The 66,057-nt window shown below is 48.4% G+C and overlaps 1 long non-coding RNA gene across 1 annotated transcript; it reads left to right on the top strand.

The window, feature by feature from the left end:
- The first annotated feature begins 39,199 nt into the window (after positions 1-39,199).
- Positions 39,200-51,115, top strand: LOC123367535. The gene is made up of 4 exons (XR_006578518.1): positions 39,200-39,278; positions 41,639-41,779; positions 49,086-49,222; positions 50,723-51,115. It is a non-coding gene; the product is annotated as an uncharacterized LOC123367535 (long non-coding RNA).
- The last annotated feature ends 14,942 nt before the right edge of the window (positions 51,116-66,057 follow it).

The following is a 66,057-nucleotide window of genomic DNA, read 5'->3' as shown; positions in this document are numbered from 1 at the left end:
GACCGAAGCCCTCTGTCTAGCCACAGACCAGGTCCAACGCACGCAGTGAGTGCAAACCTCCCTACACTGCTCTGCCAGTGGTGGTGGTATTTTGTGAAGGTTTGTGTACAGAGTGAGACTTAATGAGTCAATCAGGCCAACAGGGCCGGCTTTAGGAAGTGCGGTGCCCAATTCGAACAGTTTCGACGGGGCCCCAGCAGGGATGACTTTAATAAAAAAAAAAAAAAAACCCAAACACGTGGGGCTTGTACTCACCGGGCGGTGCTCCGAGTCTTTGGCAGCACTTTGGCAGCGGGTCCTTCACTCACTCCAGGTCTTTGGCGGCACTGAAGGACCCGCCGCCGAAGACCCAGAGCGAGCAAAGGACCCGCCGCCGAAGTGCCGCTGAAGACCTGAAGCGCCGCCAAGTGAGTAAAAATTTAAAAAGGCGCCTCTAGCCAGGGAAGGGATTCTCACTGGGCACGGGGCCCTCTTAGGCGTGGGGCCCGATTCGGGGGAATTGGTGGAATAGGCCTAAAGCCTCATCTGAGACATCTAATTTGGAATGTTTGAACCACTTGCTTTGGGTAGGAAATCACCCTCCTAATAAATCCAGCCTTTAGGTTTCAGGCAGCTCCCACAACAGCTTTGCTTTCAAGTTAGTCGTCCTATTGCCTTCCTCCCATCAAGTTCCCTTAGTTTTTCCAAGTTCCTTAGGCCCTTTCCCCAGATAACTGTCATAGAGACTGACTCCACAGTTTAGGTGATGGGTATGATCTATATCAGGGGTTGGCAACCTTTCAGAAGTGGTGTGCCGAGTCTTCATTTATTCACTCTACTTTAAGGTTTCACGTGCTAGTAATACATTTTAATGCTTTTAGAAGATCTTTCTATAAGTCTATAATATATAACCAAACTATTGTTGTATATAAAGTAAATAAGGTTTTTAAAATGTTTAAGAAGCTTCATTTAAAATTGAATGCAGAGCCCCCTGGACCGGTGGCCCGGACCCCAGGCAGTGTGAGTGCCACTGAAAATCAGCTTGTGTGCCGCCTTCAGCACGCGTGCCATAGGTTGCCTACCCCTGAGCTATGCCTTCACTTTCTCACTAGCTCAAGCTCTATTGGAGTTGTTTGTATTTACTTGGGCTGCCAGAAGCATTTATGGGAAGCTCTTTGCTTCTGTATAGAGCCTTCCATCAGAAGGTCTCTAAGTATTTTGCTTTTCCACTTAGTCCAGTAAACAAGACACTAAGAATTACAACTGTGTGTATTTAAAAAAAAAAAAAATTCTGAGCTGGTTGCACTAGGCAAGAGAGCAAACAGCCTGTGAGCAGGATCATCCTCTGCTCACCTCCCATGATAAGGTTTTGCTGCCTTCTTGCCAGCCGACGCTATATACTTGTGTGACATTGCGGATGGGTTATTGCATCACACCAAGCAGAGTTGGCAGCTCAACAGGTTAGGAGGCTGCAGTTGAAAGATATTCCAAACTGGTGATAACTTCACTGTTTGTTAGTGAAAACTGCTCTCCTAGTTTCAAGCCTCAGATAAGGACATTGACAAGTGGCCTTTTGTACCACACTAGCCTTTTGCAACAGTCCTACTGAAGATGGCGGTGCCTTTTGTACTGTCGCTCTTAGCGCATCTGCCTCAGCCAATCAATGGGGTGTTTGGTATTGCTGGGATTTGATCTCCGGTAAAATTTCTAACAATGCCTAAGTGACTTCAAAGCCCGAGCTGCATTTTTTAAATGACCGAAGAGCCAAAGTCTCATTGAAAGTCACTTAGGTGCTTTTGAAAACTTTGCTCTCCAGATAGTTTTGCATCATCTGATTGTGAATTAGCTATGCCACAGTCTTGGGATACAGTGCAGAGTGTAGGGAGAACTATATATGGACAGTATTTGTGTGAATAATCCACTTGGAGATGAGCCTCTGATGTCACAAGACCATCTCTCGTCAAGCGGCACCAAAAGAATCTCTGAACCATGAGCTCATATAGAACAATAGGGTACCCCAGATACCATCCTAATACAGGCCAACAGGCCACATCAGATGAGTATTGGAACTAGTTACATTCAGTTGTGGTTCAGATTAATCTTCTGTGCAGTGCAATAGACGCCATTGGGCTAGTATCAGACACTGCTCACAGCTGGGGTAAAGGATGTGCCAATTTTAGCCATTGTGATAAGTGCATCATTTGACTCTCTCAAGGCCAGTCTTAGCTTCTTGGTCATGTGCCATTTTCTGTTCTGTTTCTTTCTAGCTCCCCTGACTTTGTATGAGCCACTCTGGGGCAACTGAAGAAGAACTGGGGTATCATCTGCAAGGTTTTAAAAGACAAATTCTGCTGCCAGGGTGTGGAAGGGCCATAGCAAGTTGGAGTAGGGAAGGCCTGAATTACTGTGAGGCTGACCAGCAATGAGGGGAACTCATTCTGGGCAGATTACTGAGACTGTTTAAATTAATCCCATTGAATTGGTGCTCTGCTCAGGTTTTCCACTTGCTTGTTGATCATTGCTACCGTTGATGGCATAATGAGGGAGTTTCTGGGGTTACTGCTACCAAACAGGAAGGTGAAACACAAACAACAGCAGTCTAACAACTTAGTGATGCAAGAGCTGGTTAGTGGTGACAACCTCTCTCCATAGTTACAGTACCAGGCTTTCCATTCACCTTCTTAAGAGGGAATTTGCGCACAAACACAATTTGTCTGACTATTGCCCTTGTATTTTCTTCTCTGCTTTAGGCCAGGTCTACGCTACAGAGTTAGGACGACGTAAGGCAGCTTACGTCAGCCCAACTCTGTGAGCGTCTACACTACAATGTCGTGCCTGCCGCTGCAATTTGCCCACTACGCTGACCTAATAACTCCCCCTCTGCGAGAGGCATAGCGCTTAGGTCGATGTACTTAGGGCGGCACACCGTGTCAGTGTAGACACTGCATTGACTGTTCTGGCTGGCCAGGGGCTGACAACCCGGAGCCATGCCAGTGGGGCTGACAGCTGGGAGTTGTCAGCAGCTCCAGGCTGTCAGTGAACAATGGCCCACGCTGTCTATTTAAAGTGGTGGAAGCGCCCCTGGAGAGAATGTGCACTGACGATGGAAGGAGCCTAGTGCGGCCAGGAAAAATCAATTTTATTTTACTGCAGTGGCTGTGTCAACGTAACTTAAATGGACTTTATTTTTTAGTGTAGACTTGCCCTTAGTCACTCCAGGCCTTAATAATCATTGAGTAAAAGCTTCAAAAACATATAAGTGATTTAGCTTATTTAAAGGTACCTAGGTGCGTGCCTAAAGGTGCAGGTAAGTGATGCAATGGGAGTTAAGTGTCCAGGCACATTTGAAAATCCCACTAGAGCCCAGATCTTCAAAGATATTTAGGTGCCTACTTCCCATTCTCACTCTCCTCTTGGAGCTGTTCCACTTTTTATAAATAAGTCCTTGGAGCAAAGACTTGAACTTGGATCTCCCACATCTCAGGTGAGTGCCCTAATCCCTGGGCTGAAAGTCACAAAGTGGGTGGATCCTGCTGCTGCTGCTGTCGTCATTTGTGAATTCAACCACTTAAAAATAACGGGGGGTGGGGGAGGAGATCCATTTCCAGTCAAATGGAACAGATTTTTTATTTCAATTGCTAAAACTTTGTGCAATGTTTGGGATTCAGTTCAACCGGAACCACATTTGTTTGTTTTTGGTTTTTTTCCCCTAGAGCTGGAAGCAAAATGGAAAAACAATCATTCACCCAGCTCTGTTGCCTTCTGTTAGGATATAGATATTCAGGCCTGACTGCAAAGACCTATACTTTAAGAATTTAGGTGTATTCTTATCACTTAGCTAGTTATAGAGGTATAAAAGAAAGAATCAAACTGACAGTCTGAGGCCTGGTTCTTCGGCTAAGCAGCAAAGGCAGCCATAAGCTGGGAAGTGTATGGTCACATCCTCACATTCCAAACTAGTCACATTGAAATAAGGTGCTATTGGGCTGTTAGGAATACAATCCTGTCCTGATATCCTATCACCTCCAGAGAAAGGGAAGAGCCTAGAAGATCTAAGCATCCTGTCTGGCAAGAACTCACTTATCAATAGACAGCTGGAAAACCCTTATGTCTGTATAGATGTAGTTGTAAAATCCTCACTTCTGTATTATTTTGTATGTTTATTTGCATGGTCTCTGTCTGGTTCTGTAATTGTTTCTGTCTGCTGTATAATTAATTTTGTTGGGTGTAAACCAATGAAGGTGGTGGGATATAATTGGTTAAATAACCATGTTACAGTATGTTAGGATTGGTTAGTTAAATTTCAGTAAAATGATTGGTTAAGGTATAGCTAAGCAAAACTCAGGTTTTACTATATAGTCTGCAGTCCATCAGGAAGTGTGTGTGGGGGGGGGAATGGGAAGAGGGACTGGGGATGGGGGAATTGGAATCATGTTTTGCTAAAGGGGGAAATGGGAACAGAAACGGACACAAGGCTCTGTGGTGTCAGAGCTGGGAAGGGGGACACTAAGGAAGGGAACTGGAATCATGCTGGCTGGAAGTTCACCACAATAAACATCAAATTGTTTGCGCCTTTGGACTTCGGGTGGTGTTGCTCTCTGTTCGTGCGAGAAGGACCAGGGAAGTGAGAGGGTGAAGGAATAAGCCCCCTAACACCTTCTTTTCACTGCTGTCTGGCCACACCTGGGTGACTGATGAGGCATCACTGAGGATATGTCTATACTATCCGCCGGATTGGCGGGCAGTGATCAATCCAGTGGGGCTTGATTTATCGCATCTAGTCTAGACGCAATAAATTGACCTCCAAACGCTCTCCCGTCGACTCCTGTACTCTGCCACCATGAGAGGCGCAGACAGAGTCGACGGGGGAGCGGCAGCAGTCGACTCACCACAGTGAAAACACCACGGTGAGTAGATCTAAGTATGTCGACTTCAGCTATGTTATTCATGTAGCTGAAGTTAAGTAACTTAGATCGATCCCTCCCCCAGGGTAGACCAAGCCTAAGATGTTCAAAAAAGTGCCTGGGGAGCATGGGCTTAGGGGAAGAGTGGAAGGCCATTTCTACATTGCCACTTATGTCAGTGTGACGATGCGGTTCTGGCGGGACCCAACTGAGAGTGCCAATTCAGGACCAATTGCTCAAACAGGGCAGTCACAGCCCAAGGCTGGTGTTTTTCCACCCCTAAGGCAAACCAAACCAGCCAGACAAAGAGGACTTTGGTTTCACCCCACTGGCAAACCACAAGTCACACAAGCAATTTCCTTAGACACTCCAGTCTTCCAGTATCACCACCAGTCCCACTCGTCCTGGGAATGAATGGTTATGAAAACCAACACCCCAGTAAAAGAAAAAGGTTCTCTCAATCCCAAAGGACCAAGCCCCAGACCCAGGTCAATATACACATCAGATCTTACCCACAAATCATGCTGTTGCCAATCCTTTAGAAGCTAAAGTCTAAAGGTTTATTCATAAAGGGGAAAAGGTAGAGATGAGAGCTAGAATTGGTTAAATGGAATCAATTACATACAGTAATGGCAAAGTTCTTAGTTCAGGCTTGCAGCAGTGATGGCATAAACTGCAGGTTCAAATCAAGTCTCTGGAACATCCCCTGCTGGGATGGGTCATTCAGTCCTTTGTGCAGAGCTTCAGGTTGTAGCAAAGTCCCTCCAGAGGTAAGAAGCAGGATTGAAGACAAGATGGAGATGATGCATCAGCCTTATATAGGCTTTTCCAGGTGTAAGAACCTCTTTGTCCTTACTGTGGAAAATTACAGCAAAATGGAGTCTGGAGTCACATGGGCCAGTCCCTGCATACTTCGCTGAGTCACAAGGTGTGTCTGCCTTCTCTCCATGGGTCAATTGTGTAGCTGGTGGTCCTTAATGGGCCATCAAGCAGGCTAAGCAGAGCTAACACCAACTTGTCTGGGATATCACCCAGAAGCACAGCACCAACTTGAAATACAGACAGTATAGAGCCAATATACATAACTTCAACTAAAAATGATACATGCACACAGACAGCATAATCATAACCAGCAACCCATAACCTGGTCTTAGACACCTTATATGACCCCCTTTACCTAAGATTTGGTGCCACTACGGGACCTTGGTTGCAACCCATGTTCTATATGGTCCCAATTTATATCAATAGCGTCACAGTCGGCAAAACTTATCTAGCTCAGGGGGGTGAAAAAACCCACATCCCTGATCAACATAAGTTTTACCAGCATAGGCACTCCTATGCACAGTGCTATGTCGGTGTGAGTTTCTACTGCTGACATAGCTACCAATGCTCGTTTACTATGTCAACAGGAGAGCTCTCTGGTCAGCATGGAGTGGCTACATGAGCGATCTTAGAGCAGCACAGCTTCACTGGTACAGCTGTACCGCTGTAAGTTCGCTACTGTAGACATAGTCTAAGGATACATCTACACTACACACCGGATCGGCGGCTAGTGATCAATCTATCAGGGATCGATTTATCCCGTGAAGTGTAGACGCGATAAATCGATCCCCGATTGCTCTCCCCTCGACTGCTGAGCTCCATCTTGGCAAGAGGCGGAAGCAAAGTCGACAGGGGAGCTACAGCTGTCGATCCCGCGCTGCGAGGACGTGAAGTAAGTAATTCTAAGTCGATCTAAGATGCATTGACTTCAGCTACGCTATTCACATAGCTGAAGTTGTGTATCTTAGATCGATTTCCCCCCCACGCACACAGTGTAGACGAGGCCTTAGAGATGGTACATAAGGTGCAGGAGGTAGACTTGATCCAAGGGGTTAGGCTGGATGATATAATAAAACAACCTTCAATCCCAGTCACTATCTTAAGGTAAATAACATTTGAAATGTGTCTGAGAGTTTAGAACCATGGGCCTCATTGATCTAAGTTTGGCTTGGAGCAGTTTAGCCTGAGAAGTGTGGTGATTTGTGTGGTTTTAATAGCGTTAGAGTTCTTTGTAACCGGTTTGGTTTCATCATAATCAACAGCTCCCTGGGGCCTTGATTGCTGCCCTTTCATTCAGACATGGGCAATAAAGCCAGTGTTCAGTCAACAGATTAATGTTTCGATGACTTAAAGGCACGGTGCACAGCAAAACTGGAGCTCAGCTTTCTGTACTCCGTGTTCTCGATGGCCAAGCGGTTGGGGCTGTTCATTTTTGTAAATGATTTAACCCTTTGTGAACTTGGTACTTTGTGTGACATCCAAATGTGTAATCTCCCATTGAACCCCATGCTACTTGTAATGTTACAGTGAACTTGGCCATACCAACAGAAATTCTGAGGGGATTTTAAAAAGGGGTAGTGGTGCCTCTGTTCTAACCCCTGCTTGAGCAGAACCAAAAACCCTTCAGAGGAGACTGATAGGGGTTGAGACGGCACGGCCCCTACCTCGGACTATTACAGGTAGTTAAAACTTATTTTTCTGCTGAATGCCCTCTGGTACATGAGTCTTTCAGCTGATAGTGGAAAAACCTGGATTTAACTCATGCTTGCTTTGCAGTTCTTCTTTAAAATGGAGCATTCTTAATACCTGGGGCCTGATGTCCAGCATGGCCGAGCCCTTGTAGCTCCATCTGGCTTCACTTGTCATTGTGGGTGCTCAGCACCTCAGAAAATCAGGCCCTGGGTTTCTAAAATCTCTTCTGTCATAGTCAAGGGGTTTTGGTGCCCCATCCTTGCCCTCCGTGGTGGCAAAATTGGAAGCACTCTAACAAGTCCTTGCTTGACTAAGGGTATGTCTGCACTACCTGCTAGTATGTCTACACTACCTGTCTACACTATCAGCAGGTAGTGATTGATCTATCGGGGATCGATGTATCGTGTCTGAACGCCCTCCCCGTCGACTCTGGAACTCTACCAGGGCGAGAGGTGGAAGCGGAGTCGACGGAGGAGCAGCAGCCATTGATCCCACGCCACGAGGGCGCGAAGTAAATCAATCTAAGTCGATCTAAGATACGTCAACTTCAGCTACGCTATTCTCGTAGCGGAAGTTGCATATCTTAGATCGAGACCTTCTCCCCCACCCCCACTGTAGACCAGGCCTAACTGTCAAGGGTTTTACAAGGGAAATGAAACTCAGCTCAACAGGAGCAGATCAGACTGGTAAGAGAGAGAGAGACTGTGGATATGCTAATTAAGCAGGAAAGAGGAAGCATGGTTCTGAACCAGGAAGGCTGAGCAGGAAGAGAAATGCCAAGCAAGTAGTTATTCTTCTTTGAGTTATTGCTTATGTGTATTCCATAACAGGTGTGCGTGCTTGCCACATGCACCAGTGCTGGAAGTTTTTCCCCTAGCAGTACCTATTGGGGAGTGCCCCTAGCAACCCCTAGAGTGGACCTCCATGGCGCGGTATAAGGGACACTGCGCACTCCCCCCACCCTCAGTTCCTTCTCGCCGCCAGTGAAGGTGCATCGGAATTGCTCTGCTCCAACTTGTCTGCAGCTTTCCTCTTGAACTCTTGTTCATTCATAGTTAGGAGTACTTGTAGTTGAAGTAGTTTAGATTACTGTTAGTTTAGTTTAGTGCACCCAGGTCGGGACATGCCCCATGCCCTGGGCTTTGTCGTGTGACACGTGCAGTGATCCGCACACGGACTGTTCACACTGTCTGGGGGAAACCCATCTCAGCGATCGCTGCAAGATTTGCAGATCTTTCAACCCTCAGACCAAGAAAGAAAGGAACATTTGGCTCTGAGCCATTCTGATGGAATCGGTGTTGACCACGACTCCAGTGCGCTGCTCCGAGTCAGCACCGGGTACTGCAGTGTCAGCGTGCGGTGACCCTTCGGTGCCTTCCACCAGTCGGCACTGCTTCCCATCCACGGGGCATACCAAGAAGACTAAAAAGAAGTCTTCTCCACCAAGGCACTGGAGTAAGACCGGGGGAGAGACTAGACCCACGTTGGGCAGTTCTCGGTCCCTGTAGGCCTCCAGGCCTCCGACTCAGGTTGAGCAGAGTAGCCCGGCCCATTCAGTGCAGGCTTCCCCAGATGTCCAGGTGCCACACTGGATGCCGTGCAAGTGGCCCGGGACATTGTCTCTGCCGGTACCAGGGGCACTGCCACCGTTGGCTCCCCGGTCCAGATGCAAGCCACTGCTTGGATCTCCGCAGTCGCCTCCTAATCAGTACCATTCACAGTCAAGGGAATGTTCCTGACACCATTAGTCGCTCAGCAACTGTTCCGTGTGTAGTCCACGCCGGTCACCGTCGACCCCCACCAGGTCGTCTGGCTGGGTTCCAACTGACAGGGGTTCCAGACACCGTCGGCCTCCCTTTCCCAGCCTCCCAGAAAGGAGTCGATGGGGCATTCCTCTTCGGTTCTGTGCCTGGAGGGTGACCAAGTGGTGGGACCTCCGGTTCCAGTGCGTACGCAGAGTACCGCACCCACTTCCTCATCCTCCTCCCCTGATGAGGCAATTATGGGCCCTCCTCCATCTGTCCCGCAGGAATACTCTAAAGCCCACCAGGAGCTATTGAAAAGCATGGCTTCAAGTCTCAACCTTCAGGCCAAGGAGGTGGACAAACCCTCGGACTCCCTCTTCAACGTCCTATCAGCCTCAGTACCGAGCAGGGTGGCCCTCCCACTCCACAAAGGGGTGGCAAAAATTTCAAACGCCTTGTGGCAAACCCCGGCTTCCTTGCCCCCCCATCTCTAAGAGGGCAGAATGGAAGTACTTTGTGCCCGCCAAGGGGCATGAATACCTGTACACCCACTCTGCCCCCAACTCCCTGGTAGTCAAGTCAGTCAACCACAGGGAGAGGCAGGGCCAACCAGCCCCTACTCTGAAAAATAAAGACTCAAGGAGGCTGGACTTATTTGAGAGAGGTTTATTCGTCCTCAAGTTTCCAGTTAAGGGTGGCGAACCATCAGGCTCTCCTGGGTCGGTACGAGTTCAATTTGTGGGGCTCTCTACCCAAATTCGAGGACTCCCTCCAGGAGCGTGACAAGAAGGAGTTCAAAGCTCTGGTGGAGGAGAGTACAGTGGCTGCTAGGGCAACCCTCCAGGCAGCATCAGATGTTGCAGATACATCTGCAAGGTCTATGGTCTCTGCAGTATCCATGAGGAGGGCGTTATGGCTCCTGCTGTCGGGGCTGTCCAGTGAAGCACAGAACTCATTGCAGGACCTCCCGTTTGATGGCAAGGCCCTGTTTGCAGAACAGATGGACATGAAATTTCACAGCCTGAAAGATTCCCATACTACGCTTAAGACACTTGGCCTCTATGTCCCGGCTCTGGACAAGACCAAGTTTAAGCCTCAGCAGGCTCCCACCCAGGCCACGCACTCTAAATATGAGACTCCTTATAAAAAGTCACAGGACTATAAGAAATACCCACAGAGGCAGTCCCAGTCTGCTCCCCAGCCTGGGTCCTCCAAGGGTAAACGTCAGTTTTGAGGAGATGCCTGGGGGCAACTTACCAGTTCATACCAGGAATCCACCCTCAATAAAGCTTCCCTTCTCCAACCGGTTGTGTGCTTTTCTCCCGGCGTCGTTGTGGCTGACTTCAGACCGTTGGGTCCTCAACACCGTCTTCCGGGGCTATCCCTTTCAGTTTACCTCTACCCCGCCCAACCACCCTCTGCCTCTGCCCCTCCTGGGGGACCCCTCTCACAAGGTCCTGCTCAAGCAGGAGGTGGGGCGGCTCCTTGTCTTAGGAGCAGTGGAATTGGTACCAGTGGAGTTCAAACGCAAGGGGTACTACTCCCGCTATTTCCTTATCCCAAAGGGGGGTTCAGGCCCATCCTGGACTCGCGAGGCCTGAACCAGTACATGGTAAAGCTCAAGTTTTGCATGGTTTTTCTGGCCTCCATCATCCCATCCCTGGATGCCGAGGACTGGTACGCCGCCCTCGATCCGCAGGATGCGTACTTCCACATTCATATCTTTGAGGGGCACAGACGCATCCTTCATTTCATGGTTGGGCAGGAGCACCACCAATTTACAGTCCTCCGGTTTGGCCGGTCCACTGTTCCAAAACGCATATCTGTGGTGGCGGCCTACCTCAGATGTCGTGAGGTCCAGATCTTCCCCTATCTGGATGACTGGCTGGTCAAGGGCAGCTCCTGGTCGCAGGTGTGGGATCATGTGGTGCTCCTCCTGTCCACATGCACCACCCTGGGCCTGTTGGTGAACGACACCAAGTCCATGTTAGTCCCAGTACAGCACATAGAGTTTATTGGGGCAGTCCCGGATGCGACATCGGCCAGGGCCTCCCTCCCACCGGGCAGATTCGAGACCCTGAAAGGGCTCATCAGCATAGTCATAAGGTTGCCCGTGACCACAGCCAGGGTGTATCTCCAGCTCCTGGGTCACATGTCAGTGTGCAGATACATGGTTCGCCACGCCAGACTCAGGATGAGGCCCCTACAGCTCTGGTTGGCCTCGGTGTTTTCCCAGGCCAGAGACAGGATGGACAAGGTCCTCACTGTGCCCAATACGGTGATTGCTTCCCTACAATGGTGGTCCTCCCCAGGGAATATGCTCCATGGGGTCCCATTCAGGGGCAGGCCCCCATCAGTGGAGCTGGTGTCCGATGCATCTAACCTGGGGTGGGGACAGCATGTGGAGGATGTTCAGACCCAAGGTCTGTGGTCTGCGCAGGACCTTGCCCTATGTATAAACGTCAAGGAACTCAGGGCGGTCCGGCTGGTGTGCATGGCCTTCTGCTCGCACCTGGAGGGCAGAGTGGTCAGGGTTCTCATGGACAACACAACCTCAACCTTTTACATCAACAGGCAACGTGGGGCCTGCTCTTCTGCCAGGAAGCCCTCAGGCTGTGGGACTTGTGTATAGCCCACAACATTTGCCTACAGGCCTACCACCTACGGGGCACCCGGAACTCGCGGGAGGATTGCCTGAGCTGGGACTTCTCTCAGCACAAGTGGTCTCTACACCCAGAGGTGGTGCACAAACTTTTCCAAGAGTGGGGAACTCCCCAGGCGGACCTGTTCACAACTCGGCAGAACTGGCGGTTTCCCCAGTTCTGCTCTGGGGGTGGGAAGCTGGGAGTGGGTGCTATCTCTGATGCCTTCCTCCTATCCTGGTCGGGCCAGCTTTTCTATGCCTTCCCCCAATCCTGCTGATGGGCAAGGTCCTGGAAAAGATAAAGACGGACAGAGCCCGGGTCTTCCTGATTGCCCCGGCACAGCCCAGGCAACATTGGTATGGGACCCTCATGAGCGTGGCAGTCGCCCCACCGAGGCCATTACCATCCTGCCCGGACCTGCTCTCCCAGGACCTGGGCCACCCCCTCCATCCCAAACTAGCAGCACTCCACCTCATGGCGTGGCTGCTCAGTGGTTAGGCTGGGAGGAAAGGATGTGCTCAGAAGGGGTTCAGCGCATCCTGTTGGAAAGCAGGAAACCCTCCACGCGTCGAGCCTACTTGGCAAAGTGGTCTCGGTTTTCCTGATGGGTGGCTGAGCGGGGCGTTTCCCCCATGGCTGCCCCGATCCAACTCATTTTAGACTCCATCCTTCACCTTAGAGCCCAAGGCTTGGCGCCCTCATCTGTCAGGTGCACTTGGCGGCCATATCAGCCTTTCACCCGCCGGTGCAGGGGCACACAGTATTCTCACATGCTATGACTGGTCTATTCCTTAAGAGACTAGATCATCTCTTCCTGTACGTTAGGCCCCCAGTCCCTCAGTGGGACCTGAACTTGGTGCTGGCCTGGTTGATGGCTCCCCCCTTTGAGCTGCTAGCTACATGCTCCTGGTCATACCTCTCGTAGAAGGTGGCCTTCCTGGTGGTGATCATGTCAGCTAGACAGGTCTCGGAACTCAGGGCCCTGACCTCCGAGCCCCCATACACAATGTGCCATAAGGATAAGGTCCAGCTCCGCCCACATCCTTCATTCCTCCCGAAGGTGGTCTCCACCTACCACATGGGTCAGGACATTTTCCTGCCAATCCTCTGCCCCAAGCCTCATGCGTCCAGTGAGGAGCGCCACCTCCACACGCTGGATGTGAGACGGCCTCTGGCCTTTTACCTGGAGCAGACTAAACCGTTCAGGAAGTCTTCGCAGCTGTTCATCGCCTCGGCCGAACGCATGAGGGGTCGGCCGATCTCCACTCACCAGCTCTCCAACTGGATCACCTCGTGCATCCGTATCTGTTATGACCTGGCAGGATTCCCTCCGCTGTCAATTGTGAGGGTACACTCGACAAGGGCGCAAGCCTCGTTGGCTGCCTTTTTAGCCCATGTTCCCATTCAGGACATTCGTAGGGCTGCCATGTGGTCTTTGGTTCACATGTTCACCTCGCATTATGTGATCGTCTCCCAGACAAGGGAAGACGCCAGGTTCGGCAGGGCTGTGCTCCATCCCAAGAATTTGTGAACTCCTACCCACCTCCAAAGATATAGCTTGGAATCACCTAGTGTTGAATCACTCGAAGAAGAAAAAACACTTACCTTTTCCGTAACTGGCATTCTTTGAGATGTGTTGCTCATGTCTATTCCACATCCCGCCCCACTTCCCCTCTGTCGGAGTTGTCTGGCAAGAAGGAACTGAGGGTAGGGGGAGTGCGCAGTGCCCGTTATACCGCACCATGGAGGTGCCACTCAAGGGGTCACTAGGGGCACTCCCCTACGGGTACTGCTAGGAGAAAAACTTCTGGCACTGGTGCACATGGCAAGCACGCATACCTATTGTGGAATAGACATGAGCAACACATCTCGAACACCAGTTACGGAAAAGGTAACTGTCTTTTTTGACAAGAGGTAAAGGAAACACTTTCTGTGCATGTGAAGAATATGGTCAAGCTGTCTGAACCTAAATCCGCATGTATGGACTTAGAGACACATCACCAGGAATGATTGAACTCTTATGGAGACAAGTGTACTTTAATAGTGTGCCTTCAGAGTTCTGTGCCAGGCGCTGTATGAAAACACATTGAGAGGTATGCTTTACCCTGAAGACGTCACTACCAAAATAAGACAGACACACATAGGGGAAGGGGAACAGAGACACAGAGAGGTCAAGTGAGTTGCTCGAAGTCACCCAGCAGGGTGAGCTGGGAATAGAATAGAACAGAATCCAGATCTCCTAACTCACAGTCCAGTGCTCTACCCACTAGACTGCACTGCCACTAGGCAGGGTCAATTGTACCTCCTAAGCTAAAGCCCTAACAGAGAGTTACTTTTGGTTCCAATTTGTAAAGTATTTTTCCTTCTCTTTTGTGTTTGCCTTACATAACAAAGAGCATAAATGATTGAAAACAGACCTCCTTTGTGCCGTCACTGGAGATATGGCAAACGGGTTTAACGGGGATAATGAAATCCGTGGCCTGGTAGAAAGAATAGAGTGAACGTGACTGGAAGGAATGTGGCAACATGTGGGAGTTCTGGCCTGGTACAACTGCCTAAGGCTGGGTCACAGAGAGTTGAAGGCACAGGCTGTCTTGGGAAGCAAGTAGCATCCCTGCTGAACAGCGAACTCTTCCACTTTCTCCTTGAAACCATAACATCTCTGCTGCCTCCTCCTCATTCCCCGGGACTCTGAATGCTCTTGAATTAAGTGGCACTTGCCCCGTGATAATCTTGTTCCAATTAAAAATCTCCAATTAGACATGGGCCAGAGAAACAAGCTCCAGTCTGGGTCTAAGTGGCACCAAAGCACAGTGATTGCTGATTGGGGCTTGGGGCCCAGTCTCTGATTTCAAGATGGTTGCGGTGAATAGTGTGTGCTTACTTCTTCTGTAATGATGTATGGATCATTCGCTGTCCTACCGTACTTCCTGTATTAAAGCTCCCTCTCCAAGTTCATTACGTATGTGCAGGCATAAAAGAGCTGAGGACACACCTTTTATTGGACAAGCTCATGTTCTGTAGCTTTTTGGAGTTGTCTAATGTTCACTGGTGTCCTATGAACCCAGAGGCCGATGTAAAAACCTGTTAGTTTCACAATCAGTAAAACAGCTGCTGATGTTCCATGGGAAACTGTGGTTTTAAGATACCCTTACTGCTTCTTGTATTATCCAGAGGGGCCTTCCTCATTCTTCATTAATCAGGAGACTTGCATAAAGAAGAGGATGTTGGGCGGGGGGTGAGAAAATCTGTTGCTTATTCCCCACCCAAAGTCATAGTTCTCTATGACATCGTCCTAATCTCCACAGCAACTAATTGTGTTGTTACAAACAGGATTATGATTTCGAGCAGGAAAACAGCGGTGAGGTGATGAATTCTTAACAAGGGCATTTGTTTCCATACAAGGCATTATCAGTTCAGCAAAAAGGAGAGAGAAAAAATAGCTTCTCAACAGGATACTTGTGGACATTTGGAGAGACATTGACTTGATGTTAATTTTATCAAGACCCTGTGGCTAACAACTGGAATTAAAAATCCATCAGTAAGCCAGTAGTAGTTCAGAGGAAGATGGTCTTACGTTTAAGGCATTGGACTGGGAGTCGGTAGATCACTGTTCACCACAACCCACCTGTGGGAAATTGGGAAAATCACTTGATTTCTCTCTGCCTCCTTGCCTGTCTGTAAAATGGGGATAATTATACTTCCTTTCTCCTGCTCCTTGTCTGTTTATATTGTAACCCCTTCAGGGCAGGGTCTCTCTTACTGTGTTTGTACAATGCACTGCACTTTAGGGTCCTGATCTCCACTGGGGTAGCTACGTGCTACTGTAATGCAAATAATTGTCATTAGTTTCAATTGCCATTATTGGGTAGGTACTAATGACTTTCAGTTATGTAACCATTCCACACTAAGGGCTTAATTTTACAAGGTACTTAAGCCCACCCAGATCGTTTAGCACCTAGGGTGGTATTCACAAAGCTATTTAGGTGTCTAACTCCCACGGACTTCAATGGAAGTTAGGAGCTTAAATACCTTTAAGGATCTGGGTCCCCACTCCCATTGAAATCAATCAGATTTAGGCACCAACTAGCTTAGAGGATCTAGGCCTGAGTGTCCCCAGTTTGTTATCTTCATGTCTCTTATTCTGTCCTCCTTGGTCTTCCTTGCTTTAGTGACATTGATGTGTGTGGAATGCAGGATGCTTAGCACTTGCAGGACTGAGCCCTGAGTGTGTAAACTGGTTTTCATCCAGGCTGGTATTTGTCAGTAATTTACAAGATCATTATAAGAATTTTAGTGCTTGTTTCATGTTCATACAGTAAAGAAACTCCGCTATCCAGACCGGGCAGGAGCGGTGAGGAGCTCACAGCTGCATGCAGACAGCTAGTTCCTGGTTGCAGGCAAACATATGTCTTATGCCATTCTTCTGGGGTTTCCCTCAGCCTACAGCTGTTGCTGCTTCTCCTCCTCAAATGGCCTTTTGTCCCCTCTGGCTCTTTATTTGGCTTCTGGGCTCTGGGGTATGTGTCCTCTACCCCGCATCTGGAGGTGCCAGTCCCTGCACAGACGGACAGACTTGTGCTAGCTCAGCGGGAGCGAGTGCATGAAAAACAGCAGTGTGGGCATTGCGGCATGGGCAGCAGGTCAGGCTAACTGCCTGCGCTGGGACCTCGGGGGTCAGGCAGACGTGGACTCAGACAGCTAGCCTGACCTGTAGGGGAAAGACTTTAACATCTTAGGTGCGCCATCTTGAAATGCCCAAACAACAACTGGGAATCCATCTTGGTTGCCCGTCTTCCCCCTTCCCAGGTGTAGTTTCCTGCCCTTTCTACCGAAAGGCGGGAAACCAAGCAAGCCATGATCTGCCCAGTAATAGCAGGGCATATAAGGGCCTGCACAGCAGAGGGTAGGGGCTGCCCTTCTGAGTGGCAGAGTCTGGAGGTGCTGCTGCTGCCACTGTTGGACAGCACAGCAGACACGTCAGCTCTTTAGATTGCCTCAGAGGAGTACGCTGAGCATGCGCTCTTTCATCTGGTTGTGGGAGGGTGATTCTCACTTGCATGCAGAGAGTGTGTCACCAGCTGCCACTCTTCCACGGAGGACAAACACACACCCACAACTCGCAGGAGCAGTACAAGCCAAGTCATCGCTGGGGTAGAGCTGTCATCACCTCATCCTCAGATCCACACCTTACCTGCGGGTTCCTTCTCCTGGATGGAGTCCGGAGCTGTCCTGTCATCGTGAGTATCCCCAGAGTTGCAAGACATTGTAGTGGTCCATTGATCCTCCATCCTCTTACCCACGTCCCATCCTAGGGGAGAGAACTCACCCTCAGTCGCAGTCAGCATACTGCCGGTCCTCTGCTTACCTTATATCACCTGTTGTGATATAAGGTAAGATGCCTTACCTGTGTTCCTATTCATTTGCTTTACCTCTGGTTTACCTTGTTTAGAACTGTCAATGGTTTAATAAATACCTTGGTTGTTAACACCCACACATCCTAGTTGTTTGGTTTTTTAAGGGGCTAACAGCAAACCCCGATGACAGATGTGGGTATGGGGATGTTCCTCTAGATTGGTTTCAACAGAGCCACTTCTAGTGCCAAGACAGCCACCCTGCTATGTTTAGCATGCTCCCTCGCTTGAGCTGAACTAGTACGAGGCTGTCTACCCACACTGGGAATCACACCTTCCAGCTGCAGTGTAGACATACCCTGAGTGACCCACTCCCGCTAGGGAAGATCACTCCAGTAGTGGGGGAAGGGTCTGGGAATTGTCCAGAGAAGTATTTCTCAGAAGAAAGTGGAGCAAATGTTAGACAGCACGGGCTTCTCCTCACGCTGTCCTTAGGGCTGCTGAAATGTCGGAGTGAATGATGTAGGGAAATCATGGATCACTGCGACCCACACTAGGACAATGCAGGCCTTTGTCCCCTTCTAGTGGCTGATCCATACAAGAGGTTGGGGTCTAAAGCATCTAAATATCTTTGAGAGTCTGGGCCTTACTCCTTTAGTGTTGAAGGTCCCAGGTGGGTTGGCCCATGCTGGGCTGATTTTACAGTCATGGTGGAGAATGTCAAATTATGAAATTGTTAAGGAATAAGGCTCATTAGTTAGCCAGTGACTGTCCTTTCCCTGTCTCTGTGGTTCCTCGCCATTTCACTTGTCTAGTTTATATCCTTTGCGATGTCGGGTGAATTCACTGCTCCTGAGGCACTAATTTCATTAGCAGATGCAACTTCCTGTCACAGATCTGCTGATGGTCCTTGCTCCTGAACCACAAGCTCCCATTATGCCCGTCTGAGGGTTGTCTTGCACAATCCTTGACTTGCCCTAAACCGGTCTCCACAGGCTTTGTGACGCAGACTAGAGCTGGTTGTGAATTAATCCATGAATCATTTGTCTGTCAGAAAATGCTGATTCATCAAAATGCTTTTTCAGCTCCAGGAGATTTTTTTTATATATATGTGTGAGAAAGAGACCAACCAATAGCCCAGTGGTTAGGGAAGTGATGTAAGATTTCAGAGACACAGGGTATCAGCAGTCATTCATCGAGTGTGAGGGCAATTTGAGTGGTTATGCCAGAGCTAGCTTTAATTCAGATAGTGGAGTAGGTAAAGTGCAGCAGCATATGCTTCAGCATAGGCTACCCCCTGGAGTAATTACCCCGTGTTCCAGGTGGGATTGTACAGCCCACCCTGAAGCACCTGCTGCTCCATTTTGGGTAGGTCTACATGAGCTTCAGTCCCACCTCTCACTTACAGTACAGACAGACCCCCAGGTTCGAGTCCCTGCTCTGCGGATTCTCGCCGTACACCCGTGACTGTTTAATTATTTATGCCAAGTGGAACAGCTCCAACAGGGGAGAGGGAGAAAACAAGCCTGACTGATTTTATAGCCTGGTCGTTTGATTGTTTTCAGCCTTGATTGCCATTCTGAGTCTGCTAATTATTCATTTTTGCTCTCGTTAAACAAGTGAAAAGAGTGTGGGATGTTGGTGTAGAGAGCCTCTACATCCATGGTGGCCACGGTTGTGGCCCCATGTGGCAGGTAGGAGTTTAGACAGCTTACAGTCCTTTTTCCTTTGTAGAGAGGTGAAGTGAGTGATGTAGATCTCCTGTCTTATTTTAGTGAAGTCCGTTTGTATGGAAGTTTGGTTATTGATGAGAGTCTCCAGGTTGGAGAGCTCTTTTTTGATGTTTTCCTGTTTGCTGTATAGGAGGCTGATCAGGTGGTTCCTCAGTTTCTTTGATAGAGTATGGCATAATCTCTCACTGTGGTCCGTGTAGTATGTAGATAGCAGTGGATTTTTTACCTTTAGTCCATTTGGTATGATGTCCATCCGTTTGCATTTGGAAAGGAAGATGATGTCTGTCTGTATTTGTGCAAGTTTCTTCATGAGGTTGATGGATTTCCACTCCATACGGCTAAATGCAGTGCCTTGCATGGTGTCAAGTATCAGAGGGGTAGCCGTGTTAGTCTGGATCTGTAAAAGCAACAAAGAATCCTGTGGCACCTTATAGACTAACAGACGTTTTGCAGCATGAGCTTTCGTGGGTGAATACCCACTTCTTCAGATGCAAGTGGTGGAAATTTCCAGGGGCAGGTTTATATATGCAAGCAAGAAGCAAGCTAGAGATAACGAGGTTAGATCAATCAGGGAGGATGGGGCCCTGTTCTAGCAGTTGAGGTGTGAAAACCAAGGGAGGAGAAACTGGTTCTGTAATTGGCAAGCCATTCACAGTCTTTGTTTAATCCTGAGCTGATGGTGTCAAATTTGCAGATGAACTGGAGCTCAGCAGTTTCTCTTTGAAGTCTGGTCCTGAAGTTTTTTTGCTGCAGGATGGCCACCTTAAGATCTGCTATTGTGTGGCCAGGGAGGTTGAAGTGTTCTCCTACAGGTTTTTGTATATTGCCATCTGGTTAGGTGCATCGAGGTTTGTTGCATGGGTTAGTTCCTGAGCTAGGTGAAAAGATGTGCTACTAAGGAGAATTACGGCTGCATACATGATGCTACTGAGCCCCCGGAAGCTTTAAGTGTGAGATCCACAAAGGGACTAGGGCATTGCAATGCTGAGATACCTAGAAAATCACAGGCACAACTCTGCAATCCATAAAGCCCATTTAGGTGTGTAGGTTCCCTAGACAATGCACAAGGAGAGGTAGGCGCCTTCGAATCGGATCACAAAAGGGAACCTCTTAAGCGAGCCACTGGAAGAGGTCAATGAGAGGCGTGTGTTCTAAGCCCCGCCCCTCTCTGAGATAGGCACCTAGCTCTGCTTAACGAATAGCAACCCATGAACAGGCACCTGCTGCCTGACTCCATGGGGCTTAGGCATTTCTTAAGGGCCCCAGAGCACCCATGGAAAAAAAATAGGGGATGCTCATCACCCACCAGCAGCCCCATGGACCAGCTCCTGCCCCTCCCCCCAGCATGTCCCGCCCCCCCACGGATCAGCTGTTTAGCAGCATGCCGGAGGTGCTGGGGGGAAGGGGCGGAGCGAGGGTGGGACGTGTTTGGGGGAGGGGGCAGAACAGGGCGGGAAGAGGCAGAGTGGGGGCAGGGGCTAGGGTGAAGCGGGTCGAGCAGCCTTGGGGAAATGAGAAAGTCAGCGCCTGTGCTTGAGGGAATGCGTTTCGTGCCTGCCTCATGCTACACAAAATTGGGGAGGGAGGGGCAGGCCCCTCCGTCAGTTGAAGCCATTTCGCTGTGGATACATAATGAAAGCGTGATTGGAACAGAGGATGGGACCTGGGTCTCCCACCTCCCAGAGGGGTGCCCTTACTGCCCTACCCACTGGACTACAGTCATTCCCACTCTCTTGCTCTTTTTCTCTACCTCAATGACTATTTCATGGTTTAAACCATAATGGAACAGCTACAACAGGAGCGATCGAGCCCCTCCCCCCGCAACATCCCATAGTTTTCTGGTTAAAGGTCTCTCCTGAGAGGTAGGAGACCCTTATTCAAACCCTTTCTTCCCTCTGTGGCAGAGAGGGGGAGTTGAGACTGGGTCTCCCACATCTCAGGTGAGTGCTCTGACCACTGGGCTAACAGTTATAAGGCAGGCTCTGTCTCCAGCCAGAAATCGAATGGGACCTAATCTGGTTGGTGTGCTCTGAAGCTGCCTACCAGATTGGGCCCCGCCAGGGCCGTCCTTAGGATTTATGGGGCCCTACGCAGTATTATTAAACTGGTGCCCCTACGCCCGACGACAACCCGGTGGGGGAGGCAGAGGAGGGACGAGACAACAAAGGATAACGAGACACCCAACCCGCCTCATGGTAGCGGAGAGTCACAGTTCCCTGCAGAGACCCCATACCCTCTCCCTCACGCAGAATGGACATGAAGAAGGTACCTAATTAAAAGCACTAAATTTGGGAATAAAAAATGTCAGTCACCGTTTTTTTCATATGCCCTGAAGTTTGTCAGAGATTTATTTGCAAAAACTTTGTAGTAAGGGTGAGTCAGCTGTCCTGCTGAATACAACATTAAATATAATGGAATACATGATGCAGCTCTTCTCTGTTTTATATTTTCTTAATCAGTATTTCTAAGCTGATTTTATATTTTAAATGTACTCTTAAGCCTTCATAAAGTAATCATTCCAGATTACTACATATTTAACTCACTGAAACGAAGACATTATTTTAAATTAATCAGTCACAGAGGTTTAGTGTGTTCATAACAATGTTCATTGCTTTTAGAAAAAGGGAACACTAATTTACTTTATATGATCTCCCTACCAATAGACATGTTTATGAAATTTCACCAACTTTAAAAAATATGTTTCCAAAGATTTTAGGTATAACAAAGGATTTTATATCTTACTAAGGTATTGATTTTGCTGGAGGGTTCTCTTAAGACTAGTTCATCGGATAGTCAGAAGTAAAGAAAGGGATACTCTTTGTCCAGCTATCTGGAAGGGAAGGGCTGTTGTCCCTTTAAGGGCTTTTTTCAATGGGGGGCTGGGGGCAGAGGGGGTGAAGGGAGAGAAAGATGGAGAGAAAGGACAGGAAGACTTTGGAAGCAAGATTTTTGTTGTTGTTGTTGTTTTTTTTTTGAAGGATTTAGTTAAAAAACTACCTGTCTGAAGATCCAAGCATTTAAGGCTAAAGATGATTGTGCATCTAAAAGTCTATGCAAGGATTTTTTAGAGATGTGATTTTATAATCTTCACCAACGAAATGTTTTTAAAGCTAATTTTAAACTAAGGTCTTGTAGATTGACATGTTCTGAGTAAATATTACAGTAATGCACAACTGTTTTGGTCAGTACATTCAAAAACTGACTGTTTATACCTGTAAAAACAATGAGGAGTCCTTGTGGCACCTTAGAGACTAACAAATTTATTTGGGCTAGAAGCTTTCGTGGGCATTTGATGAAGTGGGTTCTAGCCCACGAAAGCTTCTAGCCCAAATAAATTTGTTAGTCTCTAAGGTGCCACAAAGACTCCTCATTGTTTTTGCTGATAAAAGACTAACATGGCTACCACTCTGAAACCTGTCAGTGTATACCTGGGTTTGGCAAATGCCTGTTAAATGGCTTCATTACCCCTTGAATGGCTATTTAACCGTCTCAATGTTGTGCTGATACAGTGGCTCTCAAAATTCTGTACTGGTGACCCCATTCACATAGTAAACTGAGTGTGACCCCTCCTTATAAATTAAAAACACATTTTTATATAGTTAACACCATTATAAATGCTGGAGGCAAAGCCAGGTTTGGGGTGGAGGCTGACAGCTCGTGACCCCCCATGTAATAACTTCACGACCCCCTGAGGGGTCCCAACCCCCAGTATGAGAACCCCTGTGCTAATAGGTCTGGCAGGCTGGAATCTTTTTCACTTTTAACTACTAGATTCCCTCCCAGGGAAGACTCACCAGGCTGCAGCAGCAGCTGTGGGAGCCTGCAGGAAGGGTCAGAACAGGGATAGGAAAACCAGGAGGGTGGACACCAAGACCCAGTGGTGCCCCCAAATTTTCAGGTGCCCTACGCAGTTGCCTACGTTGCCTATGCCTAAGGACGGCCCTGCCCCGCACATAAGACAGGCAGCTGAATGCCTGTCTTCCCCCGGTTCGTGATTCAGTCTGGGGCTAGGCATCGAGATACCAAGAGGGAGGCATCAGTGCTCATGCTCAGAGGCTGAAACTTAGGCGCTGAGTGAGTTTGGGCACCTACAAGGTTCAGCGGGAGATTTTTGGACCACAGCCAAAACTAGGACCTAGGTGCTTAAACCTAAGACTTACAGTGTGTCTAAACTGCAGTTAGACACCCGTGGCTGGCCTGGGCCAGCTGACTCAGGTTAAGGGGCTGTTTAATTGCAGTGTAGACATTTGGCCCGGGCTGCAGCCCAAACTCTGGGACCCGCGCATGGTCCTAGAGCAGAGGTGGGCAAACTACGGCCTGCGGGCCACATCTGGCCCACGGGACCATCCTGTCCAGCCTCTGAGCTCCTGGCCCAGGAGGCTCCCCCAGCCCCTCCCCTGCTGTCCCCCCTCCCCCGGCAGCTGCAGAGCCGGTCCTGACCCAGTGCTCTGTGCTGCGCGGCGCAGCTGCCTGTCCTGGGGCAGGGGGTTGGATAGAGGGAAGGGGAGTTCGGGGTGGTGGTCAGGGGACAGGCGTGTGGATAGGGGTCGGGGTGGTCAGAGGGCAAGGAACAGGGGGGTTGAATGGGAGCAGGGGTCGGGGGGGCAGTCAGAAAGGAGAGGAGGGGTTGGATGGGGTGTGGGGGTGCAGTTGGGGCAGAGGGTCTGGGGACAGTCAGGGAGAAAGAGTGGTTGGATGGGGCAGGGTCCGGGGGGGGGGGAATCAGGAAGGGGGGGTTGGATGGGGCGGAGAGTCCAGGGGCGAGCAATAGAGAGCAGGGGGGTTGGATGGGGCGGAGAGTCCAGGGGCGAGCAATAGAGAGCAGGGGGGTTGGATGGGGCAGGAGTCCCAGGGGGGCCATCAGAAGGCCGGGCCACGCCTGGCTGTTTGGGGAGGCACAATCTTCTCTAACCGGCCCTCCATACAATTTCAGAAACCGGATGCGGCCCTTAGGCCAAAGAGTTTGCCCGCCCCTGTTCTAGAGCCCAGGCTCCAGTCTGAGCCCAAACATGTACCACAATTAAACAGCTCTGTAGCCAGACCCCTGAGCACGGGGTGTTTAATTGCTATGTAGACATACACCTTGGGTACCTTTATGGATCCCACCCCAAGCTCTGTACCATTTGGGATACTTTAAAAGCATGCTCTGTCTTGCTCTTTCCCCCCCCTCTTCCTGCCTTGCAAAAATGTTCTCCGCAATGGGCAGCACAACTAAAATTGGATCCTCCTTAATGCAGCAGATTTGCTTGTGGTTAAAAATGTTTTCAGGCCACACTTGTCAGCAGTTCATTGTTTGCTGGAGGGCTTCTCAAGAAAAAAACCAACCACCCACCCCAAACAAACAACTCTCCCCACCCCTCCCTAACTGGTCTTTTTTTTTGTTCTTCTAAATTCAATTATTTAAAATGAAAAACATGAAGCCCAGAGCACAGCACAGACCCAGAACATTAAGGGATGTTTTTTAAAACCTGGCATCCCCTTTGGCATCTGCAGTTTTACAGAAACAAATAATTACAGGATCAATCCACAGCCCTGATCCTACAAGCTGCTCCAGGCAGCTGGGGCCCAGCACCTCCCTGGTGCAGCTGTTTGCAGGGTCCAGGCCTTAGTTGTTGAAGCATCTAACAACCTGATAAGCAGGTAGGTTCAGGTAGCTAAACATGGGTGCAAAATGACAAGTGCCAAAAGAGACTGAGATAAAACTTCTATTTTTCTTTGCGGGTCTGAAGAGAGCAGTTGTTCAGAGATAATTATTTTATTAAAAAAAACTAATTAATTGGTTTGTCTGTGGTATCTGATGATCCAGCAAAGAACCACATCAATTCTCGTATTTGGGATGGTATTATAAAGCACCGGGGCCCAGATCCTCAAATATATTGACGTGCTGCTGATTGATTTAAATGCGAGTCCCTCCAGTTCCCACTGAAGTCAATAAAACCCTCAGAACCACTGTTCTAATGTTCCCTTCTGGCCTTAAAATCCACGGCACTGCGAGTCTGTAAAGCGGGGGCGGACAAACTTTTTAGCCTGAGGGTCCCTTCCAACCCCCCACCTCCTTCCTGACTGCCGCCCCCCCCGGACCCCTGCCCCATCCAACCACTCCTTCTCCCTGTCCCCTGACTGCCCCCCACTGCCCTATCCAACGCCCTATCTCCTTCCTGACTGCTCCCCCATTCAACCCCCCTGTTCCCCATCCTCCGACTGCCCTGACCACTATCCACACCCCTGACTACGACCCCGAACTCCCCTGCCCTTTATCCAACCCCCCCTGCTCCCTGCCCCCTTACCGCGCTTCCTGGAGAACCGGTGGCTGGCAGCGCTACAGCCGCAGCACCCAGAGCAGCAGGACAGGCAGCCGCCGCGCCACCCGGCTGGAGCCAGCCACACCACTGCGCAGCACAGAGCACCGGGTCAGGCTGCGGCTCTGCAGCTGCGCTGCCCCAGGAGCTTGCAGTCCAGCCACCCAGAGCACTGTGCCGGTGGTGGGGCGAGCTGAGGCTGCAGGGGAGAGGCCGAGGGCTAGCCTCCCAGGGCAGGAACTCAGGGGCTGGGCAGAAGGGGCCCACGGGCCGTAGTTTGCCCACCTCTGCTGTAAAGCCCTCAGACCTTGGGAGGTTCAATATGAGTGAACTAGGAATGGTTTGCTGCAGAGAAGAGGAATAGGCGCATCTGACATGTTAAGTAAGGCTAGGAGGGCAACAGTGCCTGGAGCAGAAACCCTGCTCAGCCCCAGTCTTGCGCTATCCCCGTTATTTTCCAGGTTCTTGCAGTTGTTGGGTTGTTGCAGGCAGGGCCGGTGCAAGGAAGTTTCACGCCCTAGGCGAAACTGCCACCTTGTGCCCCACCCCCCCAAGCCCTGCGGCAGCTCCGCCCTGAGGCACCCCCCCCCCGTGGCAGCTCCCCCCCTGCCCCGAGGCGCCCCCCCCCGTGGCAACTCCCCTCCCGGGGAGCCGTCCGGCACCTCCCCACCCCAGCTCACCTCTGCTCCAGAAGCCCTGCTGTTGCGCCCGTCGCCGGGCTCGTGCCACGTGTGCTAAGCAGAGCTGCGGAGCTCTGCCCAGCCGCCGGCGCCACCGCCGGCAATGAGAAGAATGGGGTGGAGCGGCCACTGCGCTGGGAGGGAGAGGGAGTCTGAGCCGCCCAGGGGTTCCCCAGTGTCAGCGCACCACCGGCAGCCCGAACCCCTGGGCTGCCTGCCGGCGGCACGCTGACCCAGGGGAACCCCTGGGCTGCCTGCCGGCGGCTCAGACTCCCTCTCCCTCCCAGCGCAGCGGCCACTGAAAGACTTTAAAAAAAAATTGAGGGAGCCGCTTTTTGGTGCCCCCAAATGTTGGCGCCCTAGGCAACCGCCTAGTTGGCCTAAATGGTAGCACCGGCCCTGCTTGTAGGAACTGAAGCAGCAGAAGAAAGGCTGAGCCAGAAGCAGGGAGTGCTGGAAATCCCACAGAAGGGTGTGTGCTTTGGAGGTGTCTGGCCCAGTTTTTACTAATAATAAACTTCCAAGTAGGTATCTGAACTCTGAACCATCCGTGGGTCACTAAGCAAAGGCAACTCACGGCTATGATTGATTTGTTCCCAGGCAGTGATACGACTGAGGATAGGAAAGAGGTGCCGGGGTGCTTCGACCGATCCCGGCCAATGTAGAAAGGTAAGAGCAATAACAATCCTTTGGATTTCTCGTGTCTGAACTCCCCTGGGTACCAATGGGAGCAGAGTTAAGCCAATGTTGAGCCATTCTGCAAATCCCACCTCTGCAATACCTTGCCCTCAAGGCTCTCCCGAAGGCTTACAAACACCTCCTGATACCCCTGCAAGGAGGCAGGTTTTGTTATCCCAAGCTTGCAGGTGGGGAAACAAGCACAGAGTGGTTGAGACTAATTTTCAGAAGGGGCAGCTGATCTTGGTTGTGTCAGTTTCCTTTAGAAAGGCCCAGTTTCCACCTACAGCCTCCATTGAATCATGGAATCATAGAGTTGAAAGAGACCTCAGGAGGTCATTTAGTCCAACCCCCTGCACAAAGCAGGACCAACACCAACTAAATCATCCCAGCCAGGGCTTTGTCAAGCTGGGCCTTAAAAACCTCTAAGGAAGGAGATTCCACCACCTCCCTAGGTAACCAATTCCAGTGCTTCACCACCCTCCTAGTGAAATAGTTTTTCCTAATATCCAACCTATGCCTCCCCCACTGCAACTTGAGACCATTGCTTCGTGTTCTGTCATCTGCCACCATTGAGAACAGCCGAGCTCCATCTTCTTTGGAACCCCTTTCAGGTAGTTGAAGGCTGCTATCAAATCCCCCCTCACTCTTCTCTTTTACAGACTAATTAAGCCCAGTTCCCTCAGCCTCTCCTTATAAGTCATGAGCCCCAGCCCCCTAATCATTTTAGTTGCCCTCTGCTGGACTCTCTCCAATTTGTCCACATCCTTTCTGCAGTGGGGCGGCCAAAACTGGACACAGTACTCCAGATGTGGCCTCACCAGTGTTGAATAGAGGGGAATAATCACTTCCCTCGATCTGCTGGCAACGCTCCTACTAATGCAGGCCAATATGCCGTTAGCCTTCTTGGCAACAAGGGCACACTGTTGACTCATATCCTGCTTCTCGTCCACTGTAATCCCCAGATCGTTTTCTGCAGAACTGCTGCTTAGCCAGTCAGTCCTCAGCCTGTAGCAATGCATGGGATTCTTCCATCTGAAGTGCAGGACTTTGCACTTGTCCTTGTTGAACCTCATCAGATTTCTTTTGATCCAATCCTCCAATTTGTCTAGGTCACTCTGGACTTTATCCCTACCCTCCAGCGTATCTACCTCTCCCCACAGCTTAGTATCATCCGTGAACTTGCTGAGGGTGCTGTCCATCCCATCATCCATATCATTAATGAAGATGTTGAACAAAACCGGCTCCAGGACCAACCCCTGGGGCACCCTGCTTGATACCGGCTGCCAATTAGACAACAAGCCATTGATCACTACCCATTGAGCCTGACGATCTAGACAGCTTATAGTTCATTCATCCAATGCATACTTTTGTAACTTGCTGGCAAGAATACTGTGGGAGACAGTATCAAAAGCTTTGCTAAAGTCAAGATATATCACATGCACCACTTTCTCCATATCCACAGAGCCAGTTATCTCATCATAGGAGTCAATCAGGTTGGTCAGGCATGACTTGCCCTTGGTGAATCCATGTTGACTGTTCCTGATCACCTTCCTTTCCTCCAAGTGCTTCAGAATGGATTCCTTGAGGACCTGCTCCATGATTTTTCCAGGGACTGAGTGAGGCTGACCGGTCTGTAGTTCCCTGGATTCTCCTTCTTCCCTCTTTTAAAGATGGGCACTATATTTGCCTTTGTCCAATCATACGGGACCTCCCCTGATCACTACAAGTTTTCAAAGATAATGGCCAGTGGCTCTGCAATCATATCAGCCAACTCCCTCAGAACCCTCAGCTGCATTAGATCCGGCCCCATGGACTTGTGCATGTCCAGCTATTCTGAATAGTCCGTAACCTGTTCTTTCACCACTGAGGTCTGCTCACCTCCTCCCCATACTGTGCTGCCCAGTGCTTCTCCCTCATATTAGCCTCCCAGAGGATCCTGCCCATCAGTTCCCTGAGGGAGTCAAAGTCTGCTTTTCTGAAGTCCAGGGTCCGTATTCTGCAGCTCTCCTTTCTTCCTTGTGTCAGGAACCTGAACTTGACCATCTCACAGTCACTCTTGCCCAGGTTGCCAACCCCTTCTACTTCCCCTACCAATTCTTCCCTGTTTGTGAGCAGCCGGTCAAGAGGAGCATGGCCCCTAGTTGGTTCCCCTAGCACTTGCACCAGGACATTGTCCCCAACCCTCTCCAAAAACTTCCTGGATTGTCTGTGCACTGCTGTATTGCTCTCCCGGCAGATGTCAGTCCCCCATGAGAACCAGGGCCTGCGATCTGGAAACTTCTGTTAGTTGTCCGCAGAAGGCCTTGTCTACCTCATCCTCCTGGTCTGGTGGTCTATAGCAGACGCTCACCACGACATCACCCTTGTTGCTCTCGCCTCCAAACTTAACCCAAAGACTCTCAACAGGTTTTTCTCCAGTTTCATACTGGAGCTCTGAGCAATCATACTGCTCTCTTACATACAGTGCAACTCCTCCACCTTTTCTCCCCAGCCTGTCCTTCCTGAACAGTTTAAACCCATCCATGACAGTGTTCTAGTCATGTGAGTTACTCCACCAAGTCTCTGTTACTCCAGTCACATCATAATTCCTTTACTGTGCCAGGCCTTCCAATTCTTCTTGCTTGTTTCCCAGGCTTCTTGCATTTGTGTACAGGCACCTAAGATAACTAGCTGATTGCCCTGCTTTCTCAGTATGAATCAGGAGGCCTCCCCTGTTGCACCCTCTTCCTTGTGTTTCCTCCCGGTATCCCACTTCCCTCCAGGCTTAGGTCACCATCCCCCAGCAAACCTAGCTTAAAGCCCTCCTCGCTAGTTAGCAAGCCTGTCTACAAAGATGCTCTTCTCTCTCTTCATTAGGTGGATCCCATCTCTTCCTACAATCCTACCTCCTGGAACAACATCCCATGGTGGAAGAATCCAAAGCCCTCTCTCTGACACCACCTGCGTAACCACGCATTTACCTCCACAATTCGATGGTCCCTACCTGACTGCAATTGGTTTTGGGGGAGTGGTCCTTTAATGACAGGTTTCAGAGTAGCAGCCGTGTTAGTCTGTATCTGCAAAAATAACAGGAATACTTGTGGCACCTTAGAGACTAATCAATTTATTTGAGCATAAGCTTTTGTGGGCTACAGCCCACTTCATCAGATGCATGCAGTGGAAAATACAGGAGGAAGAAATATATATATATATATATATATATATATATACACAGAGAGAACATGAAACAATGAGTGTTACCATACACACACTAACGAGAGTGATCAGTTAAGGTGAGCTATTACCAGCAGGAGAGAAAAAAACTTTTTGTAGTGGTAATCAAAATGGTCCATTTGCAGCAGCTGACAAGAAGTTGTGAGGAACAGTGTAGGTGGGGGGGAGGGGAATAAACATGGGGAAATAGTTTTACTTTGTGGTCCTTTAATGTGTTTTAAGGTGCACCCTGAAAAATGGAGACACACCAAATCAGGGTCCTTTCTTGACAATGTTGGCCTGAGTCCCACAACGAAATTCTGCAGCACACCTAGCTACAGAGCCCAGATCTTCTGACCATCCTGAGGCTTGTACTTTAGCTACAAGATCATCCTTCCTTGTAATCACTATCTTCTGCAGAGAAATCTCTCCCTCTTGCTATTCATTCCAGTTCTAAGTTCTTTTGGGCTCATGAGAGTTAATTTATTGGCGGTAGTTTTGATGACTTCATGGGAACCTACAGGTGGTTTGGAACTGAGTTTTCGTTAAAGAAAGATTGCAGGATCTTTAGCAGCTCCGCCTGTGAGCCTAGTCTTGCACTCCTTACAAAGGCCCTCATTGACTGCCTTGGAGTGTTGTACCTGAGTAAGGAACGCTGGGTGGATGGAGCCCTTTATGTTGAAGTTTCCAACTTGGTCAACAAGTTCAACTTTGTCATGTTTTCCTACCTGGTAAAATCAATAGGATTTTCCTTCATAAATACCATTTAGCTCCCAGTGTCATTCATTCCAGCTAGGGCTCTGCAAATATATATCCAGGCAGCGCTTTTGCAGGGCCACTTTTAGTGCCTGTTTTGCAAGAAGCAAAACATTTTGTTGATTTGCCTCTGTTTTAGTTCACTTTCCCCCAAATCTAAAGGTGATTTTTTTTAAATGAGGTCTTTAAGAAGTTCTAAGAGGCTTACAAATCCTAGCCATGTAAATATTGCAGGCAATACAATAATCATTACAACTGTGAGCTTTTGTTTAGAGAAACATTGTACAGTAATATAATCATTGGCTCTCTCTACTTAAGCTGGTGCTGCTAATGGCGCAAAGTGTTTGTTTATGGTTGGTTTGTTCCAAAGTGGCGTTTGCACCCTTTTGGGGTCTAGCTGTAAACACAAATAATACTTTGAGGGTGGGGAACTAGGTGTGAGAATTCCAGGAGTGAAAGTAACACTGAAGACTTACTGGTCTGGGGCCACCGGGTGGAAGGAGCGGGGTGGGGGGGTCAGGGTCCCCCAGCCAGCCCTTCCATGCTGCCTGGCCCACACCACCCGGGGGGCCAGCCGTGATTTAAAGGGCCCTTTTAAATCACCCAACCCGGGGCAGCTGCTCCTTTTGCTCCCCCCATCAGTGGCTGGGGGCGGGGGCAGCGATGTTAAAGCAGGTTCTTAAAGTGCTGCCCCGGCAGCACTTTAAAATCAGCTGGGTACGGGGCCGGTACCGGCAGCCATTTTTTACCGGTATGCTGTACCGGCTCACTTTCACCCCCGGAGAATGCATGAATCTTGCAACCACATGGAGATGACTTCAACACCGGGCAGAGTTGGAAGATAGGGATGATCCCCGCCCTCTCCTCCTCTGTTCCTCAGCACAATTTCAGATCTAGCTTAGGCAAGTTTGCAAAATGAAAGTGATTTATTTGGGGCAGCTCCCCATGTAACAGTGTTCTAGAGAGAAGTTTGAACTGCAGCATTAGAATCTAGTGTCTAGTCCGGTGCATGTCTGGGATCTCGGTCAGCTCGGGATAGAGAGAAGAGCCAGATGCAAAGTTCAGTCCTGATCTGAACTGCCCAAAAGTCAGGAGGAGGTTTGACACGCAGGTGTTGCCATACTGGGTCATACCCCCATATAGTCTAATATTCTCTCTGCATCAATGACTAGTACCAGATGCTTTAGAGGAGGATGCAAGAAATCCTTCAGCAGGCAGTTATGGGATTCCGGACTATGGCTTGGTTTGGTCCAATGGCTACATTCCAATGTAAAAGTCAGCAATAAGCCTGCTACCTGGGATCTTACTGTGCTAAGGATTTTTAACTGGAACTCCCCATTGAAATCTGTGGGAGATTCTGCTTAAAAATTGATAGTAGGAGACAGCCTGTGTAATTGTTATGACATTAACAGCGCTTACCAGGCAACTAAATGGCCATTTGCCATGTAAGGAATATTGCTATGTGATATATGTTCCCTGTGTAACGCAAAGCAATCGGCTTCTCTAATTAAGCAATAGCACTGGGTGATGCAGGCCATTTCCTGGGGATTAATGAGAGCAACAGTCAATTGCACAGCAGCTCAGCTTGTTTGTTAGCGAAGGCAAAGATCTGCAGAGTCAGGTGTCAATGCTAAGCTGTTTCTGGAGGAGCTGAGCAGTTCTCCTCAGATGCCTCCCCGTAGGAGCTGGATTCTCTGCAGGCTTGTTTAGTCCTTTCATCAATCATTCCACTAACAGGCAGTCAGCCCATGCACTGAGCCAAGCCAGCATCTGACAGCCCTCCTCAATTTGTGCAGCGAGCTTTTTTCAGAGCAATGGATGTGCAGTTGCTCTCGCTCCCTCCTGCACCATTATAATTAAAGATTTGGCACAGGGCCCTTTACTGGCCTTTCCCCAGAAAACACATCATGCTCTGTCTAGCAGTGAACACTGAACTCAATTACTTTAATGCCCACAGTGCCTGCCCTGATAAGATATTGGTCATTTGCTCCCCAGACAGCTGCGTGGGTAACGCCTTTCATATCTGGTGGCAGAGAGCAGAATTTCTCGGTGGGAGATGGTTCTGGGAGATGGGAGTAATAGTCTCAAGTTGCAGTGGGGGAGGTCTAGGTTGGATATTAGAAAACACTATTTCACTAGGAGGGTGGTGAAGCACTGGAATGGGTTACCTAGGGAGGTGGTAGAATCTCCTTCCTTAGGGGTTTTTAAGGTCAGGCTTGACGAAGCTCTGGCTGGGATGATTTAGTTGGGGATTGGTCCCGCTTTGAGCAGGGAGGTGGACTGGATGACCTCCTGAGGTCCCTTCCAACCCCGATATTCTCTGATTCTATAGCAAAGCACTCCCCACCCCAGCCCTGTGAACCTGGATGCTCCCTGCCCTGGCATTATATGACTCAGCATAAAATATGCTAGTCCATTTTTTATGATGATTAATCTTAGGCACCTGCTCAACCCCAGATAGCACAGCCTCTGTGATGGAAAATATGAGATAAACCTCTGACTCCCACTTCTATGCACATGGTCCCTGGACATTCCCCGGGAGGGACGCAGACAGGTCAAATGAACAAGGGTTTGCCAGATTGTTGCATTTGCATCACAGCAAATTCAGACCATTCCCACTAGCTTCACACTTTGCCTCACCAACATTTCAAAGGGGAACATCAGCTGCAGCCAAGGAAGCTTAAAAAGCTCCCCTGCTCTACAGCATAGATTCAGGGGATTAACATCACAGCCATGTACTTGTCAGACTGCAGGATGGCTGACCCCCAAATCAAGAGCTGGTTCCCATCCTAAATCATAAGATCAGTTAAAAAACATGCAGTTTAAAAAAAAATATGTTGGGTCCTTGTAATTGACCTTCTGAGTTTGGAACCTTTAAAGGTCATGTCTCCAAGTTTTTCTTTGTAACGCCAAGTGCTAGAAAGTATTTTTATTTCATTGGAAGCTGAGAGTCTCATGAGATCACATGACTTCAGAAACTAGGCCAAGAAGGAAAACGCCAGTTATCACAGGAGTGGCCAGTGCTGAGAGAGGGAGTTTTCTGAGTAGTACAAATATTTGGAGGTAGCAATTTGTTGAGCTTGACAAATGCATCTTACAGTCAGAGCCCCCACAGTGCTGTATAAAGGAGGATGTGTCTCACCATTCTCATTTGAACAGATGGGGAAACTGAGAGGTGCAGCGACTTGCCAGTGGGAGCCCTAGGAAAAGAAGGCCTGTCCTCTAACTCCCTGTACCCTAGCCAATGGGCCATGCTGCAGGGTGGCTGGAACGCTCCAGCTCTGGGACTGTGTGGATTCCTGGCCTTTTGTAGATGGTAGGAAGAAGTCAATATTTTTCAGGGCACCATTTGGAAACTATATGCACAGTGAAGAAATAGTTTGTGGTGACGTCATTTTGAACTCCTGGTTGAGGTTGGCTAGGATGTTAGGGCCAGATTTTTAAAGGTTTCTTTTAGGCCCAAGTGCCTCAGTCACTTTGAAAATGGGACGTAGCTGTCTAAGGGCTTGTCTACACTTAAAACGCTCCAGCGGCACAGCTGCACTGCTGTAGCTTTTCATTGCAGACACTACCTACGCCAGAGGTGGGCAAGCTACGGCCTGTGGGCCACATCCGGCCCGCGGGACCATGCTGCCTGGCCCCTGAGCTCCTGGCCGAGGAGGCTAATCCCCAGCCCCTCCCGCACTGTCCTCCCTCCCCGGCAGCCTCACCTCGCTGCACCACCAGCTCTCTGGCCTGTGGCTCCTGCTGGGCAGCGCGGTTGGCGTGGCTGGCTCTGGCTGGGCGGCGGGGCTGCGAGCTCCTGCTGCTCTGAGCAGCATGGTAAGGGGGTGGGGTGGGGTTGGATAAGGGGCAGGAGGTTCCAGGGGGCAGTCAGGGGGCAGGGAGCAGTTGGATGGGGTGGAGGTTCTGGGTGAGCAGTCAGGGGACAGGGAGCAGGGGGGCGGTTGGATAAGTGTGAGAGTCCCAGGGGAGCCTGTCTGAGGGCTAGGATGTGGATAGGGGTCAGGGCAGTCAGGGGACAGGGAGTGGGGGGCAGTTGGATAAGTGTGAGAGTCCCAGGGGAGCCTGTCTGGGGGCTAGGATGTGGATAGGGATAGGTGTGAGAGTCGCGGGGGGGGCGCTGTCAGGGGGCAGGGGTCAGGGCAGTCAGGGGACAGGGAGCAGGGGGCGGTTGGTTAGGTGTGAGAGTCCCGGGGGGAGAGGGGCTGTCAGGGGGCAGGGGTGTGGATAGGAGTCAGGGCAGTCAGGGGACAGGGAGTGGGGGGCGGTTGGATAGGTGTGGGAGTCCCGGGGGAGCCTGTCTGGGGGTGTGGATAGGGATCAGGAAAGTCAAGGGACAGGGAGCAGGGCGGGTTGAATAGCGGGTGGGATCCTGGGGTGCAGAGGTCCCAGGAGGGGGCGGTCAGGGGACAAGGAGCAGGGGGGATTGGATGGGTTGTGGGTTCTGAGGGTGGCAGTCAGGAGGTGGGAAATGGGAGGGGGCGGATAAGGGGTGGGGGCCAGGCTGTTTGGGGAGGCACAGCCTTCCCTACCCGGCCCTCCATACAGTTTCACAACACCAATGTGGCCCTCAGGCCAAAAAGTTTGCCCACCCCTGACCTACGCCAACGGGATGGGTTCTGCCAGCCGCATAGGTAATCTACCTCCCCGAAAAGTAGCAGATAGATCGATGGAAGAATTCTTCCATCAAGCTAGCGCTGTCTACACAAGGACATAGGATAGGTTAACAACGCTGCTCAAGGGTGTGGATTTTTCACGGCCCTGACCAGCGTAGTTAAACTGATCTAATTTTCTAGTGTAGACCAGGCCTTAGTCACTTAGACCCAGATCCCTAATGGGAGTTAGGCACTGACATACCTTTGAGGATCTAGACTTTAGGCCTTTCTGTGCTGAGTGCAACAATGCCTAAATAACTTTAAAAATGTGAGCGCTGGTGCCTGGTTCCTCCTGTTTTCCATATGACCCTGAGAAGGCTTCGTGGCTGAAATGTCAATTTCAGTCTCTGTTTCCAGCATGTATTTGATTAACCTCATTTTAATTGTATATGAAAGGAACTAATTACAATGTGTTTTATTTTCCAAACCAGCTTCCCCACATAATGGCTTTTGCCAGAACCTTCAGACTTCAGTGGGGAAACCAGAAGGTTCCTGGACAAGATATTAATCTGACAGACTGGATTCCACAGTGCTTGTACCTCTTTAGTAAGAGCGAGGTTGTCGTCCTTTCAATATATTTTCATGTGTAGGTGGGAACTTTCTATGGCCTAGTCTTCCCATTCCTTTTTATAAACAATAATAATACCTAGCCTTCATCATCGCTAGAACTCAAAGTGTTTTGCAAAGGAGACTGCTGTCATTATTCCCATTCTACAGATGGGAGAACTGAGACCCAGAGAAGTGAAGTGACTTACCCAATGTCATACAGCTGGCTAGAGGTTAAGCTGGGAATAGAACCCTGGTCACCTTAATCTCTAACCTCTTAGCATCACTGCCCCCCTTAGTAAGGCATAAAGGCCTTACCCAGCCTATGAAGCTATTAGTTGACTGTAGTTGAATGGGAGAGTGGTCTTGTGGCTACGGTACTGACTTAGGAGTCAAGAATCCTGAGCTCCTCTCCTCGTTCTGCTACAGACTCCCAGTGTGAGCAGGGGCGGCTGTAGGTATTTTGCCGCCCCAAGCATGGCAGGCAGGCACCTTCTGCGGCTTGCCTGTGGGAGGTGCTTTGGTGTCTTGTGGGAATTGTAGTTTTAGTGCCTTGTGCTCCCATTTTCCTCTATAGCAGTGGTCCCCAACCTTTTTGTGGCCAGTAGCACATTCATGTTTTCAGAAGAGTGTGGCGGGCGCCAACAATTACTCACATACAGGGCCGGCTCCAGGCACCAGTGGAGCAGGTACATGCCTGGGGCAGCACATGCTACGGGGCGGCATTCCGTCCATTCTGCAGAGTCCGAGCGTTTTTTTGTTGTTTTTGTTTTTTTGGGGTTTTTTTTGGCGCCAGTTCTGGGCAGTGCAGAGAGAAGCTGGAGAGAAGCCGGGAGGACAGAGAACACCGGCGCCCGCAGCCTGCAACCCCAGAGTACTCTGTCCCCAGCAGGCGCGGGGCCCTCCTTCTCTCCCCTGCTCGGCACTAGGCGGGTGCAGATAAATGCCCCGGCAGGCACCATGGCGCCCATGGGCACCGCGTTGGGGACCACTGCTCTGTAGGCTGGACCCGGGGTCAGACTACATCTCCGATGATGCACCATGGTCTGCCCTTTGGAAGAGCGGAGATGTAGTCCAGCTGTGGAGCCCAGCCCATGGGGCCCCTTGTCTTCCTTCATGAGTCTTTAAAGGGCCGTGCTCACTCATGGCATGGGATAAATAATGCCAGCAGCTCAGGTGTTTTTATGCTGCTGAGACCATATGTGCACGGCCATGCAGAATTTGGCTTGATCAGAATTTCTGATCACCTGCTCTGATGCATCTGAGACGCACTCCAGAGGCCCTGGACTGGCACAGGATGCCAGATTTGTAAATTGAAACATAAGTATATATGGCACATCCAGCAAAATCCAGTATCTGACCCAGATCCTCAGCTAGTGTTCACTGACGTCTGTGCAACGCTACAGATTTACACCAGATGGGAACTTGGACCTCTGGCTTTTATTCAATGTTTTGGATAGGAAAACAATTCCTTTGAGGAAGCTCCCATGAGGGTTAACCAGGCAGTGAACCAAGGTATAATCTTGAAAGTAAAAGCAAAACAAGGACATTAGAGTTTCTGAAGAACACTTAGTTAATGATTGCTTCTGGGAGTAATACACCTGGCATGGCACTGAATGAGACAACTGCATGGGAGTATGATTACCAGGGAAGTTCCAGGAAACTGTAAAGAAAACAGAGGAGAGGAAGCTGCCTGGAACTTACAGGAGTGCCATTAGGAGAGACACAGAAAACCCCAGCTGCTGTCATGCTGTGCTGAGTATTTATTTGCCAGACAGAAGATCTGCACGCTGGGGATGAGAATCTATGGCTAATCAGCCCTGGTGTGAAATAAAAGAAACAACACACCGATCTACAACTTCGAATGTGACTTGTGATTTTTAAGTGTCTCTGTTTTTGAGTTTCACATTTCACCAGCCCTCTGAAAAACAAGACCCAATTAAAAAGAACAGGAGTACTTGTGGCACCTTAGAGACTAACAAATTTATCTGAGCATAAGCTTCTTTGCTTATGCTCAAATAAATGTGTTAGTCTCTAAGGTGCCACGAGTACTCCTGTTCTTTTTGCGGATCCAGACTACCCAGCTGCGACTCTAAGACCCAATTAAGGGATCTCAGGCGGACCAGCCCAGGAGGGAGGCACTCAAAATCACTCATTGCTTTTGAAAATCTTGGCCTGGTGGGTTAGAAGCAAGTGCAGCCATGGATGATGGCAGTCTCCCCCGAATAATTCCCTCTGTGCTCTGTTCCTCTCTCTCTTTTAATTTAAATTGATGTAGTGCTGGTGACATGTGCTGGTTTGTGTAAATCCTGTGATGGTGGGTGGAGCCAACCGGACCAACAAAAGGTCTGTCCCCTCAGGAGAAGGAGTCCTCACGGAACCTGACAGCTCTGGGAATTCAAGTCTCCTGCTTAGCCACAGCATAGGCTAAGGCTGCTAGCTGGCCGAGCGAAGCCAGGCCCTACGCTCACCTCGACGGCATTTCTCTGCCAGTCGGTAACTTTGGAAAACCACATCCAATCCATCTGGTGCCTCGGGATTCAGGCTGAGGCAGTGCCCCCCAGAAGCCTGGGGCAGGGGAGCAGAGTTAGAGATTTGGGTTTGAGCGCCAGGCAGCTTCCTGGGGCTGCAGCACCGGATAGGCACTGTGTGGACCCAATTTTAGTGCCAATCAGGCACTTGGAAGCCACTTCAGCCAGGTCACCCCAGCTGGGCCCTCGGCCCCCAACTCTGGCCTGCTGCCCACCTCCAGTCTATCCCCTCCTGCCCCCAAACTGGCCCCCTCACTCCTCCCCAGCCAGCTCCTCCTCAGTCCGACTACTTCTCATCCCTCCCAGCTCCAGCAAGCCCTCTCGGCTAGGCCTCTCACCCCACTGCAGATAGGCACTCTGCAGCTGAGCTCCTCACCCCCTCCCTCATGCTAAGCCCTCACCCCCAGCTCCAGCTGGGCCCCTCACCCCCCCCCACAATGCATTTAGTGGAAATCAGGCTCTTCCAATATTCCGACTTTCACCAAAATCAACAGGATTCGGACTGGAGGTGTGGGGCGAGGGTAGTGGGGGCTAGGGTAGTGGAGGGGAGGGCCTGGCTGGGAGCAGCTGAGTGACTGGGAAAGACCTTGCACCTCGCTTAGTAAAGCAGGTGGGGCAAGGGAAGTGAAAGATCCTGTTTGCAGGCGCAAATAGATGCCAAGTAATAAAAGTAACCGCAAGTCTCTCCTCTGGCAGTGAGATTTTTTCCATAGCTGTTGCACCATAAAGGAGAGATTGTTTGCTTCTTAGGGTGATCCTGGCTGATGAGTCACCCAAAATAAATGAGCATTTGTTTGGTGGATGCATTGGTGGAGCCTGGTTTACACATGACTAATGTTAAAGCATTTATTGCTGACAAAGCACCCTCTAATTATGGGAGGGGCAGCTCTGTTGATCAGCAATTATGTCGTTCGGCCAAAGCCCATGAAACCTTTGTACAATCCTCACATCTTGCATAACACTATAAAGCACATGGGATGAAATCCAGCCCTGTGCTGCAAACCAGCACAAATCCTGGGGCATCTGTTTGCTGGGACCAGATAAACACAGAGGCAAACTAGGTATGTGTCTAGGGCCCAAATTCATGGGGACGGGCTCCCATCTGAGTGGCACAGGGTTGGCAATGCCCGTTGGCCCCCTCACTTCTACAGTCCCGGCGGCCCTGGTCACAACCCCACTCACTCAAATTTGGCCTGGCTGCCTTTCTGCCGTGCCAGCAGGGAAGATGCTTTGCTCTTACGCCACCCAGCTCTGGTCAGGGGTCGGGGAGGATGGGTCTGGGAGCCCCGCCCTTGCCCCTTGTCATACCCTGGCTCAATTCAGGTTCTCAAAGGTGGGTGGCCTGGCTCCCCCTGCTTAAAAAGTGTAGGTGTGTGAGGGGAACTGGCCCTTTGGCTCCCCCGCATCCCTGGTGCCGATGGTTGTGACTCGGATGGGGTGCGCAGGGCAAGTTTGAGTGAGTGGAGTTGTAACCTGGTGCCTGTCACCACAGAGGGGTGACTGGGCTTAACCTGAGTGGGCAATGCACTGGCCAACCCTCCTCTTCCTCACTGCTGCTGTGAGGCTGGCTCCAGCAGCAGGGCTGTGCCCCGGGGGCCTGCCCTCCTTGCCCCACTTCCAGCAGCCCCGTCCCCTCCGTTCTGCCCACAGGACTCCGCTCAGAGACAGCCTCAAGACCTGCGACACACAGGGAGCGCTGCAGTGAGTGCTTGCCTGGGGGAGGTGGCCAGGAGAGGAGCAGCAGGGACACTTCTGGGGCCAGATATGAAGGGGTGAATAGGGCCGTGTCTGTGCAGCGAGAGCCCGTCACTGACTGACCTAGATCAGAGCGGGTTAACTAAGCAACATCCCTACAGCGGTAGCTGGACTGCTTGGGTTGATAGATCACTAATGCAGCTGTGCCGGGCAGGTGTATTATAAATCCAGGCCACAGCCAGGGCCGGCTCCAGAGCCCAGCGGGGCAAGCACCTGCCTGGGGCGGCCCTTTCCCGGGGGGGCGGCAGGCTGGGCCGGCGGTCCTGCCGCAGTCATGCCTGCGGCAGCTCCACCGGAGCCCCGGGAGCAGCGGACCTGCCGCAGGCATGACTGCGGAGGGGACGCTCGGCCGGCGGCTCCAGTGGACCTCCCGCAGGCATGACTGCGGACGGTTCGCTGGTCCCGCGGCTCGGCTGGACCTCCCGCAGGCATGCCTGCGGCAGCTCCACCGGAGCCGCCGGACCTGCGAACCGCCCGCAGCTGCGGGAGGTCCAGCCGAGCCGCGCGACCAGCGGACCCTCCGCAGTCATGCCCGCAGGAGGTCCGCTGCTCCCGCGGCTCGGGGGCGCCTCCCGGGCATGACTGCTTGGGGCGGCCAAAAACCTAGAGCCGCCCCTGGCCACAGCCACATTGAATTTAGCAAGCCTGTAGAGGGGCCCAGAAGTGTATGTTTGCCTAGGGCCCAGTGACAGGTTTATCCAGCCTTGCAGATCAAACCACAAGGGAGCACACCAGATGCCATCATGTCATTGCTGGTTATGACAGACGGCCATAAAAGTGGGACTTAAATGATTTATTTCACCCATGGGGAAGATCATGAGTTACGATGCCGAGGAGAAGCTTGCATTGATTGTTTGCAGTGAGTTTTCAAGCAATGCTACATATGCACTAGCATTTCAATCATGCTATGAATTTGCTCTCCAGTGCTACTAGGAGGTGTTCAGTGTTGATGCTATAGCCTTTTTTGTAGCAGTGGTTTGCATGTGGTCTTTGCTGGGAAACATGCAGCTGAGAGAGAGAAAAATGTGCTTGGGACAGCTGGAGTTTCTCTGACCAACAAGATAAACTGAGCACGGTGCTAACTGGCAGTGTGTTCTATAGGTGTGACTCATTCGTGTCATTCCCCAGCAAGTGTGTTAAGAGAAGGGAATGATTATCCAGGATCCCAGGGTAACTTTCCCTCTTGAAATCCCAGAATTTTAATCCTGAGGTTTCAGGCAACTGTTTTACATTTAAAGACGCAATTTCAATATTCTTCTGAAAATGAAAAGAGATATGTACTAGAGCCAGTATAACCAGCCTTCTAAGTGCTTGTAGATTTCAAAAAGCTTTGTGGTCTAAAGTCATTTGTCACCACTATAATCCTATATAGTTTAACCCTAGTCCTAGTCAAACCACATTGGCAGCCTTGGTTTAAATTAAAATTGATCCCAAAGTTCTGGAATTGCTCTGAGACCTTATTACCTACAGCAAACACCAGAGATTCCCTAATTAAGACATAGACGTGATTATTGCAACCCAATTTACATAGCTTGACATCCACTGTCAGAGCTCAGCTTGTGAACAGAAAGCCCACAGTTTGGATTCAATAAGATCTGAAGGAACTTTTGATCAGTTTCTTGCAGGCAATTAGGAAAATATTCTCTGAAGCTTTACTGTATTACAGACAAGCCCTGTCGTCAGTAAATGGTTTCAGTCTGACATGAGTCAGGCACTTGGCACGTTTGTGATTTGAAAATCATTAGCCGTAGTGAGCTGGAAATGTCTCGAGGATACTTCTGCGTCATCCTGTGATGAACTAGCAAAGGTAGGTGACATTTTTAACGTCCCCTTTGATCCTGATGATTTGTGCAGAGACTTTCACTCACTGTGAACTATTGCACCACCAGCATTAACAAACGAGGACTATGACTCCCGTTTAGACACGAGTTGCTTTCTTCAGTGAGCTAATGCACAGAGTCTCCTGAAGCTAATGAAAGCTGGACTTGCTGTTTTAGCCAGGAACTTTTTTGTGGAGCGTGTTTTCAGTCTTATAAACCTTTTGGAATGAAGAATGTAACAAGCAAAAACAACAACAATCTTTCCCCAACCCGGGAAGAGAGAAGATCTGAAGATGTTATGAAACCTATTAGGGAGTTCATGATGATGGTCTATTAACATGGAAGGTGCTCCGATACCATGGTGATAGGTGTCAATACAAAGCCTGAAGATAGATAAGGCTGAGTCCTCTGGCATGGTGAGGAGTGAATTCTGCACTCATTAAACCTAGCTTAATGCTTGTACAGATTTCTATGAGGAGATGAAGATCATCTCAAAGCACAGTCCTGAATGGGGTCCCTGCAGATCAGGTCTGAAGAACATCGTTGAGGCAGATGTCTTCCTGGAGGTTTCATCACACGACATAATCTTTAGTCAAAGATTCATCTTTCATTTCTGGTGACTCTAGGACAATCCTGGAGCCACAGGCGCCGACTTTTCAAACTGTCAGGGGGTGCTCGACCCCTGGCTCTGCCCCAGGCCCCACCCCCATTCCACCCCTTCTCTCAAGGCCCCACCCCCACTTGCCCCTTCCTGCCCTGTTCCACCCCCACCCCCGAGCGTGCTGAGTCCTTGCTCCTCCCAGCCTCCCTGCATGCTGCAAAACAGCTGATTGCGGCGGGCTGTAGGCGCAGGGAGAGAGGGGAGAGGCACTGATCTGTGGGGCTGGCTGGTGGGCAGGAAGTGCTCGGGGGGAGGGGAAGCTGATAGGAGGCTCAGCACCCACCATTTTTTCCCCATGGGAGTTCCAGACCCAGAGCACCCACAGAGTCAGTGCCTATGCCTGGAACAGCTTACAAGAAGTGGAAGATTGGACAAATAACCAGGGAGGAGTATAAAAGTATTGTTCAGGCATGCAGGTGTGAAATCAGGAAGGCCAAATCACACTTGGAGTTGCAGCTAGTCGGAGATGTTAGGAGTAACAAGAAGGGTTTCTTTAGGTATGTTAGCAACAGGAAGAAAGTCAAGGAAAGTGTGGGCCCCTTGCTGAATGAGGGAGGGAACCTAGTGACAAAGGATGTGGAGAAAGCTAGTGTACTCAATGCTTTTTTTGCCTCTGTCTTCACAGACAGGGTCAGCTCCCAGACAGCTGCACTCTGCAGCACGGTATGGGGAGGAGGTGACCAGCTCTCTGTGGAGAAAGAAGTAGTTCAGGGCTATTTAGGAAAGCTGGACGAGCACAAGTCCATGGGGCCGGATGCGCTGCATCCGAGGGTGCTAAAGGAGTTGGCCGATGAGATTGCAGAGCCATTGGCCATTATCTTTGAAAAATCATGGCGATCGGGGGAGGTCCCGGATGACTGGAAAAAAGCTAATGTAGTGCCCATCTTTAAAAAAGGGAAGAAGGAAGATCCAGGGAACTACAGGCCAGCCAGTCTCACCTCAGTCCCTGGAAAAATCATGGAACAGGTCCTCAAGGAATCAATCCTGAACCACTTAAAGGAGGGGAAAGTGATCAGGAACAGTCAGCATGGATTCACCAAGGGCAAGTCATGCCTGACTAACCTAATTGCCTTCTATGACGAGATAACCGGCTCTGTGGATGAGGGGAAAGCAGTGGATGTGCTATTTCTGGACTTTAGCAAAGCTTTTGATACAGTCTCCCACAGTATTCTTGCCAGCAAGTTAAAGAAGTCTGGGCTGGATGAATGGACGGTAAGGTGGATAGAAAACTGGCTAGATGGTCCGGCTCAACGGGTAGTGATCAATGGTTCCATGTCTAGTTGGCAGCCGGTATCAAGTGGAGTGCCCCAAGGGTCGGTGCTGGGGCCGGTTTTATTCAATATCTTCATTAACGATCTGGACGATGGTGTGGACTGCACCCTTAGCAAGTTTGCAGATGACACTAAACTGGGAGGAGTGGTTGATACGCTGGAGGGTAGGGCTAGGATACAGAGGGACCTAGACAAATTAGAGGATTGGGCCAAAAGAAATATGATGAGGTTCAACAAGGACAAGTGCAGAGTCCTGCACTTAGGACGGAAGAATCCCATGCACTGCTACAGACTAGGGACCGAATGGCTGGGCAGCAGTTCTGCAGAAAAGGACCTAGGGGTTACGGTGGACGAAAAGCTGAATATGAGTCAACAGTGTGCCCTTGTTGCAAAGAAGGCTAATGGCATTTTGGGTTGTATAAGTAGGGGCATTTCCAGCAGATCGAGGGATGTGATCATTCCCCTCTACTCAGCACTGGTGAGGCCTCATTTGGAGTACTGTGTCCAGTTTTGGGCCCCACACTACAAGAAGGATGTGGATAAATTGGAGAGAGTCCAGCGGAGGGCAACAAAAATGATTAGGGGGCTGGAGCACATGACTTATGAGGAGAGGCTGAGGGAACTGGGATTGTTTAGTCTGCAGAAGAGAAGAATGAGGGGGATTTGATAGCTGCTTTCAACTACCTGAAAGGGGGTTCCAAAGAGGATGGATCTAGACTGTTCTCAGTGGTAGAAGATGACAGAACAAGGAGTAATGGTCTCAAGTTGCAGAGGGGGAGGTTTAGGCTGGATATTAGGAAAAACTTTTTCACTAGTAGGGTGGTGAAGAACTGGAATGGGTTACCTAGGGAGGTAGTGGAATCTCCTTCCTTAGAGGTTTTTAAGGTCAGGCTTGACAAAGCCCTGGCTGGGATGATTTAGTTGGGTTTGGTCCTGCTTTGAGCAGGGGGTTGGACTAGATGACCTCCTGAGGTCCCTTCCAACCCTGAGATTCTATGATTCTATGATTGGCAGTGCTAGGCAGAGTGGAGAAGCTTGCATTGCTGTTACCTATGTCATAGCTGTTCTGTGAATAAAGAGGACATAATTTTCCATTGTCAGCCCCTTTGACCAGCACTAAATTTGGTTAATTAGTTTTTGTGAAAAGTTTGATCTTTAATCAGTTTCCGTAGCCAGTTAGATGACAAGCTCCTGTTCTAATGCCCTCCAGCGCTATTTCATCAGTGGGAATAAAGTCCTGTTCTCTAGACAGTGACAAAGTCTGGCACGAACATTTTGTTTCTTACTGTGCACCGATGACAATGGTGTGTTGTTTTACAGCCTCTAGCATGCTTGTTGGCAATTTCAACGGAGAGGCCAGAGACTGACTAGGTCACGCAGACTAAGCTAGCCTCCTTCCCTAGAAAAGGTCCTTCCAGATCAAGGAAAGATCAGATACATCAAGAATGCAGCATGCTCTGCCCTGTTGTGCGTCTTCTATGTTTTTCCTTCACCATGTGTCCAGTTTCTAATTAGAACAGGCTGAGACACGGGATTTCCAGTTTGTGGGAAATTGCAACATTCCAGAATCTGGTTTTGTTCTGATTTGGGCCGAAACCACATTTTTCAAAATGACCAACAAACTAGAAATAAATAATTTTTATTTTTTTATTTTTTTTAGAAACACAGATGAATGGTGATTTGAAAACAAAATACACTCCCCAGGATAGGCTAGAGCAGCGTTCCCAGGGCCTCCAAGCTACATGGCAAGGATTCTGCAAGCCCTAGCAAAGTGGGGCTGCCTCTAAGCCACAGACCCTGGGATCCCCAGCAGCCTGCCAGCCCCAGCAGCCCCAGGTTTCTGACAGAACCCTGCCTCTGATTTGATGAAAGTTCAGGTTCAATGAATTCCTGACCAGCTCTAATTCCAACATGTGCTGTTTTCTATGTCCCCTTATGCTGTCTCGCACAGCCTCCTTCACTCGCATTACAGTTGCATTTTCCAGATTGCCAGGCCACTGAATCCCGAGAGGGCTATTGCACTCGGTGTGTGTAGTTTATGCAATAGTTAGACAGATTTCCAGCTTCCATTCTAAACCGTTTTCTCAGATGCTCAGATCTTTTAAAAAGACAAATCTCTTTGGGATTGAAATTTTTGCATGTTTGATCTCATCCCAGTGCATGTGCATGTAAACGCAGAGCAAAACACAACAGGTTTAATGGCCTGGTGAGCACAACAAAAATCCATACATTCCTACTATATGTTGTATCAGAAATTTTCCACTCAGATCAGTTGTCTGAAGCGGAGAACTTAAAATTTGTCTTATTTTGTAGAGCTCCTTGAGATATGAAATTCAAGACAGCTTTCCTACATAGGCATTAGAAATTTTGTAATTAAAAAAATGCCCATCCAGGAAGAATATGTAAAAGATGCTCTCACGTAAGGATGGATTTTCTATATGTAAACATTAATCATTTTAAAGCTGCTATACCAATTTCATTCCAATGTGGTTCTATTTTGTAAATCTCTTTGAGATTTATAATTCAATTTTATTTGGAAAAAAGTCATTTTAGATTTAGAGTCAACAGTGTTTAAATTCCACCAGTTGAAACTTACTTTATTTTTTAGATCAGTTCAAAGCTAGAGCAATTTCTAACGTTCAGTCGCTCTGAAGTGATTTAGCTTTTGAATTGATTTGAATTGGATCTGGATATTAAGTAGCTTAAACCGCTGTAAGGAGTCAGAGCGGGTTAAGCAGAATATTATGTTTTCAAACTTTTGGTGAAGGACGACTGGATTCTGAGGGAATCAAGCTGAAGAGCTCCATATTAAGGAACTGACAAGCTTTGCTCTTCTATCTAAAACCTTGTTTTTTTCTCTTTTTCTGTTAAAAACACAAACAAACAAAACAGCAGGGAAATCAAATGCCCAAATCTAGTATTAATGCAACATTAAGGCTGAAAACAAACAAAAACCCCAGATCACTCGGTGTTTAGAAAATCCGCGAATGCATGTTTGCTCGGAAAACAACCTGGTTGCTCTAGAACACCTGATATTTTTGTTTTCCTTGTTCAATATAAAACCCTTTAAATGACAGGTTCTGCTCTGAAAAGCAACTGTATAAAAATTCCATATGGGTTCCTGGTTTCCTGTGTTTTGATTATTTCAATATCAAATACACTCATGTTAAACTAAAAAGATGCTTTTCTTTCTTCTGCCAAACCTCCAAACTCAGGCCTTGTCTACACACTGATTTTGTACTGGTAGGGCTACATCAGTTAAGGATGTGATTTTTTTTTTTTTTTTTACCACTATAGTTATACTGGTACGAGCTGTAGTGTGGATATTATAGTGGTATCAAGGTCTCTTATACCAGTAGAGCTTATTCCCCTTCCAAGAGATCATTGATACCAGTACACCCTCATTCCACACTACGGAGGATGTGTTGCAGCATAGTTGAAAGTCGTACAACTTCTGTGTGTAGAGTAGACATAGCCTCAATCTGGAATTTGTCAAGCTGGCTTCTTTCCGTCTTGTGCGTGATCACTGGTTTGGTTTGGTTTCATTTGCAGGTGTTTCAGGCTGAATTGGGTCCTCAGTTCCATCTATGCAACTGCATTGCCTTCAAAGGGTTTGCACAAGTGTAATTGATATTTCTGTAATTGGCACTAAGGCAGTGGTTCCCAAACTTCAACAACCTGTGAACACTTTGCACTAAAATGTCCAGTCTCGCGAACCCCCTCCTAAAAATGAATATTTCCAGGGATTTTCTCCTTTATCTGAGTATAAATTATAAAAGCAGTGATCTGGGAAATATAAAATTTGTTTTTATGACATGCTTATTACACACTATTTATTAGTATTATTTATCATTACAGTATTTTTATTACATTATGAAAATGGCAACACTCTTCCAAGATCTCACTTTCGTAGCTTGTATCACTTTGAATAAGTCTGTTATAAGACAAGGCTCCTACATTTCATCAAGGAGTATCAGATGTGAAACAGCATGAAGGTATTTAAGAAGCCAGCTTAAAGAGTTCCTCCTGCACAAGCATTCAGGTCTTGAGCAGTCCAGGCAAACAATGCACATTACAACAAAGCTTAAACTTGTTCTTCATAATAATTTTAAAAAACAATACTAGCTGCCTATTTAATTTTAAAAACAGCAAAAAATATCCACCTCCCTTTCCATTTCTTATAAGGAGTCTTGAAGTTTAAATCTCCTCAGTGTGATAGATATGCTTGCTTTGATCTGCTTAGCTCTTGGAGGTCCAGAGGCTCCCAGGATCCCTAGGGACAGCGTTGTCCGCCATTAGGGAATTTTTTCCTGAGAACCCCCTGTAACATTTCGCGAATCCCCAGGGGTTCACGAACCACTGACCTACGGGCTTGTCTACTCTTGAAATGTTACAGCGGCACCATTGCAGCACTATAGCTGTGCTGCTGTAGCACTTCAATGTAGACGCCACCTACCATGACAGGAGGCGTTCTCCCCTCGGTGTAGGTAATCCACCTCCTCGAACGATAGTAGCTAGGTCGACAAAAGAATTCCTCCATTGACCTACCATTGTCTACACCGGGGGTTAGGTCAGCTTAACTACTTTGCTCAGGGCTGTGGATTTTTCACATGGCTTCATCAACCTAACTTTTTAGTGTAGACCATTAGTAAACAATTCTGCTGGTGATGATAGTGGCGGAATACAGTCCCACTCCCTTTCTCTTAGGCCCGGTCCACACAGAAAATTTAGGTTGACACAGCTACAGTGCTCAGAAGTATGAACCCCACCCCCGAACACTGTAACTATGGCAACCTAACTGCCAGTGTAGGTGCATTTAGGTCGCTGCTTCCGTCAATCTAATTACCTTTACTCAAGGAGATGAGTTCCTACAGCGATGGCAAAACCTCATCCATTGCTGCAGGCTGCACCTCCACTACACGGACATGCTCTGTAGCTATGGTGCTCAGTCCCACTAGTGCTAGCATGAGTAAAAAGCTGTGAGAATATCCGTTAATCACAAATGGGCTCAGTTTTGCCAGCTGTGATCACCCTGAATCATAGTTAGCTGTGTGGTAATAGTAGGTCATCAACTTTGGTAGAATTAGTCACAGAGGAATTGCCGTTCTGGATCAGAGCAGTGCTCCGAATAGTCCAGGAGCTTGTCTCGGATACTTTAAAGGAAAGTTCCAGAACTCTATCGTGGACAGTAGTGTCTTGGCAGAATCAGGGCAATCATTCAACCAAAAATCTCAGGGGGCACACAATGGGATCCAATAAAAACTTCAAATTAATGATTTAATTAGCTGACAGAGTTCAGTGACAGGTGGGAATGTTTTTGTAGCACATTGGCTTAGTGCATGTGATTATATCGCCCTCTAGTGGAATGCAGCACCCCATGGTGTAGAACCTACCGTTTACACATGATGACGGAGTTACTTCTTTGGTTTAAGTGCTGCTGCCTTCTGCTTTCAATGCTGAAGATCCCAGGTCCCATCCCTTCAACACTGGATCTATATGTAAGTGTTAATTTCCCCCATTTATAAAGGGATGTCTTACTTCTCCCATCTCCCTCTTCCACTCCTACCACTTCCCTCATTCCCCAAAGAAAACCTTCTTCACTTCTGGTCTCACTTCCATCTCAATGCCTTCTCCTACACAAGGTGCTCCCTCCTTAGCCCAGCGTGAAGGATTCCTGCCTTCTCTTCAAATCCCGCTTCAAACATTGCTGCTTCTGCAAAGCGCACCCAGAATCACCCGGGACTGTATGCAGACATCTTCCATCTCTTTCACCGTGGCTGCTGTTATTAACAGAGGGCCAAAGGTGTGCATCGGCCTGGACAATATGTTAAACACACTGAACAATCCATCTAAAGGCCTGGAAGAGGCTGAGCTCCTGTTGATTTTCACAGAAACTGAAGGTGCCCATCATCTCCTAGAATCAGGCCTTCAAAGTGTAAATCAGCCCGGTGCAGAACAGAGCAGGGTATTATGGCTCAGGTGTTTTGTGGAACAGGCAGAGCTTGAAGAGTTTTAGGACAGAAGAGAAGGAAGCTGCTTGAGGAACATTAATTGGGAGGCTTTTACAAATACAAAAGGTGGCATGAAAGTAGGCACAGAATGAACACAATACGCCGGTGTTGTGAGCAGATTCCAGTTTATTGAGGAGGCTGGTTCTGCAGCAATGAATTTGGTAGAAAGGAGGGTGATGTCCAGCCAAAATTTTCCAAAGTAACCAAAGCTTTTGCATGCCTCAATTTTTGGGTGCCCAATCTGAGTAAGGGACCTGATTTTCAGAGGGCAGATGCTCAGCATTGTCTGAAAATCAGGTCTTTTAAATGTGCGCATCCAAAATTGAGGCATCCACAGCCATTGAAAGTCTTGGCCTTAATTACGGGAATCCTAAGGCCTGATTTTCTGTGACTATGTACCTTGGGTGGACATTTACACCCACACATTCTAATCTGGTAGCATTTTATGCCCACTTTGCGCTGGTGTAATTGAAGACACAAAGAACAGGGCAATGGAGAAGTAGGCGCCTTTTTTCCTGAAGCAGCTTACAAAGGAATAGTTTGTGTATGTTTAAATAAAAAAAGAATAATTTGAGTGTAAGAAACATGCTGGGCTTGAGAGTATCACATACACAAATTCTGGCTTGCAAATCAGCTGCTGAGGAAATTTGCATGAAAAGTTTACTTTCTGATTTTAGAACATGGTGCTTTTATCATTTAAAAAAAAGATGCTATCTAGGGAGATGGGGTAGATCTATGTCTAAATCATCAGGATGGAATATTTCCTGTTCTCTCCATGTTCTTGGATGGGATTCATCCTTACTCCATTTTACTAGCCTCAGGTATAGTGTGACTAGGAGAGATGGTCAAATATTTAGTCACAGGAATAATCACAGAAAATGAACAATTGCAGAGAATTCCTTTCCCTGTTTTTTCCCCTGCTGCTTGGTAAACAACAGATCTGGCTTCAGCTTCACTGCTGTTTCTTTTTGTACCATCTTTTTGAAGGATCACTGCCCTCTGGAGGCTGAAACCGGAACAGCAAATGCACCAGAATGAAAACAAGGGATGGAACAAAAGGCCAGTCCAGAATTTATTCATCTGAATTTTAGCGTTTGTTTGTAAGTAACAGTTGAAATAAACACAAATACAGGTATCTGCTGGGTTCCAGAATGATTTCACTTTAAATGTTGCCATAGTGCGGTACTGTAACTGAGCAGAAAATAACCTGACTCCTAGGAATACAGCTGTGCTCTTAGCACAGATTTCTTCCCTGCTGAATATTCTCTAATCCAGTTATAAGTGAGGATCCTGGCACTTCCATTGGGATGCAACTGCACTTGAAAAATGGCACTAAATGGACCGCAATTCCTGTGTGTCTAGCTTTCTTCAGAATATGAAACTCCCTCTCAAAATGATGAACTTGTTTGTACAACTGGTTGGACAAATTCCACTGAAACCACATTGCATCAGAAGATGCTGGTCCAGCGAAACTGAAATGCTCCATTTTGTTGGATTTTTGTTTTGGAGGAAACCTGGGGGAAAAGGTCCCAGTAATGTCAAACCACCTGTTTTGACATTTTTGGAACAAATTGTTTTGATTTTTGTTTTGAAACTCTTTTCTCATTTTGCAGTTGGTTTGATTTTGTGTTCTATAGTCAAATATAATTACAAAAACAAAAAATTGACATTGAAAGAAAATGTTTGGAATGACCCAACTCTATTTTTAGGGGAGTTTTTCTTTGTGGAAAATTTAGACATTTTCAGTTTTTCGTGTCTATTCATAAACAAAGCCAAATTCCCTGCAACCCTTTGGAAAATGGAACTTCTGTCCTCTGCACATCCTCAGTCATTGTCTCACGAAATGGTTATTTTAACGTTCAGATTCCCTTGTTCTTTGTACAGTGTTATGCACACGGATGGAATGATGTTCTTATATTCTCCTGTGTGATCCTTAGGGTGTTCATGTTAAGCAGAGCTGGGCCAGAGACACAGCATTTAGATCTGGATTTGTTCTGATCCAGGGATTTGATCCAGGTGATTACAATTACAGAAATAACAGCTGTAATGAAAATCAGGTATGCAGTGATTTTTATTCCCTGGCTCCAGTCACCTCACCTGGGTCAGGATTATAAAGGTAAATGGTTCTAGTAGCTTCTGACTGCAGTGGTAACTACTACAGTGGCCAACTGTAACATTTGGATCTGGATCCTGGTTCTGATTTCAGTACCACTCCACAATGGATCTGGTATTTTGGTTGAGACTCACATCAACCAAAATTACGTCCAAAGGTTCAGCAGTGGAGAAGGCTTCCTCCAATCAGGCAGTGACAAATGAGAGACTCAAACACATGCTGCGGCTGCATCTCTGGCCTGGTGTTGTTTTATATGAATGAGCGCTGGTGAAAGAGAGGGGAACTCATTGCTTTGGTGCTGGTGCAAGTGGATGGTACCTTGTCAAGACGAAATGTCCCTGAGCATGGCACTCAGCAGATCCAGCTGGTGGAGGCTGAGGGGATCCCTTTATATGCGTGCTAATTGCTTGGGTTCACACCTTCTGAGAATTGCTTAGATATGGCTCAAACCAATAGCCCTCACCCCAAAGACCCCTGAACAGCAGGAAAGGCTGGATTTGGGTTTCCCCCAATTTTGTGTCAAAACCGTAAATCATCCCAGGTTAGGCTGCAAATTGGACTCAGCTCCATTCAAGAGGTTTTCATGTTTCCCAGGAGCCTATCAGTGAGCCTGGCAGAGTTTTGAGTTTGTAACAAAGCCAAGTTCTACGTGGTGCACAGGGCTTTGCAGTATAGATTTTGCACAGTTCTAGACTAAGACATGCAGCTGATGTCTGCTTGTGAGCTGGGCACCAGCATGAACTTTGGTCTTCACCAACGGCAACTCAATTCACTTGCAGTGATCATACCATTGTGGAGGTTCAGGGGCTGGAGACTGGGAAGATGAGTGACCATGCTGGCTGTGCTCCATCACAACTGGAGAGAGAGACACTCCCAGCCTTCCAGGAACACAGATGTGCCAAAGGGGTCTGATACCTGGATATGCTCTGCTAGGGCAATTACAGCAGTTCTTTGAAGAAGACATAGTGGAAGGAGGCTAGCTGGACACTCAGCTTCTTCCTCTGTGAAGGCTCAAGCCTGATCTACACTACACAGTTAAGTATCAGAGGGGTAGCCATGTTAGTCTGGATCTGTAAAAGCAGCAAAGAGTCCGGTGGCATCTTATAGACTAACAGAAGTTTTGGAGCATGAGCTTTCATGGGTGAATACCCACTTCGTCGGATGCATGTGACATCCGACGAAGTGGGTATTCACCCATGAAAACTCATGTTCCAAAACTTCTGTTAGTCTATAAGGTGCCACAGGACTCTTTGCTGCTACTACACAGTTAGGTTGATGGAAGGCAGCTTATGTCAACCTAATGATGTCAGTGTACACACTACAGTCTTGCTCCCATTGATGTAAGTGCCCTGTACACCAGCATAATAACTCCACCTCCACAAGAGGCATAGGGCTTATGTTGGTGTGGTTAGGGGGACACAGTGTCTGGTTAGACCAGGGGTCGGCAACCTTTCAGAAGTGCTGTGCCGAGTCTTCATTTATTCACTCTAATTTAAGGTTTTGCATGCCAGTGATACATTTTAACATTTTTAGAAGGTCTCTTTCTATAAGTCTATAATATATAATTAAATTATTGTTGTATGTAAAGTAAATAAGGTTTTTAAAATGTTTAAGAAGCTTCATTTAAAATTAAATTAAAATGCAGAGTCCCCCGGACCGGTAGCCAGAACCTAGGCAGTGTGAGTGCCACTGAAAATCAGCTTGCGTGCTGCCTTCGGCACGTGTGCCATAGGTTGCCTATCCCTGGGTTAGACACTGCAAGTTACTTACCTCCCTGTCATTCTTGTCAATTTCATGGCGCCCTGCTGGAGCCGTGAAATTGACAAGAAAACCTGGTTCACAGCTGGGGCTGTCACCCTGGGGCAGATGTGGGAGCTCCAGCTAGAGCCTGGCTTCCCCCTGGGCTCCCTGCTCCCAGCTGGGCTGCTGCCTAGTCTCCCTGCTCTGAGCCTGGCTGCCACCTGGGCTCCCCACTCCAGTCCGGGCCGCCACCCAGGCTTCTGACTCCCGGCTCCAATCTGGGCTACCGTCTGGGCTCCTGGCTTCGCCAGGCTGCCACCTGGGCTCCCCGCCCCCCATGGAGAGCCCTGCTGCCCGTGGCATCTCAGATCCCTGCTCCCAGCCAAGCTGTTGCCTGGGCTCCCTGCTCTGAGCCCGGCTGCCCCAAGTCTCCCGGCTCCCCGCTGGGAGCCTGGCAGTTGCCTGGGCTCCGGGTGCAGAGCTCCCCACCGGGATCCCAAGGGGGGTTGCCATACTCCCAGTGGGGAGCAGGGAGCCTGGGAGCAGCTGGGCTCCCAGCAGGGAGCCACGCACCAAGCTGAGAGCCCATGCTCTCAGCCCACGCCCCACACTGCCCCTCTTAAGTTGGTGAAAGTGCTCCAGGTGAGGACACACCCCACTGAGAGAAGGAGGGGAGTGTGGACGTGAACCACCGCAGTAATTACTGTGGCGGCTGTAAGTCAGTCTAACATAGGTCGAATTAAGTTAGTTGGGTAGACATGCCTCAGAGCTGCTCAGTTCTCTGCTGCTCCACATGTGACCTTCCCTGCAAATTATTTAATGAATCTAATTAGCATAAAACCATGAACGTCCATTTATGGGCAAAAGCCCCTGCCCCAAGCCGTGGCGGGAGTAGGAGATGGTGCTGCATCTACCCTGGAAACTGTGGTTAGAGTAAGTGGGAGAATGAGCTAAAATTCCCCAGGATATGTATGGGACCCTCGAGCAGCTGGGGCCCCATACATATTTTCATCTCTTGAGAAAAATATCCAGTGTTGGCAACTAAGCACCACATCACTTGCACAGGAGCCAGATTCCATCTCATGAGAGGCATTTACCGGTCTGGAACAGTTGGATTTGTGTAGGCACCTCCTGGCTTTCCCTTTCCTCTTTCCGTTTCTTTATTGTGCTCTGGTCAGTCCAGCCGAACTCTATGGCATGTCGTCTGTCTCTCAGACAGCTAGTTCATTACTGTTGCCATCTTGCTAGAAATACAAATAGTGCAAGACGTGCAAGGATCCTGCAAGGAACATGTCTAATTAAGGACATATCCTCTGTATTAATCCTTGCAGTGTGAATTCTCTGTGCATGAGTTTTCCAGCCCACTATTATCCAGGCATTTTTGCCACCATTATAGCAGATTCAAATAATAGATGTTAAGGCCAGAGAGGACCACCATGATCATCTTCACACTTAGGAGACCAGAGCAATAAAAGTCCTTCTGTTGATGGTCTCTGAACCCAGATGGAGGGTGTTTCCAGTTGTAAGATGATCCAACGAGAGCCCGTCTGGTATCCATTGGTCTCCTCTGTTGGAAGGGGCATCACACTTTCTGTAGAAGAGCAGATCTTCACACTAATTGATGTCTATCTCCTCTATGGCGATTCATACAGTCACAGCGTCTCACAATAAAACCACTCAAATATTACATTACAATACAGAACACAGATATTACAAGTCAGATTAATGCATGCAGCAACTCAGAGCCATTCAACAGAGTCCAAGCACTGCACATTTCTTATCATTCTAATACTGGTTTTATTAATATTAATCCACAAACATGCCAGACAGATTCCAGCTATGCGTTTGTCAGTGTTCAGCTGAGATACGGGGACCTTGGCATGAGCTGGTGCCTGGTCTGCCAGCATCACCTCCTGATTGACTTTTTAGCAAGTCCCCACTCTTGATTCATAGACTTCAGATGATGGAGAATTTCCTGCAAATTAAGCTAATGATTTCTTGTCCTACCTTCTGTGGACACGGAGAACAATTAACCACAGTCCTCTTTCTAACAGCCCTTAACATATTGGAAGCCTTATCAGGTCCACCTCAGTCTTATTTCCTCAAGACTAAACATGCCCAGTTTTTTTAACCTTGCCTCATAGGTCAGGTTTTCTAAACATTTTATCATTTTTGTTGCCGTCCTCTGGACTCTCTCCAATTTGTCCACTTCTTTCCTAAAGTGTGGTGCACAGAAATGGCCACAGGACTCCAGCTGAGGCCTCACCAGTGATGAGTAGAGTGGGACAATTACTTCCTGTGTCTTACATGCAACACTCCTGCTATGACACCCCATAATGATATTAGCCTATTTTCCAACTCCACATTGTTGACTCATATTGAAGTTCTGATCCACTATCGCCTTCATCTTTTTCAGCAGTACTAGCCAGTGAAACCTCATTTTGTATTTGTGCATGTGATGGGGTGGACTTGGCCCAGGGACCCCTGCTGGAGTCCTCAGGGTCCTGCCACACCCTGTCCCAGAAAGGAGCAGAAGAGAAGTCCTCCAAGTGGTCTAGAGCAATTGCAGGGAAGTAGCTAATGAGAGAGGCTGCAGGGAGCAGCCAATCAGGACCCAGCAGGGCCATATAAAAGGAGCTGTGGAACAGAGCAGTACTCAGTTGCTGTCTGGAGTTGGAGAAGAGAGTACAGGGTTATTGGCTGGCTGAAAGAACAGCTGGACCATGGACAATTCAGTGTAGGCAGGGAAAGGGGGAGCTAAGAAGGCTGCTGGGACTGAGTAAGGACTGAGACTAGAGAGGGCTGCAAGAAGACAGTGTCACCAGGGAGGAAGTCCTGGGGGTGTGGCCCCAGACCAGGGCCAGGACAAGTAAAAGACTGTATGCCCTGGAAGGGGGTTGTTCTGTTTTGCATATAGACAGTGTGTGTGTCTAGCCTGGAGGGCTGCGTCTTGAAAAACCACCTGAAAAACCACTGACAGGGCAACTATAAACTGAAAGAGTGCAGACACATCTGACCAGAAGGGGGCACTTGTGAGAGGTGGGTGCCATGTTGTTACAGTGTATTTGATTTTTTCCTTCCAAAGTATACTATTTTGTACTTTATTGAATTTCATCTTGTGAATTTCAGACCAATTTTCTAATTTGTTAAGATTATTTTGAATTCTAATCCTGCCCTCCAAAGTACTTGCAACTCCTCCTAGCTTGGTGTCATCCACAAATTTTATAAGCATACTCTCCATTCCATTATCCAAGTCATTAATAAAAATATTGAATAGTACTGGACCCAGGCTGGATGCCTAAAGGACCCCATTAGAGAGATCCTCCAATTTTGACAGTGAACTATTGATAACTAGACTGGAGTATAGTCTTTCAACCAATTATGCACCCCCTTATAGTAATTTCAGCTAGACCATATTTCCCTGGTTTGCTTATGAGACTGTCATGAGGGACACGCCTTACTAAGATATAGCTATATCATGTCTACAGCTTCCCCCCATCCACTCGGCCAGTAACCCTGTCAAAGAAGAAAATAAGTTTGGTGGGGCATTATTTGTTCTTGACAGATCCATGTTGGCTGTTACTTATTACCCTATTATCCTCAGGTGCTAACAAATTGATTGATTCATAATTTGTTGCCGTATCTTTCCAGGTATTGAAGTTAGGCTGACTGGTCTATAATTCCGTGTTTCCTCTTTGTTCCCATTTAAAGACAGGTATTATGTTTGCCTTTCTCCAGTCCTGTGGAACCTCACCAGTCCTCCATGAGTTCTCAAAGATAATTGCTAATGATTTCAAGATGGCTTCCGCTAGTTTCTTAAGTACCCTAGGGTGAATTTCATCAGGCCCTGCAAGCGTGAATCCATCTAAATAGTCTTTAATGTATTCTTTCCCTGTTTTGGCTTGTGTTTTCTCCCCCTTGTTATATGAATTGTGCTAAGCATCTGGTTACTATTAACTAGTTTAGTGAAGTCTGGGGCAACCTTCTTCTTATTAGCTCCCTGCAAAGTAGTGGACCTACACTTTTCTTAATCTTTCACTTGCTCCTAATGTATTTATAGAACTGCTTCTACTGTGCCTTTTATGTCCCTTGCCAGGTGTAACTCAGTTTGTGCGGATTTTGTCCCTATATACCTGTGTTATTTTGTTTACCACACCCACTGGTGAATCTTGTGTCTATGACTGTAGCAGGAAGGTCCAATGACAAGCTGGCCTAGTGGTCAGGTTATGGCCTTATGTTTTTTGCCAGAAAAGTCAGGCTAAAGGGGGCCCTGGCAATCATCCCTGCATGCTTAAATTGCTCCCCCAGAGGTTCTGTCACTGGGGGTCGGGGAGATAGGTTTGGGGAACGTAGGCCCACCAACTCCACTGGAACCTGACCCCGGGCTGCTTGGGGTTTATCAAAGCATCAGGTGCAGTTAAAGAGCCACCCCAAACTATGTTTTCCCTGGGTCACTTCTTCCCAGTTCTGTAACTCTTGTTGCACAGTTCCCACATTTCTCTGGGTAACGGTCACAGGCCTGCTGGCCCTTTCTGGATGGGCTCGGTTTCTATATGCCAGAACACTCGGTGGGTCTGGCCTGGTGGTGCTGAAAACAAGAGGGGAAAGTGCTGATGAGTTTGTCTAACTGCTGCCGCTGTTTGGGTTGTTAGCCTTCCCCGACTGATATGGTCCCCAATTGGGGAACCATCGGGGCTGAGTTTGGGCTCAGGAGGGAACACAGACATCCCTCCCGTTCTTTCCGTTGATATGGTATATTTGGGTGGCTTTCCTAGTGGTGCTGGAACAATTTGTAGCCTGGGGGCACTGAGAGCCATTGAACAAAACTAAACCCTGTATCTGATGGAAACCACTTCAAGCCAGGGGGTGATGCCTCATCCCCAGTACCCCTAGTTCCAGCTCCCCTGGTCTTTCCTCTTTCTGGGCTGGTGAACTTTGTAATCTACTATTCCAACCCGTCTCACTATTTCAAAGGGCCCGTGCCACTGGGCCAACAGCTTGGATTCGGAGATAGGTGGAGCCCTGCAAATCTGTGGATAGCCACTTTACATCCGTGGCTATCCCGCATCCGTGGGTGTGGTTGCACTGTTCACCATGTTTGCAGATCACTGATTGCTTGCGGATATGAGATTCCTGCGTCTACTTCAGAGACACAAAGCTTCCCTCCCGCAAAGAGAGAGAAGTGTGACACAGACCAACACACACAGCAAAGTCCATCTTCTCCCCGTAGACCCTAAATATTCCCTCCCCCACTGTATACAGAGAAAGGAGAAGAGATGGATCAACACAGGCAGCAAAATCCCCCATGCTCCGATCACTGCAGTTCCAGCAGCCAAGCAATTTAGGAACCCTCTCCCGACTCCATTGCTGCCATAACAGGTCAGTTGGAGAGGGAGGCAGTGGTTTCTGCAGTCAGGAAGCCATAGCTGCAGACAGCGGCTTCCCCGCCTTCCAGCTCCTACTTCCAGAGAAGGTGGAAGTACAAGCAGCGAGCGTCGCATAATGAGAGGTATCTTGACACAGCTCTGCAACTGGGAACCTGCAACCTAGAAACCCATTTAATGGAGCAACTGTACCACGTCAGCCTAAGGGAAATGAAATGCCCTGGAGAGGGATTTCTACATGGCCCTGCGGTGCTTAGTTTGTACTGAAAGAGTGCTGGAGCTCAGTCCTGCCAAGCCCTGGCTGGCTGGCTGGACAGCCCCTTCACCCGCCTCCTGCACCCCAATCCTACGCCCCTGTGAGGAAACTGAGGTGGAGTCACAGAGCACCTGTTGCTACTTGCCCCCCTTTCCTCCCACAGCCTTGCTAGCAGGATGCCCTGCCCTGCCCTGTAGCCCTGCAATAGTCCTCCCCTTGCATGCGTCCACAGGGAGAACAGACGCACTGTACCTTGCACTGTCTGGGCAATTTAGAGTATCATCGGCTTCAGTTACCTCTTTATCACACTGGGCGCTGCAGATAATCCCCTAACGTAGGCTGGGGGGCTCTGTGCTCAATTAAAAAACCCACGCAGCCTGCCAGAGAAACTATGGGAGAGCAGCCACACTGGGTCAGACCAAAGGTCCGTCTAGCCCAGTATCCTGTCTTCCAACAGTGGCCAGTGCCAGGTGCCTCAGAGGGAATGAACAGAATAGGTAATGATCAAGTGGTCCATCTCCAGTCACCCATTCCCAGCTTCCGGCAAACAGAGGCTAGTGACACCATGGGCATTAGTACTCAAGGCATTTTTTTCCTCCTCATCGTCGGTAACACATTGCACCACATGCAGCACACAGCTTTATTGATTGAGACCTCACTGGGGCTTTAACTCAATGGAATATTGCAAACCACAGCAGGAAGCATCAAGCAGGGCGACTGATAGTTACAGGACAAGGAGGCGAAGGCTCCCTTCTCAGCCCCTGACATCCCAGCTGTTGGGAAAAGACTGCAAACCCCCAGGTGGAAGCACACGGCTAGTTTCTTCAACACACGAATTACTACAGGGGAAAACCAACCTTAAGCCAAAGGGCTGGTGCAAAAAACCTGAGATTGCTGAGCGCTAAGTGTGATGACTTTTTATAAGTCACAAGCAAACTAGGCTTTTTATTTTATAGTTCAGTTTGTGACTTTTGAGCATTGACTTGAGACATTTATTTTATTATTTTTGTATGTAAAAGGCTGTTTGTTCTGATGCCTGTTGTATAATATGATAATTGTGTGCGCGTTTATTAAGCCATATAGCTTTCTTATACTGTACACACATGCACACAGATAGACGCTCCTCCAGAGAGGCAGAGTGAGGTAGCATGCTGGTGCAGCCTGGATGCTGATACAGATAAGATACGGAGTGCAGATTACAGATTGGATAGAAGTTGATTCTTGCAGATGCAGACTGGCTGCGAATCCAAATGTTTGTATCCCTGCAGTGCTCTAGAGAGGTAGCAGGAGAAGTTCTCAGTCCCCCTCATTGGAATTCTCAGACAGAGGTGTAACACCGACAGACTCTGGTCATCGGTGGGCAGGATCGAACCTGGGACTTCTAGAGCTTAGTTCATGAGCCTCTACCGCATGAGCTAAAAGCAAACTGCCAGTTAGCTAAGGCTATAGAGCAGACTCCTTAATCTTGCTAAGTGATCTCGGTGTTACTAGATGGGACAGAACACGACATCCAGGAGGAGTGCTGGTTACATAGGCAGCCTTGTTCTAGTTCTTCTTCTGTCGTGTTGTGCCTTCAAGTTCTCCTTTGCAGACTTGCCCAGGGATTTTAGCTTCTCTCTGAATTGTAATATGTGCTGATCTGAGTTGTAGACTCCATTGCAGTGAGTGTGAAAATAGATGGAGCTCAGAATGATCTAGTACAGGGGTTCTCAAACTGGGGGTCGGGACCCCTCAAGGGGTTGTGAGGTTATTACATGGGGGGGTCGTGAGCTGTCAGCCTCCACCTCAAACCCCGCTTTGCCTCCAGCATTTATAATGGTGCTAAATATATAAAAAAGTGTGTTTAATTCATAAGGGAGGCTTGCTATGTGAAAGGGGTCACCAGGAAAAAAGTTTGAGAACCACTGATCTAGTAGCCAATAGCTGCAAATGGTGATCCATGTTTATCGTTTTCTAGCATAGTACATTTGTACCACTAGGTGTCCCCTCCTGCCTATAGGACATGGATCAAACACGGGCATCAGCTTGATTAAAACGTACATAAAGATGATGAATGGCCCACCTCCCCCCCCTTTATTTTGAAGGCACTGAAATATCACATTGTCCAATGATCAACTTGGAAGTTATGAAATTTGCATTCTGCTCATGCATAGTTGTGAAAAAGGGAGCAAGAGGTGAAATAATTCAATGGAAAAGTTGTGAGAAAACAGCAGAGAGTAGACGCGGGCGAGGAGGGAGATCATGGGAAAACAGGTGCTCAGATGGGGGAGAGAAAGATTCTAATGAAAACAAACACAGGTGGCCAGATTTTGGGGTCTGGCTTGGGTGTGTATAGCACAGACCACAAGACGGAGAAAAGGGCCCACCTTTACACTCCCTCACGCCAATCCTGCGGCTGTTTTAGCCCTCAGTGCAATTTAGAGTGACCTCAGGGCTGTTCAAAGTTGCACCCAGGTGCAACAGCCCCCAAGGGGCCAGTCCAGTAGCTGGGATGTCCCAGAATGCACTTCAGCCACACCCCTCATATTCTCTAGACAACTAAATGGTCTGGGAACCACGCAGGGATTTTCTTGACAGTTGTCCATGCCACCTTTTTGGCAGCCCCTAGCAGACAGAGGGGAGTCAAGGATCTGTCCCCAAATAGATACAACACAGAAGACATTCATGTCCTGTCTGTATTAGAGACATTTGCACCAGTGAGAGCTATTCGACCAGATCATTCTCAAAATGTTTCATAGTGCAGATTACACAATAGCAGAGCAATGGTCTATTTATCATGCTCGCTGCTTACTACTGGCATTACAGTAGTGCCCAGAGCTCCTGAGTGAGCCCGTGGGGCTCCTTTCTGCACTGTGCATGCTGAACAGAGGAAGCTATCACACAAGCCAATGGCTGGAAGTTGAAGCTAGACAAATTCAGACTGGAAGTAGGATGTACATTTTCAACCATGGGAATCATTTCCCAAGGGGCATGGTGGATTCTCCATCACTGACAATTTTTAAATCAAGACTGGATGTTTTTCTAACAGATCTGCTCTGGAAAATTAATCTGGGGAAGTTCTATGGCATGTGTTATCCAGGAGGTCAGACTAGATCACTGAGGCCACTTCTGGCCTTGGTATCTTGGTATCTATGAATCTGTGAACCTCCTCTCACTGGCTGTTTTGTGCAAACACCTCCACTCCGCTCCCCCATGGTCTCCAGCCTTCTCCTTGCCTTTGTCTTTCCAGCTAGCTAATCCCCTCCTAACATAACCACACCGAAAGAAGTTTTATAGCTAGTCAAAAGCAAAAAAAAAATCACACAACTCACGTGGCCATTTGCTGCCCACACTGATCTCTCTGCTTCCCCTCACTTTTCATCTGTCTTGTCTGTATAGATTCTAAGTAATTTGGGCCAGGGTCTGTCTCTTATTCTATGTTCGTGCAGTGCCTGGCACAATGGAGTCCTGACCTCAGGTGGCCCCTCGTGCCCTGGAACCACATAACCCTCTCTACAGACTCAGGTTCAGCTGAAGCTGCGTCGGGCTTTATTCTGAGAGCACTACGTAGCAGCTAGCGGTAAGGAGCCAGGCAGCCGTTGCCTTGAGCAGATACTGACTGGTACTTGCCAAGTTCTTATATAGTCAGCGTGGGCAGCCTCTGGTGGGCAACGACCAATGGGGGGAAGCTGTCCTCATTCACTTGCAGGCTGCACGAATTCCTTGCACCTCGGCACCACTGTAATAAACCTGACGAATCATAATTGTGCTACAACTGGGCATATTCCTAGTGAGAAGCAGTCTTTGCCTCAAAGAGCTGAGAATCTGAATAGACAAGACAGACCAAGGGCAGGAGAAGGGAAGTACTATTACCCCATTTCACAGACTGGGAACCTGAGGCACAGAGAGATTAGGTGCAGACGTTCAGGTTCAGGCTGGAGTCCAGGTTCTAGGACCCTGCAAGGTGGGGAGGGTCCCAGAGCTCGGGCTGCAGCCCATGCCCAAATATCTACACCCCAATTAAACAGCCTCTTAGCCTGAGGTCTGTGATTCCGAGTCAGCTGGCACGAGCGAGCCGCAGGTGTTTAATGGCAGTGTAGACCAACCCCAAGTGGCTTGCCTGAGGTCACACACAGAGTCCATGGCAGAGCCAGGAACTGGTGGTTTCACCACTGCATGAGTCCCACCGTGCCTCCCCTTTGCAATCACATGGCCCACCTTCCGTTTGCAGCCCCATAGAGAAATGACACTAGGTGGCAGAGGAATATTGCAAAACATTTAATTTTAGCTGTTTGTGTTGGACGTTGCAATTGAAAGCAAAGAGGAGCCAGCACCATGTAGACAGCAAGCTCTCTGTGGACCACCAGTAGGTGCTGCTCAGCTCACTGATGGTCGACAAACCACGGCTTGGGAGACACCATATTAAACATGGGAATAGTATCCCAAATGGAGTAGTGGGAAGTCCCATTACTTGAGTGTTTTGAAACGTGACTAGACAAAGCACTGGAACCTGCGTACTTAGGACAACCATGCACTGGCAATTGCATACTTCTTTGTATATCCAACTACGACCGTCGCATGTGAAATTTGTATCTGCACGTGTCATTGAGCTATTAGATGTGTAATCAGGTCGTTTGCACACACCATTACTGTAACTGCAGCAATGGCACAAGCAGATTAGGGCATATAGTGGTGTGTGTGTTAGATAAAGAATCAATTTAGTGTAATAGACTTTAGAGGAGCTCATAGCCATGGTGCCATATTGCGGCAGGTGTCACTGTTATACATAGTCTTCTAAGTTCTTTTTCTTAGCATGTGAGTAAGTGTTCAGCCTTAGGAAGACACACTGTTTTGTTAAGCAAGTTCTGGGTAGAGGGTTTTTGACTAATCACAAACTCTTAGCAGCAAGTGTGGCTCTGTAGAATAAGAGGATTTTCCCACTGAAAAACATCATCCAAACCATCATTGGGAACTGTATGAGCAGGAGAGTTTGCTTTCTGCCTTGGTCTCTGATTAGAATAATTTTTTAAGGGAGAGTTGCTCCAAGGGAACAAAGCATTGGTGTTAGGCTGGGGTTCCTAAAAGAACAGCAAAAACAACGAGGAGTCCTTCTGGCACCTTAGAGACTATCAAGGACTCCTCGTTGTTTTTGCTGATACAGATTAACACGGCTACTGCTCTGAAACCTAAAAACAGGCTGCCCTACATTGTTTTGTGACCACCTGTTCCAGGACTGATACGTGTGTGTGTGTGTGTATCTATATAAACCAAATTACATGTAGAGAATAACCAGACTCTGTATCACTGATTTCTCCTCCCCTGGGAAGGCCTTGGATATCTGCTACTGATTGGCAGAGGGGCATCATTGGTGTCAGAATGGGACGCTGGTGTTAGAGGGAGGAGCAACAGTATTACGGGTAGTCTTCCATCAGAGATTATGACAGAATGCCAATTTACCCCTTACATCTTCTTATGTCATCTGCTGCAGCACTTGTCATAAATGAGCAATCCAAAGGTTAGTGTTTCTGTGCACTGTTGAGCAGCAAATGATTTAATAGTTGAATGCTGTGTTCTGCCTCAGAGAGAGCTGCATTTCAGTGGAGGATGATGTGATGCTGTCTCGCTCACCTAACTTCTTGTCAGGGTAAATTAGTTTGTAGAGTACATCGATATGCAGAGATGAAAGGTGCTGTGCAAATGCAAATCACTATAATTATAATTAAACTATTGGTGTACTTTTGGGGCATCTAGATGTGTTCAGTGTTTTATTGAGAGTCCAGGAAGACTCAGGTCATTTCAGAATTCCAGACAGAGTTTACAGAGCTGGCAATTAGACCAAACCCAAACTTCTTGGAACTTGTGAACTGAGCAGATTTTTTTTTCTGAAGGCAATAAACATCAAAGGCCACAGTGCCAATATTGCAAAGCCACAAAATCAGAGCAGAACCACCCTTCAAATAGCCAATATGCAAGAGCAAATGAATGCAGAATAGCAATTCCAGGGCAAAGACCTGAAATCCATTGCTGAGCAAAAATCAGACCTTTTACTTGTGCTAAAATAATTGGAAACAGCCCACATGACTGTTCCACTTATCAGAAGAGGCTGGAGCCATAAAAACATACTGATTAATTTTTTGGTGCTGTAAACGTTGCCAACTTCCTGGTTGTATTTCTGAGTGCCAGAGTTGCCTGCTTATTTTACTGGTAGTGTCAGTTGTTTAGATCTTATCTGTGCACTTCAACACAGCATTTGCTTAGACAGGTCCTATAGCATTTTACATCTGAATAAACAGGTTTATGGGAAGCTTCAGTTGACAGTAGAGTGTGGCATAGCCTGACCTGCTTTTTCTGCTCCAGAATCTAAGCTTTTATTTTTTATTTTCTTTTAAAGTAATTCTTTAGTCTTAATGCCAAGAAAACCTTCAGAACATTAACCCAGTGCTACTGATGCAGTGATGTCTGGTTTAAGGGCTCGGCTACATGGGGACACTCAAGAAAGTTAATCCAAATTACCGAAAGGTATAAATTTTAAAGTGTGAATTTAAAGTGGATTCATTAAACTGCATTAAGCCCCTGTGTGGACACTCATTCAGAATTAAAGTGCATTAAGAGAAACCAAATGAAGGCTTTAATGCAGCGTAACAAACCCACTTTTAATTCACACCTTTAGATCATTTGGATTAATTTTCCATGTGTAGACAAGCCCTGAGTTTGCAGATAGCTCTCAGTAAATGCATAAAGAATCAGTGAGAGCTGAGAACTACCCCTTTTCATCTCAGGGAGGTTAACTCAGATGCCCACTGGTGATGATTGAACTGTCAACACTGTTAACGATTTCTCTGCTGATCAA

This window comes from Mauremys mutica, chromosome 3, assembly GCF_020497125.1.
Source record: "Mauremys mutica isolate MM-2020 ecotype Southern chromosome 3, ASM2049712v1, whole genome shotgun sequence".
Taxonomy (NCBI): Eukaryota; Metazoa; Chordata; order Testudines; family Geoemydidae; genus Mauremys; species Mauremys mutica.
The sequence above is the reverse complement of the archived record's forward strand: the minus strand, read 5'-3'. Positions and strand labels throughout refer to the sequence as shown.